Source organism: Phyllostomus discolor, chromosome 1 (assembly GCF_004126475.2).
Source record: "Phyllostomus discolor isolate MPI-MPIP mPhyDis1 chromosome 1, mPhyDis1.pri.v3, whole genome shotgun sequence".
Lineage (NCBI taxonomy): Eukaryota > Metazoa > Chordata > Mammalia > Chiroptera > Phyllostomidae > Phyllostomus > Phyllostomus discolor.
The window spans coordinates 90,286,727-90,358,815 of NC_040903.2; the positions used below are offsets into that span (position 1 = coordinate 90,286,727).

Here is a 72,089-nt window from a genome sequence, read left to right on the forward strand (position 1 = left end):
GAATTAAATGACATAGAGACTAAAAGCACAATTCTAAAGATCAACAAATCCAAGACTTGGTTCTTTGAAAAGATAAACAAAATCAACAAGCCTTTAAGCAGACTCATCAAGAAAAAAAGAGAGAAAACTCAAATAAACACAATCAGAAATGAAAGAGGAGAGATGACAACAGATACCACAGAAATACAAAGGATTGTAACAAATTACTACAAAGAGCTGTATGCCAAGAAATTTGAAAACCTAGATGAAATGGACAAATTTCTAGAAAAATATAACCTTCCAAAACTCAATAAAATGTAAGCAGAAAGCCTGAACAAACCAATAACAGCAAAAAAAAAATTGAAGCAGTAATCAAAAAACTCCCAGCACACAAAAGCCCTGGACCAGATGGTTTCACAGGAGAATTCTACAAAGCATTTAAGGAAGAACTGACACCTATCCTTCACAGACTATTTCAAAAAATCCAAACAGATGGAAGACTCCCAAACTCTTTTTATGAGGCCAACATCATCCTAATTCCAAAACCAGATAAAGACACAACAAAGAAAGAAACCTACAGGCCAATATCGCTGATGAACATTGACGCTAAAATTCTCAACAAGATACTGGCAAACCACATCCAACAGTACATTAAGAAGATCATACACCATGACCAAGTGGGATTCATTCCAGGTATGCAAGGATGGTACAATATTCGCAAATCAGTAAATGTAATACGTCACATAAACAAAAGCAAAGACAAAAACCACATGATCATATCAATAGATGCAGAAAAAGCATTTGATAAGGTACAGCACCCATTTATGATAAAAACACTCAGTAAAGTGGGAATAGAGGGAGCATTCCTCAACATAATAAAGGCCATATACAAGAAACCTACAGCCAACATTATACTCAATGGGCAAAAATTAAAATCTTTTCCACTAAGAACAGGAACAAGACAAGGATGTCCACTTTCACCACTTCTATTCAATATAGTACTGGAAGTTCTAGCCACAGCAATCAGACAAGAAAAAGAAATAAAAGGAATCCAAATCGGAAAGGAGGAAACAAAACTGTCACTGTTTTCAGATGACATGATAGTGTACATAGAAAATCCTATAGACTCCACCAAAAAACTGCTTGACCTAATAAATGAATTCGGTAAAACAGCGGGATACAAAGTCAATATCCAGAAATCAAAGGCATTTCTGTACACCAACAATGAAACAGCAGAAGCAGAAATCAAGAAAAAAATTCCATTTGAAATAGCAAAAAGAAAAATAAAATACCTAGGAATAAACCTAACCAAAGAGGTAAAAGACCTGTATTCAGAAAACTACATAACACTGAGGAGAGAAATCAAGGAAGACACAAACAAATGGAAACATATACCGTGTTCATGGATTGGAAGAATTAATATCATTAAAATGTCCATACTACCAAAAGCAATTTACACATTCAATGCAATACCTATTAAAGTACCAATGGCATATTTCACAGACATAGAACAAACACTTCAACAATTTATATGGAACCATAAACGACCCCGAATAGCTGCTGCAATTTTAAGGAAGAAGAGTAAAGTAGGAAGAATCACAATACCTGACACTAAACTATACTACAAGGCCACTGTAATCAAAACAGCCTGGTACTGGCATAAAAATAGGCACATAGACCAATGGAACAGAACAGAGCCCAGAAGTAAACCCAAGCCTCTACGGTCAATTAATATTTGACAAAGGAAGCAGCAACATAAAATGGAATAAAAATAGCCTCTTCAACAAATGGTGTTGGGAGAACTGGACAGCTACGTGCAAAAAAATGAAACTCGAGCACCAACTTACACCTTATACAAAAATAGATTCAAGGTGGATAAAAGACTTAAATATAAAGCGTGACACCATTAAAGTCCTAGAAGAGAATGTAGGTAGGAAAATCTCAGATATTTCACGCAGAAATTTTTTCACTGACTTGTCTCCTAGAGCAAGGGACATAAAGGAAAGAATAAACAAATGGGACCTCATCAAAATTAAAAGCTTTTGCACAGCTAAGGAAAACAGTATCAAAATAAAAAGAGAACCAACTGTATGGGAAAACATATTTGCCAATGATACCTCAGACAAGGGTTTAATCTCCAAAATATATAAAGAACTTACACGACTCTACTCTAAGAAGACAAGTAACCCAATTAAAAAATGGGCAAAGGACTTGAACAGACACTTCTCCAAGGAGGACATACAGAAAATCCAAAGACACATGAAGCGATGCTCAATATCGCTAGCCATCAGAGAGATGCAGATTAAAACCACAATGAGATACCACTTCACACCAGTCAGAATGGCCATCATAAACAAAGCAACAAACAACAAGTGTTGGAGAGGATGTGGAGAAAGGGGGTCCCTAGTGCACTGTTGGTGGGACTGCAGACTGGTACAACCACTATGGAAAGCAGTTTGGAACTTCCTCAGAAAACTAAAAATGGATCTGCCTTTTGACCCAGCAATTCCATTGCTGGGACTCTATCCTAAGAACACTAAAACACCAATACAAAAGAACCTTTGCACCCCGATGTTCATAGCAGCACAATTTACAATAGCTAGGTGCTGGAAGCAACCAAGATGCCCATCAGTAAATGAATGGATCAAAAAACTATGGTACATTTACACAATAGAATTCTATGCAGCAGAAAGAAAGAAGGAGCTCATACCCTTTGCAACAGCATGGATGGAGCTGGAAAGCATTATGCTAAGCGAAACAAGCCAGGCAGTGAAAGACAAATACCACATGATATCACCTTTAACAGGAATCTAAACAACAAAACAAAACAAAAAAAACTAGCAAAATATAACCAAAGACACTGAAATAGGGGATAGCCTGACAGTGGCCAGAGGGGAGAGAAGAGGGAATTTCAGGGGGGAATGGGTAGGGATTACAGGAACAAATTTGGAGGACACATGGACAAAAACTAGGGGTGGGGGGTAATGGGGGGAAGGGGGGAGGGTTGGGTGGGTGGGCTGGAATGGGAGTAGGGGGGAGAAAACTGTACTTGAACAATGATTAAAATAAAAATAAAAAAAAATAAAAAAAAAAAGAATAGGAAGTACATGACCTAAAGTAGTGTATGTGCTATTGGAACACAAGTGAAGTGAAAGACAGAAAATTAAAAGTACACTATGAAAGAGAGAACCAGGAAAACCAGTCAAACAATGCAATTTAACAAAGCAAAGAAGACTACACAGAAGGAAGAGAAATAAAAAAGTACTAATACAATAAATGATGTAAAAATAATAAAAAATAATAATAATACAATAACTTGTAAGTTCTCTGGAGTAGCAAAGTGAAATCTGTCTCACTGTCTCAGTTGTTGAGATGACCCCTCTTTGGGTCTAACTGTGGTCCTTTCACAGCTCCAGGCTTTATTGTCTCACTCATGGGAATAAAAGAGAGGGAGGTGGGGGAGAGAGGGAGGGAGGGAGGGAGGGAGGGAGGAAGGGAGGAAGGGAGGAAGGGAGGAAGGGAGGAAGGAAGGAAGGAAGGAAGGAAGGAAGGAAGGAAGGAAGGAAGGAAGGAAGGAAGGAAGGAAGGAAGGAAGGAAAAGAAAGAAAGTGAGACTCCTGCTGGCTTTAAACCAGTCAAGCCAGCTCTGCGGCTCTTCATGGCTGTAGCAGGCTGAGGGGGGATTGATTTCACTGCTCTCCCTTCCTGTGGTTTTGCAGGGGATGGGGGCCAGGTCTGAGCCACACTGTTTGCAGTTGCCCAGCCTCCAGCCCAGTTCCTCAGTTTGCTGCCAGGCCCCCAGTGCCCTTCTGAGCCTGGCCTATGCCTTCAATCCACCAGCTGTGCTGTCCTTGATGTGTACCAATTAGGGGTAACACATACCACCTTCCTGCTCTTTGCTGTCCTGGATGCTAGGGACTCTCAAAGTCTCTTCAGGGTAGTTCGGCCCCCCCCCCCCCCCACTGAGTTAAGTCTTTCTGGGGATTGCTGACTCCCTGAGCCCTGCTGCTCTCCTCTGCAGGGGTATCTCTGCCTTTCTCTGAGAGATCCAGCCAGCCCTGCAGGATGGTGGCCCACTGTGGCTGTGGGTGTGGACCCAGGCTTGTGCCCCTGCTGCTGTGACCAGGGTGGTGGGGTCAGGCCGGTGCCTCTAAGTGGCAGGGTCAGGCATGCGCCATCCCTGGGGTTGCGGGCATGAGGGCTTGGCCTCCACTGCTGGGGCAGGATGGGAAGCTGCTGGGCCATGGGTTCAGGCGTGTAGTACAGTTTTATATCAGGTAGTGAGATACCTCCAACTTTGTTCTGTTCTTTCATTTGGGACATGTTTTTTGTCTTCTCATTTTGGCTGCTTCACTGTGTGTTTCTATGTAGAAGACAGGTCTACTATGTCCTCTGGTCTTGGCAGAATGGCCTCATGTAGAAGGTGTATATGGGTGGGGTCCAGGGGGGCCTCTCCCCCATTACCTGAGCCATGTGCTCCAAGGGTGTTGCCTTTGTGAGTTGTGTGCTTTCCTGTGCATTTGAGCTGCATCAGTGGAGTGGAGTTGACCCTCAGGCTGACCAGCTATATGGCAGGCTATGCCAATAGTGAATGAACTATTGTGTGGGAACCCCACAGGATGGGGTTCACTTTTGTGGGGCTCTGGTACCAGCCAAGCTTGCTTTTCAGATGTGTCACTTGTGGAGCTGCTTAGGTTGTACTTGGATGTGGTCTAAAGCCAGCCACCAGGTGTGTTAGTTTTAGACACTCTTGGGAGGGGGTCAGCTGCTACTTGTGCCTGGTTTGGGGCCTCTTTGTAGTAGCTATGGTATGAAGTGGATTGCTGCTTATGCTGGGCTTGGAAGCCCTTGGGAGAGACTGTGCTTCGAACTGAGGCTGACTGCCACTTACGGCAGGCTTGTGGCCCTTAGTTGAAGCTATGTTCCAGGCCAAGACTGGTTGCCACTGATGCCAGGTTTGGGACCACCTTATGTGAGTTACAATGCAAGCTGAGACCAGTTGCCACTTGGGCTGTATTTGGAGCTGCTTAGCAAGAACTACAAGGAATGCCAATGTAAGCTGCTGCTTGTCTGGGGTTTGAAGAACTTTGAGAAATTTTGCAAAAGTCCTCTGTGTGACCTGAGGCAGGTTTCTTGTATGGGAGAGCTGCAAAGAGGCTTGGATTGGCTGGCAAGGTAAATAGGGCAGGGCAAATGGTATTGGCCCGGTTAATGGAGAGCACAGATTGGTTCCCAACTGCACCAGTTAGCAGGATAGAGAGAGATCTCCACAAAGGAATAATGGCATCTTCCAGGGCTTTGGTCCCTGGAGAGAGCTGTCTGACCCTTGCCCTTCCAGCCCTCACCATCAAGTTAGTCAACTTAGTCCCTGACTCTTTTCAAGCTGCTGTCCCCACAGCAGCCCTTATCTTTTTAAGATGTTTTAAGGACTCCTTTTCTCAGCAATAATGCCCCTGGTTTGGGATCCCATTGAGGGGCTGGAATCCCTCGCTCCTTACGGGGAAACTGTGAAGCCAAGATATTTCTCCTCCCAGTTCTTAATTGCCACACCATGGGTATAGGACTTGCCCTGTCAGTGTCTTCACTCTTCCTACCAGGCTTCTCCTCTATATCCTTAGTTACAGGCATTCTGTTTAGCTAGATTTGGGGTGGTTCTCATTAATGGTGATTCTATCATTTAGCTGTAACTTTGATGTGGTTGTAGGAGGAGGTAAGCACAGTTTATCTACTCCACCATCTTGACCAGAAGTCTCCATTGACTCTTAAGTTATAATTCCAGGATGACAATATTTAGAAGGATGATCCTCAATCCTGGGTGTGCCAAAGAATTACTTGAGAATTCTTTTTTGGTAGGTACTCACATATAAGGATAGAATTCACCCTCTGTGGTAGCTCAATAAATATTTACTGAATAAATGAATACACAGACCAGGTATGGAGGTAGCAAGAGTGAAGAGCACTGACCAGAGATGGATTCTCTTTGCTGGTTCATGCACCAGTGGGGAGAAAGTGCTCCCAGCAGTAACAGCCACTGTGTTTCCAGAAAAGTTGCAGGTTGGGCAGTTGCAGTAATCCTGAAGGACCTGAACTCTGATAGACCATGTGCAGAAGTCAGAAGATTGAGGACTTCCCCCTGAGAATACTGAGTTAATTAACATTTAGTTCCTGGCCTGGCCATTGTGGTTCAGTTGGTTGGGCATCATTCTGCAAACTGAAGAGTCACTGGTCTATTTCCAGTTAGGGCACATGCCTGGGTTGTGGGTCTGGTCCCCGATTGGGGGCATGTAGATCAATGTTTCTCTCTCACATCGATGTTTCTCTCCCTCTCTTTCTCTCCCTCTGAAAATAAATAAATATTCTTTAAATAATATCTGGTTCCAGGTCTCTATCCCCAAGTTCAAGAAGCAGCCCCACCTCTAATCTATGGCTAGTACTATAGGGTCAATGTTAGCATCCTATTCCTAGGCTTTTCTAAGTATTTGCTTTCTTTGAAAGCTTATGTGATTGGTCCCTGTGTGGCTGTGAACCAGAGGATGGTCACAGGGTGTAAGCCCAGGACAACCTTTTCCAGGATGATACCAGCGCCCTTTGGGCTAAAAGAGTAAAGCCTTATGACCCAGACTGAACATCAGAAGCACCTGAGAAGCTTTGCAAAAATTCTGGATCTCTGAAACATGGCCTGCAATTTGTTTGTGTTTTAAGAGGCCTTCCCTGGTAAGTTGATGCAGAGTCAGAGTTGAGAAAAACAGCTGTGGAGCCAGGCCTCCAACAAAGACCTGCTCCACAGCCAGAGGGCACTGACTGCTCTCAAGCAACTAGCTGCCCAGTCCTTTTCTCACTGTGTTCACACAGTCAGTGCCTGCTTTTCCAGTATCTCCACCTGGTCTGACATGCTATAGTATTGAAGGCAGACTTCACAGTTCAACTGCACATTTATGGTCAGCTACACATCCTGTTCTTATTCTTGGCATAATAATGCTATTAGCTAATATTAACTGAGCTATGACCATGTTCTAAATGTACTAAGCAATGTATAAGCATGTATTCCAACCATCTTCTGAGATAGAAACTATTGTTATCCTTCTTTAAAAATGAGAAATTGAGGCTTAGGAGTTTGGAATAGACTACATGGCTTAGGAGTTTGGCAGTCATGACTAGTACCCAGCTGTCTGAAACCAAAGCTTCTTTCCAGCCAAACCTCCTCCAGAGCACATCCTTTTGTTAGTGACCATAGAAGGCCTCATGGAAGAACCTAATTAAATTAAATAAAAATAGACTCTGACATTGCAAGAAAATCTAGATCTAAGTTAGAGCAATAGTATTGGAATGTGTAATTATTATTGTGACATTTCCAGCTGTGGTAGGAAATAGATGGCATCTCGGAGCTGAGTTACTGAGAAGAGGTTAATAGATTATTTATAAAACTGTGGATGAGATTTTTAAAAAGCAACAAAAAGTAGTCTAGTACCCTGAAGCTAGTAAGTGGTAGGAGAGGGGGACATTTACTGGAACCAAGAGAGAGCTACATGGAGAGGCCTCATGGTGACTTCTTGTGGCCTTTGGTAGAGGGACACATAGAGAGGCACCCGGCAAACAATACTCAGCCTGACCCTTCACCTCCTTCTTCTGCCTTGTAATCTTCAATCTATAATCCCTCCCCACCTTGACCAAAGCCCAGCCAGATCATGAGAGAGCCCTGTTGACTAACCCAGCTAGTTAGCCTCCCCTGGAGACAGATCAAGGTGAAAAGAGAAACTTGAAGAGAAACAGGTTTAAAAACAAATACAAAAAACCCCACCTAGTTTGAACTTAAAATATATCTGTAGGCATTTGGGTTAAAGTATTACACTCCAAAATAATGATTAGCAATCACAGATAAAAAAACTAACATAGTAAGTGTTATTACAATGTATACATTAATTTTATCATCTTATTCAATCTTTAAAACACCCCTTCAAAACATGTCTCATTTACTGAGGTTCTGAAAAATGTAGGAACTTGTTCAAGATACAGCAAGTACCTGGCCAAGTTCAGACACCTTAACTGTAGAAAAATTTTTTACTATAAAACACTGAAAATGCACGAAACTGAAAATGACTAAGCAAATCACTTTATCTAGAGAGACCTAGAAAGGTGGGAAGAAAAAATATGGTTAATAACTTTTAGATGAATCATTAATATTTAAATTTTAATAGCATAAACATTCAAATATACAAAACATTTCTGTTGCTGTCTTCTCTCATTTTTCTCTTCAAAAGGCACTACTTCAAACTAATAGTGCACTTCGAAAGTTAGTAATTTGTTTATCTTGATGAATAATTTCAGGTTCTCCTAATTTGTTTTGTTGACATTCAAATCTCCACTAGGGATGGATAGAGGGAAGGAACAGAGCTGCATCTACACAGTGGCTGTATTTTAGCATGGACTCAGGTTGGGTTATTGAAGCCAAGATCCCAAAAGGAACAGAATAGGCAGACTATAGTGTGATCACAGAATCTCAGGCTGCCCCAAAATGACATGATACCTTTCTGAAAATCCCAGCAGTATTATCAATCTGGAGCCAGAACATTTCCTAAGCACATTACCATTTTAATCTGTGAGCCCAAATTAGTTTATTAGACAGGTTGGTGAGCTCCCCCCTCCCATAGAGCAAAGCCAGACTGGAAAGAAGGGGACAAGTCTGGAGGTATGGATGCTGGGAAGGCCTGGACTTCAAAACATTTTAAGTAGGGAGCTCTGCTTTGGAAACCATGAGCTGTATGTGACAATCTAGTAGGGAGACAAAGAAAAAGACTGATGAAACATAGGAGATTCATGATTAAATACATGTCATTATTTAGACATGGAACTAGGCACAGGCAAGAGCCATTCTATGGGATTTCTTGTCTCCAAGCCCAAGTGGAACTCCAGTGCCCTCTCCCTCTAGATTAATGCAACACTCTTTGTTAAATTTAACATCAACTGCTTATATTCTGACCAAACCTTTTATGTGACTATGCCTTATGTTTTTACCATACTGTAAATGTGTCTTTTATTTTGCACATAGTCTGATGCTGAGCCAGTGCTAAAAGTATGAACACTCAAATGAGTGACGTGAAGGGATGCTGGTGAAGAGTCTTTCCAGACAAAAGCAGAGTTGTGAGGGGAGGCCAAGACAGTGATCACGTTTCACTTCCTGCTCTTTTAGGAATGTTTGCTGAGTCAGGCAGTGCCAATTACTGGTTTTATTCCATTGTTTAAAATGTATGTTATTCTCAAAGCCTACTCACTAGAAGCACCTCATCTTCCTCAGCCACTGTCCTTGGCTGTCCTCTTTCCTCATTTCTCTACTGTGCCAATGTTCCCAGGTCTCAGACACTTCATTTTCCTAGCTCTAAAAGAAATGATTCTTTATGAGAAGTAATACATAGGGTCATATGGGAAACAGGGAATAACTGCTTAGGAAATGTCTCAGTGTGTTTATTATTCCTTCTTTCAATGATTTTCTGGGTTTTAAAAAAGTGAAACATTCACTTTATTTCCAAGCAAAGATTTTTGCACTTAAATCTTCTAAGAATAAGAAGAGTCTATGGGGAACTGGTGTACAGATTCATGACTATTATTGAAAAAAAGTTTAGATTTATAGTTTCCAAATTGTCTTTAAACCATGGAACACTCCCCCAAACTTCACTTTGACTGTCCCTAAGGGGACTTAATAAAGAATATCTGAAACCTGTTTTTAGATGATTGGACAAGATAAGATTCCAGTCACAGTGCCAGCTAGTGAGGGTAGCTGGCAATTGGGCTGTAGGAGATATTTATAATCACTGGCTTTTTTAATTAAGTGGATGTTATGGTTCACTTTGATTGAGGTAACCCATGAATGATAGGAGTGTCAGTCTGGATGAAGTTTGCATTCAAATTCCACTGCTTCCTACCTGTGTGACATTGAGTTGCTTAACTTATCAACACCTCAGTTTATTATCTCTAATATGGAGATATATTAATCACTTCATAAAGTTAATTTACTAGAATAAAATGATATAAACACTGTAGTGCAAATGATATAAACACTAAACACTGTATCTGGCATGTGGTGAACATTCAATAAATATTAGCTAATATTTTTATAATTATATCTATTAACAACTCAAATTACTTTCCATCCATGCACAGTACAGGAAGTCTACTGCCCAATACAACTTCAAACTATTGTTGACACCTTTAGTCTAAGACTTCGATCTGACTGGATCTTTTTTATGCTGGTGAGGTCCTCATTAAGTTCCTTGAGCATCCTTATAACAAGTGTTTTGAGCTCTGCACCACAACTGCTTATCTTTTTTTGTTTAGTTCTTTTTCTGGAGATTTGATCTGTTCTTTCATTTGGACCATGTTTCTTTGCTTCCTCATTTTGTCAGCTTCCCTGTGTTGTTTCTATGTATTAGGTAGAGCGGCTATGACTCCCTATCTTGGCAGCAAGGCCTAATGTAGTAGGTGTCCTGTAGGATACAGTGGCACAGCCTCCTCTATCAACCAAGTTGGGTACTCAAGGTACATCCTTTGTGTGGGCTGAATACACCCTCTTCTTGTAGTTGAGACTTGATATCTGTTAGCAACTCAATGGGAGGGATTTACCCAGGCCAGTTAGCCGCAAGGTCTGTCTGTGACCACTGATCACCAACCACCATTCTCTGTGAGGTATCAGCTGTGCAGGGGCAGGGTGGTGGTGCTCTGACGTAGTCTGTAATTGTCCACTGGGTGCACAATTACTCCAGGCTCTGCAGTTTCCTGAGTAGTGCAAGCCAAAGTCAGCCCCACCTGTGTTCTTCCAAGGATTAGCCTGCCTGAGCTATAAAGCAAACTGAAATGGCTGAGCTTGGAGGTTGTGCTGAGCTTGGAGATTCTCAGGTGAACCCAGGCTGTGAATCTAGCTTACTATTGCTAGTGCTGGGCCTGGGGCCACTAAGCAAGAGGTATGGGGGCTGGAGGCTCACTGAGGCTACCTCTTGCTTGCTTGAGAGGATTTAGGAAGTTGAGAAGCATGAGCCAAGGTCAGCTCTTCATATGGAAAAGCCACTGTCAACAGATTGGGTGGGCCCATAAGTGGTGTGAGATGGAGTCTCAGGGGATCTCCTGGGCAGGGCAAAAAGTATTAAGCAGGTTGATGGAGTCTCAGATATGGCATCAGCCTGCTGGCTCGGTGGCTCTGTGGGAGGAGGGTTGAAAAAAGGGACTATGGCCTCAGCTTACCTTTCTGTCTGAGAGAAAGCTGTCCCCAAGCTCTTGCCTTAATGCCAGACACTTCAGTTCCTCCCTGTATGCCACTGGTGTCTTTCAAACAGCAACCCCAGGCTGGAGCTCAGAGGAAGCTCTGAGTAAGTCCGTGTGTGGGTTCTTCAAGAGGAGCCACTTGAGACTCCAGAAGTTTCTTCCACTGACTCAATACCCACCAGTTTTTGCAGCCAGAAGTTACAGGGATTTATCTTTCTGGCACTGGAACCCTGGGCTGGGGGTCCTGGTGTGGGGCTGGAACTCCCTGCTCCAGAGATATCCCCCTCAAATTTTTATCCACCACACATGGATGTGAGACCAGCCTGTTCTGCATCTCTGCCCCTCCTATCAGTCTGGATGAATGCGGTTTCTTATTTCCATAGTTTTCTGACTTCCATTCAACTTGATTCTGATTGTTCTAAGTGAGGGTTGTTCTATAGTTTAGTTGTAATTTTGATGTGGTCTGTGAGGTGAAAACCATGTTTACTGATGCCACCATTTTGACGAAGTTTGCACCATTTCTGAGTGTCAGGAATCAAGGAAGGCTGAGATTGCTGGTCCTGGCTCAGCATCTCTCATAAGGTCTCATTGGAGCTGTCAGCTAGGGCTGTAGTTCCCAAAGACTTGATTGGAGCCAAAGTTTAACTTCCAATCTCATTCACATGGCTGTTGGTAGGAGGCTTCTGTTTCTCTCCACAGGGATGTTTAGGACTTAGTTTACCTCAGTGTGAGCGATCCAAGAGATAGAGAACATAGAAGGAATAAGTTCCAATGACCTTTATGATCTAGTCTCAGCACTGCACATCGTACCTCCACCTTATTTTCTTCATTAGAATCAAGTTCAGCCCACTTGAGGAGAGGGAAAGCTCCACTTCCTCAAGGGAATAATATCTAAAAGTTATGGACATATTTTTTAAATCACAACATGGAAAAGTAGGATGTGTTCTCTTTTTGTTATTTGGACAATATTCTTGGATTGTGTTGTGTGCGTGTATGTGAGTGTGTGCATGCATGCATGCTCAGACATGATTACAGAGTGGCCAAGAATTGTTGCTCACATTTTATCTTTACCTGTCTCTAAAAAAAAACTTTTAATGTTATTTAGCTGAGACAAAAGATTATTGAGAATCTGTTATATTCTAACTTTCTTGTAATAGACACTACCTCATAATCATTTTAGTACCTGACCCAACCACCAAAATTCTAGCACCTATATCCACAGTAAAAATTGATAAAATCTTATTGAATCCATGCAAGATTCAATGAGTGATTGAATAAATAAATAAGCACTTACACTGGTAACATCTGTGCTTTTAGGAGATACAACTGAACTCAGTTTCTCATATTCTGATTTGATTCTGTCTTTTCCTTTTTCATATACCCAGTCAGGCTTTCTTGATCATGATGTGACCTTTGATTCTGGAGAACTAGTCAAGTAGTTGTTCACACCCTTTGGCTTCTTCCAGATGCCAGAGGGAAGTTCCATTCTCACCATGAGTTAGCGTTTTTCCAATGCTTGTTTGATGAGCTGCTTGCTGAATAGATTTCCTGTTTGAGTTTGACAAGAAAGTTTTCCCAGGAGGTATTAAAATGAGGCCTTGGTAAGGTGTTTCTGGACAGTCCCCATCCTCAGGCTGAGGACATTTAAAGTAACACAACATTCCATTAAAAAAATGTTTTAAAGGTTTTGGTTTACAGGCTATCCTTGGGTTAAAATTTGTAAGCATTAGATTTAAAACTGGCTTACATAATGTGCTTTAATACAAGATAGTAGTGGTGTTGTTTTCCCCTCATAAGAAGGAAATCAGCTTTTGGCTATGTATTTAAAATAATTTGTGACAGTGTTGCCTGGGGTGCCTCAGACCCTGAATGTGCCTGGTGGGTCAGCTTAAAATGCTGGATCAGTCCAATCTCTACATATCTGGCCCCTTTTAATATGGTTATGTTTTCTTGCCCCTTCATGCCCTGCCACCTGCTCTTGATGATATAGGACTACCATCAGGTGGACCATGACCGAACATGCACCTGTACCCCCTGCTGAGACCCACTGAGGTCCTGTGTGTTTCTGGATATATGCAGGACCCCATACATATACCTCTTCACCCCTCCTGTCTGACCCTACCTGAAAAGGAGAGATGTTGTAACACTTACTTGTGCTTTTGACTAGGGATCCCTCATGTATTAGTTTCCTAGAGCTACCCTCAAGAATTACATAAATGTGGTGACTTAAAATAACAGGTTTATTCTCTAACAGTTTCTGGATGCCAGAAGTTAAAAATTAAAGACAGTATTGGCAGGGTTGAGTCTTTCTAGAGTCTCTGAGTCAAAATCTTTCCCATGCCTGTCTCCTGGCTCCTGGCAATTGCCAGCAATCTCTGGATTTCCTTGGCTTGTTGTTGCATCACTCCAATCTCTCTCTCTGTGATCACATGAAATTCTCTTCTGTGTATCTGTGACTTCACATAGCCTTCTCATAAGGACAGTACTTTTCAGGTTTAAGACCTACCTTAATCCAGTATGACCGTATATTAACTACTTACATCACATCTGAAAAGACCCTATTTTCATATACGGTCATATTCTGAGGCTCTGTTGGATATGGCTTTTGAGGGGCAACATTCAACCCACTCCTTTCTTCCCAGCTAGGATCTTACAAGAGCTTGAGGCAGCATTCGAGCTTAGTTGATATTTTACCCACTCTTTGAACCTACCATATTTTTCAGACTATACGACACACTTTCCCTTCCCCAAATTTGGGAGGAAATGGGGGTGCATCTTATAGTCCGGACATAGCTTACCTGGCTCATTGTAGCAGGAGGGTAAGGTGGCAGTGGTGGAACAGGGTCAAGAGTTATTAAATATTTTACCACATTTTTTGCTTCAAAAAATCTTTTTCCTATTTTCCTCCTCTAAAACCTAGGTGCATTTTATGGTCCTAAAAATACAGCATATTTCTGCATGAAGAGTTATTTATCTAAAGAGAAAAGACCTGGAAAACTAGTGTTTCATCATTAAATATATATTTGAGTGGCAGCTCAGAGAATATAATGTACGTATAAATCATTCAATGCTTGTCATGTGTACCTTAATAAGAGCAGAAATCATTCAGTGGGCAGCTACACTGTGTGGAGTTTATCACTGATCTTCAGTCACTGTAATAAAAGCTAACAGTTATTGGTTGTTAATTATTTATCAGGGAACATGTCACATATTTAATATATGGCATCTCATTCCATCCCCATAGCAGTTCTGTGAAAGAAATAAATAAATTAAGGCTTGCAAAAATTACTTATTTTTCAATGGTAAACACATTCTCAAATGGATGTCAGAGTCCAGAGATTGGACTCTTCAACTCTGTTCAATGTAGTCTCCCTAGAAAAAAGACATTATCTTTACCACTTGGCAGATGAGAAATGTGTGGGTATAAGAAATTAAGTCATCTCCCCTGGCTGGTGTAGCTCAGTGGATTGAGTGAGGGCTGCAAACCAAAGAGTAGCTGGTTCGATTCCCAGTCAGGGTAAATGCTTGAGTTGTGGGCCAGGACCCCAGTGGGGGCCATGTGAGAGGCAACCACACACTGATATTTTCTTCCTCTCTATCTTCCTCCTGTCCTCTCTCTCTAAAAATGAATAAATAAAACCTTTAAAAAAATTAAGTTATCTGCCCAAAACCTCCTAGTCAATAATTCTGAAGTACAAATCCTAGTCTGTTTTGCCTCAATCTAAATTTGCCAGTTTGGGCTCTACAGAGACTCAGGTAATGATGACAATGGAAAGAAAGGTTGGGTCTTTGAGGATTCAGTTAGTAAAAAAATGAGGAGGTAGAAACATGGATAATAAGCAAGTATGTTTACCCAAGAGTTTGTTCATCCCAGCTAGCCTCGATGTGCCTAGTATTTTGTGTTCACAAGCCCTTTCTTCCTTGCTGAGGCTGATTCTGTGTGTGTGTGTGGGTGTTGGGGTGGGGAAGACAATAGAGGTTCATACTACTCTCTGCTCCTTGGATTTAGGGCTATGGGACTACCATATAGGGTGCTTCATGCCATAAATGATGGCTGCACACACAAGATGGTGTCAGAACTCAGACCACTTGTTTTGCTCCTCGCTCATTTCCTCCCCACTTTTTTCTCCTCTTCTCCTCCCTCCCCTTTGTTCAGCTGTTTTATAAACACTTCCACAACTGACCCATAGTTCTCATGTCACTCAGTAGCATATCATTTTCCCCTTTGAGATTACCTTTGAGGTTTATTTAAATTGTGTCTTTACTCCTCATCTCTAAAATGGGCTTAATAATACCATCTACTTTGCAGGTGTTATATGAATATCAAATAAGATAATGATTTAATGAGCCAATAAATATTAGGTACTATTAATAAAGTTATGAAGAGGAAGTTTCAGAGCATGATTTGACCAAGATATTTTCTACTCTCCTTCTTTAACATTGGCATAAATTTGATCATATCTCTGATTTTCAAATATGTTCTGATATAAAATATTCTGTTCCACTTTTTCCATAAAGCACTGAAATGTTTCACAAACATTTGAGTGTTCACATTACATATACAAAATGAGGTCTCAAATATGAAAGAAAGTGACATCAACAACATCAAAACCAAACCCTTTATTAAACAATTTTAATTTGGAAGATAAATTCACTATATTTCAAGCATAATTAAACCTTTTTAAAAATCAGAAGTTGTTTGTTGAAGTAATCAAGTACAAATCACACACATGTTCTCAGTTTAGTCATTTCCTACAGGATTATAACTCAGACCTCAATTTAGCCACTAGCTTTCCCACATTATTCAATCCCAGGTCCGGTCCCTCTGTGAGCACTGTCATACAGCTCTATCCTGTCACATAACTTCATTCCTAGGACCAGGAAAGAAAAGCAGGGCCACAGTTCAGCCTGACCACAGGTCTTTAATAACACCCTGGGCTCTTCGCCCCTGAGTGAGTTTGGCTGAGGAGCCCTGTATTTACTATAGACCGGGACCCACTTCTTCATCTCAGAGTTCAATTGAACTCTTCATTTCACTGTTACCACTTAGAGGCACTCTGTGTTTTACGCTCACACATTTTCATTTTTTTAGGTGACATAGAAGTGAGAAAGTGCTGCAACTATGTCCTCTAAGAAAAACTGGAAAAAATAAGCCAATGCTTAAAGATGCTGTATTTGACCCTCATAATAAAACAAAAAAAGTGATAAAGGATACAGTAGCAATCTTAAAAGGGTAGCAGATGCTGGTGGCATTTCCTACAAAGTGTGAACTTTGGTTGCACATTTGGTTGCACACAGGCCTTCCCTGACCCACCACACTGCTGCTGCCCCAGGGACTTCTGCAAGTGCCCTCTTGACTCCACAGGGACCTCTGCAGTGGAGATGTGGTCTGCAGCCACTTTGAGCTGACCTTCTGGAGTTTCTATGTTCTACTGAGACAAGCACTGAGGGGGGCTCTGGAAATAGATGCCAAAAGAGAACAGATCACAACTTGTGTGAGACATGCAGTGCCTTCCAGAGCCATGTCTGACTTCTTCCCAAGGCCTCTGCTTTCCAGTCGTTAGCCACACTCCCAGTTGTTGTGCCCATTTGTGGCCTGACCTCTGTGAGGAAGAGCCTCGAGGCTCCTCTCTGTAATGAAGAACCAACAGCCAGCCCTGCTGCCTTGACTTATTTTCTGTGCATATCCAGGGAAGTAATGAGGGGAACAAAACAACTGGGATTTATATTTTTCCACAATTCTGATCTCCTTGAATGGAAACTCTCATCAGCCAGCATACTCAGGTGGTGGGCTGAACACAATGGAGAGTTCACAAAAGGAGAGACGAAGTTCTCTGACATAGGAAAAATCTGCTTTGGATTCTCTTCATGGGCAGGGTATGAGTGCACAGGAAAATTTTCTGAAACTGCCCAGCACAATCTCACACACAGCAGTTCTGAAAGCTGGTGCAGGGGGCCTGAAGGATTAGAAAAATCTGCCAGGGCAGAGCTGCAGAAACCCTACCCCAGCCCTTCTTTCCAGTAAGGCCTCACCCTCATGGGGCTTGGCAGAGCTCAAGGATGGAAGGACGGGTTTCAGCTTGCAACCAGCTGAGCTGCAGTGTTGGAGAGAGAAAACTGTAGGAACAAAGGCCAGGATACAACCCCACCCTGAATGTTTGGCATTGGCTGAAGCAGAACAACAGTTGTTAGTGTTCATGGTTATCCTGGGTGACTAGCAGTTGAATGTTCTTTAGTATTACAGTTGCATAACTATTTCTGCTACTAAGAATGATTCAGCAATAAACTAAGGTTCATTTTCCTGTGACACAAAGGCCCTTTTCGTACTCAGTCTTGGAGATACAACTTATTGTATTTTTGTTTTCTGACCGTGTGACAGTGTAATAAGCAGGTTGGCACACATGGCCTCCCTTAGGCTCATGACAAGCCTTGAAGTTGTGAAGTTTGGAGCACATAGTGTGTTGCCACTAGCTCTTCCTGGTCACTGCTGGAGCTGATGTTTCACCTAGTTCTTCTGACTCCAGTGACCATCTCTCTTCCCTGCTGTCATCCTGAAGCCTGGGGCCAACAGGGTCCTAGTTGGTGTCCATGATGGAAGGCTGTTACTGAGGGTGAAGGATCAGGGCTGTGAACAGGAGGCCTGGCACTCAAAGCTGACATGACTCTGTGGATCACACACACTCATGGACTTCAGGGGAAGCAGAGCGTGCATAAGATGACAGTCTCCATTTGCTTGGACTCTCCTGGGTTTAGCACTGACTTTCCTGCATCCTGGGAACACCCTCAGTCCAGGGCAAACACACATGTGAATTATACTGTGCTCCTTTGATTCCACCTGAATTTCTGGTAGCACCTGCAGGTGCAGAGGATTCTTAGCCTCAAGTTCTTAGAAAATCCTGGAGGCTCTGGGACCACATTATTGATTTCTCTAAGACAGTTCCACTGAGCCTGGACTCCTGGCCATTTTGCCCCCAGTAGCTACATTTTAAATATTTTAAAAATCTAAACATTTAGTTACCAGTGGGAACCAAGTTAATCATAATCTTATTTGCTGCTGAACCAGGCCATATAGGAAGTGCTTCACCTTGATCCCCAGGACACACATACAATGTACGGATTATTATTCCCATTTTACAAATGTGGCAGCTGAGGGCATGCATGTTCCAGGTCCTGAACCAGGTGTATCTGACACCACAGCCCTTACTCCTGTATCATACTTCTCAAAGTCCTTCCTGGCATATTCTGTCCTGAGGAAATTAGAGTTCCATGGATACTTTGAGATTTGCATGTTTCTTTGGAGACTTTTGGAAACTTTTGGAGTGGCACCAGGCTCATAGCTTTAGAAAATTCAGTACCCTGGGAGATTTGACCCCAGAATTTCATGGAAACACTGTGAAAAGGTTTACAAGAGGGAGTCAGCTGGCAATTTCTGCAAACCTAAAATTAGGACTGACATGCTTTATTCTCCAACACAACGGTGAACTTTTTTAGCTCAACTTTTTAAAAATAGGTTACCTTCCAAGTTGCAGCTTTTGGCATTTATATCACCCAAGCAATTCTCCCTGAGAAGGGATGTAGGGTAAGTAAAGGCAATCTGGATTCCTCACCCAGGTGTCTGGGTAGCTGAGGGAAACAGTGTTCCCACAGCCTTGAAGGGGCCTAATAAGTAGCATTCTCATAGCCTTGAAACTGGGTCCAATAAACTGTCCCTCCAACATGAAGTGGACTCACATGCACAGAATTATGTTATGTAATTTCTAGCATCTTGCTGGCTTTGTTCCCCTCTGATATTTAAATAGATAGGGACTCCCTGCTGGGGGTGATGATGATGAGACACATAAGGGGACAGGTGCCAAGATGGGTGCCACACTGAAAAGCAAGGGCCAAGACATGAGACATGCAGATGCACACGCAGCTTGCAGCGTGTGTGCCTCACCCACCCATGAATAAAGACATCCAGACAACCCGGCAGTTCCGTGGATATTTTCTGTCTGCATGAATACCATGGACCAGACCAGCCTTGGAAGGTCACAACACAATGGATTAGGCTCATAAGGATTATACAGATATGAAATCTCACTCACTAACACTATTTTTTGTAAAACTTTTTTTATATTAATGTGCTAAAAGGTTGTGCCAAGATCTTAAGAGGGAGTTCACCAAATGAGTGTTTTTGTGTTTGTTCTGGCACTGACTATGTTGGTACTCTTTTGCCCTTGTCCGTAAGTAAACATCTTTTCATCACTGAGATAAAGATTGGTTTCTTTGGTTTAAAGGTTGGGACTCAGAATAAAATGGGCCTGACTTCATCAGTGTTTGCAGCTAAAACAGTGGCTCCCACTCAAGCCTCACGGACTGGCAGTACTTTCACCTAGTGCTTTTAATTTGGCTATGACTAAGCAGAACTAATTTTAATTGCCAGCTCTGAATTAGGCAGAAATATATGTTAAATTGGACCTACTACACTTACTATATTACATTGAGAGAGATCTTTGTGGTAAAACTTACAACAGTTTTCAGAACAAATTTCTGTTCATAGCTGTTACCTGAAGAATGTTCCATAGTCTAAACCCTATTGTGTGTAGATGTGGAACACCTGCCCAACCCTTTCAGTCCACAGCGTAAAAGTGTCTTCGCATAGAATGAATTTACCTGGAGGTGAGTGTGGCAGTGTGCTGCAAATACTACAGTTAATAAAATCTGTCTTGGACACTCCACATCAATCCCGGCAGTAAATTCAGGAAATTCGTGTCAGGTACTTCAGAAGTGCTTTTGAGCACTTGCCCAAGTAAGTGAAATCCCTTTGGCCTCTAAGAGCTAGTAAGCAGGCTGCATTTCAGATTTCTTCCTGCCTACATTATGCACCCTCTGTGCGCACACTATACAATCAAATGAGACATCTCTGTGTATAACGGGGGTTTGTATCCAGATTGTGCTTTGTCCATGTGCAGGGGCAACAAGTTTTACATCCTTTTCTATCCCCCAGACACCTAGAAATCACGGTTGTCCACATCTTGTGTTTTATGTACCCCCAGTTCTCCTTTCCCAACCTGTACCTTCTATTCTAATTAGATTACACATCCTTGGCCCTATTGCCATTTATGTTTTATTATATGTTTTTTTCACAAACTATATCGAGTTTTTGCAGGACAAAGTAGAGCACAAATACAGACAGACAAGCACATCCCTATAATCAGCTGTGTTGAGCAGAGCAGCTGAAGAAGCACACAAAACACTTTTCATGTGTTATGTTGAACTCAACTAACCTGACTTGTTTCTATATCCCCAAATATAAGGAAGATAAGAATGCTTTCAGCCCTTTTCAGTAGGTTTGACTATTCTGTCCTTGTTAGATCTCTGCCATTGGTTTCATCATAAGTTTCTGTATTTATTTTCATGACTTGCTCTGCAAAGGGTGAGGCTCATGTACCACTGGAAAGTCCTGGAGGCGGTGAGTCATATTTTTGAAGGCGGACCTTTTGGCTATTTATCTGAGGGTATAAGATGCTGTTAATTATAGCAGAGTGAGCTGAACTTCAATGAGAAAAAAATCTGTTTACTGAACTACAGAACCAAGAGTAAGACAGGATGGGCACTGCTGGAAAAGTAAGCAGAACATTTCTGTAACCTCATGATCTTGATTTAATATTGTGGCTTTAACTTTTAGAACTTTGAACACATAAAATTAATTGACTACTTGGGGATATTTCTTGAGGAATTAAGTGCCTGTGGAGGAGACACTGGAGAGAGCCTATCAGGGTGCCAATGAAAAGAGTATCTGGAAAGTTTTTCAGTAAGACATTGATGGGAAATGGAGAAATATGGTTTATACTGACATTAGTAGTAACTTGATTGCAGGATAGTTAGGCATTTGTTCTGGGAAGCAAAATGTTTCCATAAGGAGACTTTCAACGGTCTCATTTACATGCGTTGCATTCACCTCTAGTTCATTGGGAGGCCGGGCTCATTCCCAGCTGTTGGGAAAAGCTTTTCCTGCTGTTAATCATGGGAAAATGCTAATTCTGGAATTCAAAGTAGACAACAAAGTATTATGCTTGATAAAGATATTGTTTTTATCAAAAAATAAGTTAAAACTGTTAAAAACAAGAATATATTGTAGTAAAGTTCATTTCTTATTTAAGAAACAGAGTTGACAATGACTTTAGAAATAGCTTCGGCATTTTCTCTTCATTTGCCAGCTCCTTGTTTTAAATGTAGACAATTTTTTATAGTGTTAAGTGCTTTTGTTTGTTTTGTTTGTTTTAATTTAAGCAACTTCATCTTTAGCTTACGTTAAGGTTTATAAAACAACAAAGATGCCTTTGAAGTCTGGGTAATGTGATGAGTGAGAATACTCTATAATGTTAGAATTAGAAATCTTTGTTCCTGTAATTGTGTAGAAATAGAATAGGAACATTCTAGTTTGGGTCAGGAACCCAGCAAAACTAGATTAATTGGGGAATTGATGTTGTGCTCTAGAAGCTAGCAACTGCACCCACAGAAGCTAATGAATTTTATGGTTGAAAGGTATCTTAAACATTTGTGACTCCATCCAGCCAACAGATGCTCAAGTTCTACAAAGTAGATATCTAACCATTGTTTGAATATTTCCAATGCCGGAGAACTCAGTAGGCTCAAGGAAACACTTTCTAATTATAATTAATAATACAATGTAAAATTTAAGGTATAGCATAAAACTTGAATAATTTTGATATAGAGATAGTTATGCAATAGTGTGGTTTGCATAAGGGTTATGTATAGCCCAAGTTGCTCTGGTGTTTCAGTGTAGCTCATGAGAACAGGGGCTACCTTTTCATTGGGGATTACTTTTTCCCCTTTTTGTAGTAAATGTTTGCTAGGGCTGCCTTAACAATATACCACAGACTGGGTGGTTTAAATGGCAGAAGTTTGTTTTCTCACACAGTTCTGCAAGCTAACATCTGAGCTCAAGGTGTCAGCAAGGTTGGTTTCTTCTGAGGCCTCTCTCCTTGTCTTGTAAATGACCATCTTCTTTCTGTTTTCACATGGTCTTCTCTACACATGCCTGTGTCCTTATACAGATATGGGTCATATCAGATTAAGGCTCACCCTAATAACCTCATTTTAACTTAATTATCTCTTAAAAGACTCTGTTTCCAAATACAGAGACATTCCAAGGTACTGGGGGTCAGGACTTCAGCATATGAACATTGAATAATACAATCCAGCCTATGACAATAATCATCCTAACAAATTGAAACAATTGGCAAATATGAGGGAAAAAAATCAACCATACCCTTACATCCTAAAACCACCATTATTTTTGTTTGTCCTTCCCTTCTTACATGTTTTCACCTATATTTTATGTAGTCATACTCACACTATAAATATTTTTATCCTACTTTTCCTACTTAAATTTGTAAACATGTTTTAAATTTGTAACTCTAGTTTCTAGATTTATCACAATTTATTTCATCATTTTTCTATTATTTCTTACATGTTTGTTTACACATACTGGTTATATATTTCCTTTCATAAGTAGTGCTATATTAACCTCTAATATACATTAAGATTTTTCTGAGGTTAGCATTTTTAAGGTAGATTTTAAAAATAAAATTATAGGGTGAGTGGTCAAGATAGTCCTCTGTTTAAACTTTAAATAGTTTAATTTATGAGTGAAACTGGTATTGATAAATTCTAAAAACTGCACTTTATAGATCAATTAAAGAGTAAAGTACTCTGTCAGGAAATGATGTGACCATTGTCATTGTCTTCGACTTGACTTGGTATAGCAGAAATTCTAATGTTTTTTTGCAGTTACAGTCCACCTTGAACATTATCACAGGCTGGTTTCATGGATACAGCACAGTGGCTGAACAATCACATACTCACCAAGCTTTCCTCCACTCCACACCTTCCAACCCCTGCCTGGCCCCACACATAGTCACTGTAACATTACTAACTATATTCCCTATGCTATGCTTTATAAGCCCAAGACTATTTTGTAATTACAAATATGTACTTCTTTTTTTTTAAAGAGAGAGAGAGAGGGAAACATCAATGTGAGGTTGCTGGGGGCCATGGCCTGCAACCCAAGCATGTGCCCTGACTGGGAATTGAACCTGTGATGCCTGGTTCGCAGCCCGAGCTCAATCCACTGAGCTATGCCAGCCAGGGCTAAATATGCACTTCTTAATCCCTTCACCTTTTTCATCTAGTACCCCCAAACCCCACTCCCCTCTGGCATCCACCAGTCTACTCTTTGTAGATATTCTTAAGTAGGGTACAAAGCTTTGGTTATGCAAGATGAATAAGTTCTGGTATTGTAGTGTACAACACGGTGATGATACTTAACAACATTTCATGGAATAGTTGAAATTTTCTGAAAAGGATGGATGTTACATCTTCTCAACACACACACAACACAACACACATACACACGCCCTAGTAACTATGTAGAGATGATGGATAAGTTATTTAGCTTGATTGTGGTGATAAATACAACAACAATGTATAGTCCTTACTATATCAAAGGATTTTGTTTGTCAAATATATCTCAATAAAGTTACCAAAAAGAAAATATGATCATCTACGACAAAGAAAAAGGTGTCAATATTAATGAATTGCCCATTTGCCGCCCCTTCTACAGCACTGTGTGTTCTTGTTAAACAAAAAAGTTATTATGGACTTAGAATTATATTTTATTATTTCTATTAACAAAAAACCTTTTTATAACTGAGGAGAAAATACTGCATTATATATTTATTAATTTGTTGCATTTTCCTATTTACATTCTTTGCATGAATCTTTGGGTGTGAGTGTGGTGTGTGGGAGGGCAGGAGTAGTAGGAATGGATGGATGTCTGCATGCTTTCCTTATAAATTTAATTAAGCATTATATGTATCAAAAATGTTTAGTTTTGCCATTTTTTGCTTTAAGCATTTAAGGCCCAATGAGATGCAAAAACTGGGTTAGGTGTAAAATAGGGGTACAGAGATGCAAAACTCAGACTGAGTCATATAGGAACTCCCAGTCTATGTACTTCATGATGTTTGTGGTTCCCTTCATCCCTACCATGCTAATTTTTAATTTCTTCCCCACTGCTACATGATTATACAGCACTTAAATATGGGCTTAAATTCTTGTAGAAAAATCAGCAGCATCTTCGGTTTTATAAATTTGCCCTTGTGGATAAGTGATACAAAGATGACAGTTTTGTTAACTTGAAATGTAGTACAAGAACCTAATTTAGTGAAATATTATGTGACCACAGCAATAAATGCAAAGGGTTGTGGCTCAGGTCTAGTCCAGCCCTGCTCCTCAGGCATCACGTGGCCATGGATTAATCTTTTGGGCCACGTTTCTCATACACCAAACACGGGTGCACACAAGATGATCTCTAAAGATTACAATTCTAGTCTTCAGTGAAAACCATCCTGGTCAAATTAGAATGTTATATAAAAGCTTTTGTCCATATTTTTATTATTTGTGGAATCTGTATTTGTGAAGACATAATTATAACCCATTATAACTCTCACCAATTACTTAGGTTATTAAATGCAAGGCAGCTGTGTTATGGGAGCCGAATAATCCCCTTTCCATTGAGGAAATAGAAGTTGCCCCACCAAAGGCGAAAGAAGTTCGTATTAAGGTAATGAGCCTTAGATTACATGAGCCTAACGTATTATCACACCAATATTGAGTATATCATTGTTGTGAGGATGGATTCTTAAATAAGGTTTCTCAAATTTTGTATATTAATTCTCTTACTGGTTCTTGTTTATTGGTTAAATTGGCAATTATTCATTAAAATGATGGTACTAATCAGCTCTACTAAAACTTTTATTTGTTGAATTTGTATTGACATGATTCTGATTTTTTGTAAAATGGTTAGTAATTGTAACTAATGACTGGAAGTCAGATAGTATTGAGATTACCTTTCCCAAAGAATGAGAAACTCATTTGTACCTGAAGAAATGACTGCTTCCTGGAGTGCTTCCCCGAGTCCTTTGGACACAGCCTAACCACTGGTTTGGTTACCAGCTTGTTGAATAGGTGTCGCTGCCAGTTCTTCTTTGTCCATCTCCTGTTACCTGTGTGCTGTAGTAACAGTAAGATTTTGCTCTGCACTTATGTTTGTGCACACCATTCCCTTTACCTTTCATTAAGAGAGTTTTAGGAAGGTCTGGCTATAAAAAATCTATTAACGTGCTGTCCACATAGTAACATCTGCACCCCTCACAAGAGCACTGCTTTATTATGGACAGGCACTGAGATTCACAGGAGAGCCAGAGGCAGCAACGTTGTAAATCCCTTGGTGAGAGGGATCATGAATGATGGTTGGTATTAGGCTCAGAGTCTTCTGTGAGTCAACACAATTATATATTAGGCAACCACAATGAATAAATAATTATATTTTTTTCAAGAGTGAGTTAAATATCCTCTCAACTGTGAAGTGACCAGTGTGCTGGTTAATGCAATGTTCTTGTTTTTGAGCACAGATTTTGGCCACAGGAATCTGTCGCACAGATGACCATGTGATTAAAGGAGTAATGTTGGCTAGGTTTCCCGTGATTGTGGGACATGAAGCAGCTGGGGTTGTGGAGAGCATTGGAGATGGAGTGACTACAGTGAAACCAGGTGTGCACATATCAAGTCAGAGTATGAGATAAGCAGGGTCTGTTTATCCCATCAAAGGAAACAGCACAACTAGAGATTATTAGACAGAACCTTAACACAATTTAGAAAAATAAAAGGATACAAGGAGAATGTATGATACAGAGTGAAGTTTTTTTTAGGCTCTCCTCATTTTTATTTTTATTTATTTATTTATTTATTAATTTTATTTTAATCATTGTTCAAATACAGTTTTCTCCCTTTTAGTCCCAATCCAGCCCCCCCACCAACCCTCCCCACTTCCCTCCCATCAGAGTGAAGTTTAATTTGGCAGTGTCAGCCTTTACCAAGCAAATCTTATGATATTTATAAACTTTAAAATACTTGCATGTGGCATGGGCTAACTCACATTCATTTATTTCATATTTTAATGTTAAAGACCAACATCTTATATCATGATGGTTTTCCTCTAGGTGATAAAGTCATCCCCCTCTTTCTGCCTCAATGTAGAGAATGCAATGCTTGCCGCAACCCAGATGGAAACCTTTGCATTAAGACTGAGTAGGTTTCAATAATTTTTGTTCTAATTCCATTTAAATTGTTCCTATGCTAATTTTGAATTGAATTAATGACATGTGTATTTGATGTATCAAATAGCCTTGCTGGTCATGGAGTACTGGATGATGGCACTAGCAGATTTACATGCAAGGGCAAAACAGTGTACCACTTCGCTAACACCAGTACGTTTACTGAGTACACGGTGGTGAATGAATTTGCTGTTGCTAAGATTGATGACGCAGCTCCTCTTGAGAAAGTCTGTTTAATTGGATGTGGGTTTTCCACGGGATATGGAGCTGCTATTAAAACTGGCAAGGTAAGAAGGTGGATGGGCTAGTTTCTTCCTCTTTTTAATGATTTTTTTGAATCCTAAAGATTTTTGAAAACACTGAATATTCAGGCTATTTCTACACAATTTCAAACCAACTGAAGATAAAGTTAAAATTTCAAATTAGACATTTTACTTCTAAATAAGTGAAAATAAGATTTTTATATTTAATTTTGTTTTCTCTACATTTCCTTCAGGTTGACTTCTAAATTTTAAAATTTAGATTCTGAAACTCATCTTTTTTCTTACACAAAATAAGTATCAATGTTGGTTTGTTAGTTTGCCAGGTCTGTCATAGTGAAGTACCACAAACTGAGTGGCTCAAACAGTAACGTATTGTCTCACATTCTGGAGACTGGAATCAAGATACTGGCAGGACTGGTGTTTTTGAGGGCTGTGAGTGAAGGGTGTGTTCCAGGCAGCTCTCCACGTCATTCTTCAGCTCTGCCAGTCTTTGCATCTAAATTTCCCCTTTTTAGAAGGACAGAAGTCATATTGGATTATGACCCACCTTAATGAGCTTATTTTAACTTGGTTAATCCTGCAGAGACCCTGTGTCCAAATAAGATCATATTCTGAGGTACTGGGGTTAAGACTTCAATGTATGAATTTGCAAGGAACACAATTCCATTCATAGTAGCTGGTATATAATATGAACATATGAACGAAGTATTTTTTTTATCTTTTAGAACAACTCAGCAAAATAAAATTCCAGTTTATTATCTTTTTTGTATACAAATGAGGTTTTAAGAATGCATATTTGGACTCAATTTATGTTACTCTTAATAAGTACAAGAGGAAAGTAGAATAATGTGTAATTTATAATACACCAGCCATTCCCTCAAGCAATCCAGGCAACTCCCTTACTGTGGTGTTCTCATCAACTCCAAAGTCTTTAGAAAAACTATGTATGTTAATTGACTCCAAATAACTCAAACTCTCTCCAAATTCTTTGATCCAAATCCCTATCTGACACCTCTGTATGGATGTCTCAGAAGTATTTCAAACTGAATAGGTATAAAATTGAATTCTTAACTTTCTTATTCCCTGCCCCTAAAATATATATTGCCCATTGCAATTTTCTTCATTATTTTTCTTTCCTCTCCACCTTAGATGAAATCCAAGAGCAAGTCCTATTAACCCTATGTACAAGGTATATTGTAAATTTCTCCATTTCCTTCAATATATTATCATCATTCTATCTTTTTTAAAATAATATTTTATTGATTATGCTAGTACTGTTGTCCCATTTCCCCTACTTCACTCCACCCTGTATACCCTCTTCCACCCATAATCCCCCTCTTTAGTTCAAGTCCACGTGTCGTAAATTCTTTAGCTTCTACATTTCCCATACTATTCTTGCCTTCCCCCTATTTTCTACCTACCATCTATACTACTTATTCTCTGTACCTTTTCCCCCTCTCTCCTCCTCCCACTCCCCTGTTGCTAACCCTCCATGTGATCTCCATTTCTGTGCTTCTGTTTCTGTTCTAGTTGTTTGCTCAGTTTGTTTTTGTTTTAGGTGTGGTTGTTAACAACTGTGAGTTTGCTGTCATTGTACTATACATGTTTTTTATCTTCTTTTTCTTAGATAAGTCCCTTTAACATTTCATATAATGATGGCTTGGTGATGATGAACTCCTTTAACTTGACCTTATCTGAGAAGCACTTTATCTGCCCTTCCATTCTAAATGAAAGCTTTGCTGGATAGAGCAATCTGGGATGTAGGTCCTTGCCTTTTATGACTTGGAATACTTCTTTCCAGCCCCTTCTTGCCTGTAAGGTGTCTTTTGAGAAGTCAGCTGACAGTCTGATGGGAACTCCTTTGTAGATTACTGTCTCCTTATCTCTTGCTGCTTCTAGGATTCTTTCTTTTATTTTTATCTTGGCTCATGTAATTATGATGTGTCTTGGTGTGTTTCTCCTTGGGTCCTACTTCTCTGGGCTTCCAGGACTTCCTGGAAGTCTATTTCCCTTGCCAGATTGGGGAAGTTCTCCTTTATTATTTGTTCAAATAAGTTTTCCATTTGTTGCTCTTCCTCTTCCCCTTCTGGTACCTCTATAATTCGGATGTTGTAATGTTTAAAGATGTTCTGGAGGTTCCTAAGCCTTTCCTCATTTTTTTGAATTCTCATTTCTTCATTCTTTTGCGTTTGGTTGTTTCTATTTTCCTTCTGGTCCACTCCATTGACCTGAGTCCCAGTTTCCTTCCCATCACTATTGGTTCCCTGTGCACTTTCCTTCATTTCACTTAGCGTAGCCTTCATTTTTTCACCTAATTTGTGACCAAATCCAACCAATTCTGTGAGCATCCTGATCACCAGTGCTTTGAACTGTGCATCTGATAGGTTGGCTATCTCTTCATCGCTTAGCTGTATTTGTTCTGGAGCTTTGATCTGTTCTTCCATTTGGGCCTTTTTTTTGGGGGGGGGGGGTTCTTGACATGCCTGTTATGTAGTGAAGGGTGCAACCTTAAGTGTTCACCAGGGTGGGGCAACCCAGTTGCTGGGTTATGATGGTGTATGTGGGGTAGAGGTCCGAGAGAGAACAGTGGTGCTTGTTTTGCTCTCTGCTGGATTTCAGTCCCTTCCACAGCTTCCCTCAAGCAAACGGGCCCTTCTGGTGCTGATTCCCGTGTGGATGGGCTTGTGTATGCTCTAGGACCCTGTGGGTCTCTCCAATGAACTCTCCTGTGAGGCTGGGAGTCTGTCCTGGCACCTCGACCCCACAGATGTTTTCAATCAGTGTTTTGAGGCTTTATTTCCCTGCACTGGAGCCCAGGTTGCGCCGTCTGTCTCACTCCCCAGTTTCACCTGGTTTATCTGCACGCATGAATGTGGAACTGCCAGGTCAGCATGCCGCACCCCCGCTCTACGATCGCCGCCTCGCTGGATCTTCCCACTGCCACCCTACACGAGGGGTCTGCCAGCTGCCACCTGAGCACCCAGGGTCGGCTCGCTGTCATCTTGGATGCCCGGGGTTCTTGTGCACAAGGGGTCCATCAGCTGCTGCCTTGTGCACCCAGGGTCTGCAAGCCACTGCTTTTCTTGCTGTGACCCCTCTCTGCCTGGCCTCTGACTCTGCCCCTCCTACCTGTCTGGATGAATGTGTGTATTTTAACTCCTTGGTTGTTGGACTTCCATACAGTTCAATTTTCTGTCAGTTCTGGTTGTTATTTTGTTTCTAAATTGTTGTTGTCCTTATTTTGTTTGTTCAAGGAGGTACAGTGTGTCTACCTACGCCTCCATCTTGGCCAGAAGTCTCATCATTCCATCTTGACTGGACACATGCCATGGCTTCCCTTCTGTTGTCCTCATTACTCTTCTTGACCATCTCCAATAATTTTCCATTTATAAGCCAATGTAATTTCATAAAACATAAACTGGACCACATTAGTTTTATGCCAAAATCCTTCAGTAGTTCATACTTGGAACAATCTCATCTCATACCACGTTTACTTATTTCAACATCTGCAAGCCTGCTGAGCTGCTTGTGCATGAAGGTATCTACACATGCTATTTTGATTGTCTGCACACTCTTCTCATGAACCCTCCTGTGGTTGATTTCCTAACATCACTCTCAGTTTACAGTCACCTGTTTGCTCAGAGAAGTTCTTGTTTTTCTGTCTATTCTATGTAAGCAGAAACTTCTTCCCATCATTCAAGAGAATGTTGTTCATGAATAGGGTGTGTCCCAAGTATCAGAGTCTCATTACATCTTTAGTCTTACTTATTAGATGATAAACTCCAGGGAGGTAGTTTTTCCCAGACATGGATTCTGAGGTCTATGAATGTATAACATTGACATGCATGCACATATCAGTGGAATATTTTAGTTTCCACTTGCTTCTAAATTTCTTTGGAAAATCTTGGAGATGGAACATTTCTTCCCAAGGGTCTCTTTGAAGTTTTACTTAAGAATTTTTCTGAAAAAAATTCTAAAGAATTTCCTACCAAGATAGAGGTGAAAGAAGAGACATTGGATATAGTTTTACATTAGTACTTATAACTTTTATATAGTATTTGATATATTAATACCAAATTAGTACTTGAGTAATATACTATGAACCAATACATTCTTTACTTTAGGTATATTTTTTTCTTAGAAGCTATATCTTAAGGCAAATCAATTAAAGGGACATACATTCTTGCCTTTGCCTATTTGAAAATTGGTCAAACTTATATAAGTTTAATATGAGGGTGTGCTGGGAGTCTTCCAAACCCTCCTTTAGTTCAATGTCTCACAAGAAGAATTTATATAACTCAGAAGTTATTACACGTGTGGTTCCAGGTTACTACAGAGAAAGGGTACAGGTTGAAACCAGCAAAGAAAAAGGCACATAGGACAGAGTCCACTAAAGACCAGATGCAAGCTTGAAGTTGTCTTCTCCCAGTGGTGTCCCAAGTACAGAGCTTAACTCTCCCATGAACAATGTATGACAACACACATTGGTCAACCAGAGAAATTCACTCAAGTCTTGGTGTCAGGGTTTCTTTTGGGGAATGCAGGCATGCAGCACTCCCATGACTGACCTCAGCTACTCAGACCCCTGCACCACCAGAGGTCAAGCTGATGGCTCAAAACCCCAGGCTTTCATTTACCATAAACCACAGTGTTTGCATAAACTGTCTGGCACGGCACAGGTCTCAGGTACACAAAGACACTTGCATCAGGCAGGATGTTCCAAAGAGTCCAAAGTTAGCCCCCAGGAGCCAATTGGGGCCATTCCTGAAGACCTCTGGAATGGTGACACAGAGACCATTATTAAAGAACACTAAGGGGATCAGAACAGGGAAGAAAAACAATAGCAAAAAGCAGAAACTTCCTATACTTTAAATTAAAAAATATTTTAAAATAACCTATATTTAACACTTTTATTTTAAACAATTGTTTTCATCCATAGTAATCATGTGATAATTTACTATAGATGTTAATCTTCAGTTCCCATTCTTTAGAACAGGAAAGTTGGAAAAGGGAGAGAAGTTGTTGGTTTGTTGTTGTTGTTGGGTTTTGTTTCTTTTTTAGTGGGAAGTAGATGGAACAATCTAAAGTTACCAGACATTGGGGCCACAATCCCCTTAAAGGTTCAGAGGCAGGTGACAAGAAAGTCAAGAATCAAGGACCTAGGGAGAAGTGTTTAGTGCTACAATTCCTTAATGATCAGAAAGATTGTACTCCAGGGCTACCAGAGTCTAAGGCTTACTGGGGATTTAGTAAGGAAGGCTGAATGAGTTCTTAGCAAACAAATCTAGAATCATAAATTTCTGTACCTAAAACAAGAACCTGAAATTTGACCATCAACAAACGATTCCATCTCAAATCAAGACAATTAAGCTAGTAGATAAACTGGAAAAAAAGGCCTAGAATGTCTTGTTTAGTTTCTGGTGTAAAATTGTAAAATGTTGACCATCAAGGAATCCATCAATAAAGTTTGTTGAATGGATGAATAAATGACTGAATGATACTTGAGAGAATGACTGCACTGATTTCAAAGCTCCAAATTCAGGAATGAAATTGAAAGATTAGGATGCTGTATCTGAAATTAAAACTTGTAGAGAGTGAGTACAACACCCCAGTAGTTCTCTATAAATCTCTACTTATAGGTGCAAACATTTCAAAATACATGCATACATATACACACACAAGTTACTTCTTTAGATAATTTCTGCAAGAGAAGATAATGCCAAAAAAAAAGATGAGGGAAGAAAGAGGGAGAGGAAGGTGGAGTGGAGAAGGAAGGAAGGAAGGAAGGAAGGAAGGAAGGAAGGAAGGGAAGAAGGAAGGAAGGAGGAAGGGAGAGAGGGAAAGGAAAGAAGGAAGAAGAAAGTATCATAATGAGTGCTGTACCCATTCTGTGGGGTTTCCTGTATTCGGGTCTCCTGCCACCTGATGTTTAGGGTTCCCCTAGGAGGAAAATTACCTTTGGATAGACCCTCCTGTAATATAGAATAGTACAGGGTAAAAATATAAAAAATGATTTAACTACATTTCCTTCCTGGAGCTACATATGGATCATCTAATTAAAACATAGAGGGTGGGCTTTGATGACAAACCAATTTATTAAAAAATAACTCAGAGTTATGTTTATCAAGAAAATGCTAGTCAGACCAGAATCTCAAACAGATTTAACATAGCTTTGTGGAGAAGAAAAAATAACGGAGACCTTTGTGCTTATTTAATCCTGCTGTGAAATTAGATAAAGTTGGAAGGCTGCAAAAACTCCCTTTACAAAGGTCTTTTATATGATGGACCCTTTTATAAAGAATTTTTTTAATTTACTTAGCAAATACTACGTTTGTTCCTTTTCTGTTGTCAGATGTTCCATTTGTAGTCCTCTTTGTGGCATTATCATCAGAATAAGTGATCCAATTCTAACATCCTCTGAATGTTGTGTTCCTAATATTGCAGATACTTTATAGATTTAAATTTTTATCCTGCTGCTAGCATTTGCAAAACTTTTCTCTCCACAGGTCACCCCAGGTTCCACCTGTGCTGTCTTTGGCCTGGGAGGAGTTGGCCTTTCAGTCATCATGGGCTGTAAGTCAGCTGGTGCTTCCAGGATCATCGGAATTGACCTCAACAAAGGCAAATTTGAGAAGGCCATGGCTGTAGGGGCCACAGAGTGCATCTGCCCCAAGGACTTTACCAAGCCCATCAGTGAGGTGCTGTCAGAAATGACAGGCAACAACGTGGGCTTCAGTTTTGAAGTTGTTGGGCGTCTTGACACAATGGTAAGAAACAAGATTAGGGCACCACACAATACACAAGCTATTTAATCACACAAGGTAAAACTCATTTTCCATAGCTTTATTAACAAATAACTATGGAAATAGCCCTTAGGTGAAAACTGATAATCATGAAGCAATTTTGCTGAAAAAGTCAAAAGCTTATGAGCAGGTCTGAGTGAGCAGGTCTGAGTGACCAAAGTGTCACATCACACCACTCTCATGTGATCAGCATTCAAGATAATCAACTATCTAAACCATTTTTTGTGTGTTCAGTTCCTTGTGTGTGTATGGGATTTTATTGGCAAAGGTGATCCCATCTATTATACTTCAGTAAGCCAAACAGCACAAAGTGACTTCCTGAAGAGAAATAAGGACATCCGGGGGAAAGAGACTATTCCAAATTGGTAATCTGTTCCCCCAAATCCATGATGTAGCCAACTTCTCACTCTTTACACCTGAGTTTTGTTTTGCCTGAATTCCCGTGGAGTAGGAGCCTTCCACTTCTCAAACATGGCTCCACTGTGGCAGCCAGCAGCACCAGCCTCCATGTAGAAACAGGTGCAGAGCTTCTGGATGAGGGAGCCCCAGCCTGGGGAGGGAAAGGAGACTCGGAAATGTGAGACAAAGCCAGTCCTGCACATGACAGAGTAGGAGCTTTGATTCACTTTAGTACCATTCATAATTTATGAATAATTAGTCTTTAATTTACCATTGTTGTCATAGTCCTTTCCCAGTGAGACCTAGAATTACTCCATACCAACAAATAGCATTCTAGGTTGTATGTTTACAGAGCCAACATGCAATATTGGATATATTGTTAGTGCCTGTTGACTTCCAGGTAATATATTGATGAACACTAATGTCTGATAAATGTCATCATCCATTGCTACAATCTAGCAACTATTCCAAAGTTATGAATGAAGAGCCAGACTGGCAAATGACCAGAAAATATGGGGTTAATCTAAAAAAAAAATCCCAAAGACTTCTTTAACTCACATTTTAGTATTTTATTTTCACAGTAAACTTAAAAAAATAAGCTAATTGAATCAGTATAGTTAATTCAATTTAGTTTAGATCAGATGACTTTCCAAGGCTTATCTGAAATGGTGATACTGATATGAAAATATCACAGGAGTTTCCCCTGTGCTTTAACCCATAGCACAATGAAAATTCCATGAACACTAACCACAAGAATTTCTGCCATCTGCCTTAAAGCACAAATGTATGAAAGGCTAAATTAAGACTAGAGTTGTCCTGAGAATTTTATGACACAAGCAGAAAACAAAAGATGTATGGGCCTTATTTAACCTCATGACTTGGAAACTTAAACTAACTACTAGGATTGTGAGAGTATATAGGCACTTATGAGCCTATGAGATATTATGAGACAGAAGGAACAAACAGCTTCCTTCATTTTAAACTTAGGTTGATGCCCTTGCATCCTGCCACTCAAACTACGGGACCAGTGTGGTGGTAGGTGCTCCTCCAGCAACCAAAATGCTCACCTATGACCCTATGCTGCTCTTCACTGGACGCACATGGAAGGGGTGCATTTTTGGAGGTAAGTGCAGCAGAGCCTCTGGCCCAGGAGGGCTGCCTTAACTGTTGCTTTCAAAAGTGAGAGAAGCCAATTGTCTCATCATACCTCTCTTAAATTTCTTTGTTCCAAGGATTGGTATGAAGTGATCTAACCTGAGACTGTGACCACAATGATACAAAAGATGATTGCCCATCCCTCCTCACCTTGAGTTAGGGCTAATATTGGTGGGCACATTTTTAATTGTAGCACTTGCAACTCAAGTTTCTCCAGGACCTGAATGATAGGGACCAGAAATCTCTCTATGGGAATGATATTAGAGGACAGGAAGTGCTGATTAAGTCCACTTTCTCAATATGTGCAAGAACATATATGAAAATGTGTTCATTGCACTTCAATTGTCACTCCTTCCAGGAATATTTGCTGGAGACTCCACATCTTCAGATCTCCAACTTTTGTGTGTCCTAGGGCTCAGAACTTTTCCTTACTTACATGTACTTCCAAGGTAATCTCCTCTGGTCTCATGGCTTTAAGTTTGCATCTTCTGCCTAGACCTCCACCTGAGCTACAGACTTGTATACCCAATTGCCCACCTGACATATCCACTTGCATAGTTGATAAACGCATAAGCCTAACCTGCCCCAAACCTCTCTGCCTGCCACCACCCCACCCCAGCCCCCAACCTACTCCTCCAGCAGTGTTCCCATCTCAGTAAGTGACAGCTCCATCATTCCTGTTGGTCAGGCCCCAAACCTTGGATTGCACTCTTTCTCTCATGCAGTGAATAGTTCAGAAAATCCTGTTGGCTTTATCTTCAAAGTTTACCCTGGACCTGACCATTTCTCACCATCACTTGTCCAGGCCACCATCAGCTCCTTCCTTTGTCACAGTAACTTCTTAGATGGTCTTCCTGCACTTGCTCTTGTCCCCTACATAGAACATTCCCCACAGAGCAACTCGAGTGTGACTGTTTCAGAAGAGGTAAGATTGGGTCACACCTCTCTCAAAATTCTGTAATGTAATGATTTTCAGCCAGTGTGTGTGGCACACTGGTGTGCTGCACGAATTTTTAAAACATGCAATGCCTGACTACGTAGTCAGAGGCACTGACTTCTTTTCCTTTACATTATCAGAAAAATGACAACAGCCAACACAACAACAGGTGTCATATAACAGAGTTGGTTTTTATTGGTCATGTGGCATAATGAGGTTGCATCTGATTGGGTTATTTTTCTTGGTACCAGAAATCTTATATACATGTATAAGCACCTGACTTTTTTCAAAGTCACTTTAGAGCAAAAGGGTAGATAATTACTATTAATATATTTTCTTGTAAATCTGTCAAAATTATACCTATATATACATTTTAGATAGGTATTTTTGGGTGTGCTCAGAATTTTAGTAATTAGTTTATGTGTGCCATGATAGGAAGAAGTTTGAAAATTGCTGCTCTAATGGCTTCTTTTCCTGTTCAGAATAAAATCCCCAAATATTCAATGGCCAGAGTCTCATTGATCTGGCCCCTGACCCCAGCTGCTGCTCCTCTTCTGTTCTCACTCTGCTCCAGCCACACTGCCCTCCATGCCCTTCTCACATGCCAACTCTCCACCTCAATGCCTTCACATTTACACTGCTCTCTCCCAGAAATGTTCTTTCCCAAGATTCCTGCCTAGCTCATTTCCTCTATGTTTTCTCCTCGTGCATCACTGGAGAAAGTCCTCTGCATTGGGTTGTTCATGTCAGTGTCTGCAGTAAAGTGAGAGGGTCCCCATGCTTCCTGCTGGCAGGGGTCTGGTATGTTTTACTTTGCTATATTCCCAGCTCGCTGCCTGGTACTAGTGTACACCCAATAGATATTCACTGATTAACTGAGTTGTATTTTTAATATCCTGATATTTTGTAATCTCCCCACATCACGCAGTCAAAATGAGGTGTCTCAACTTATATCTCTATCTGTTTGTCAGTTCAAGTCTTCTTTCCTCTAAGGAGCCAGCAAAGAACCACCTATGTACCAAGTAGCCTCTCATTTTGTGCCCCAGATAATGATGTGGAAAGAGAACAAGTTTCAGCCTCCCATTGAGCCTCATCCCTGTCACAATGACCTTGAGGAGAGCTGCAGCTGCAGGTGCCCAGGGGGCGCAAGCGAGAATGGCAGAGTGGGCAGTGGAACTGGAAGCAATGAACCAGAGATGAATTTTTTTTCTCTAAACTAAAGAAGTTACTCATAAAAAAGCAACAGAAATTTGAATTGACTAGAAGGAGATATGGGGCCTTGAAAGGTTTTTCATTTGTTCTTTTTTTTGGCCTTTGGGAGAATAGTATATTGGTGTGTGATTGAGAATAGATTCTTAAGAGGTAAGAACAGCCTATTTGTGTGATGTTGAGAAGAGATCAACATGAGGGAAAGGTAAAAATGCAAAAGAGGGAAGATACAAATATAATAAAATATAAATATTGTTTAATAAAGTCTAAAGAGAAAATATGTGCTTATTTACAGGTTGGAAAAGTAGAGATGATGTTCCAAAAATAGTGACTGACTTCCTGGCAGGGAAATTTGACCTGGACCAGTTGATAACCCATGGTTTACCTTTCAAAAAAATTCAGGAAGGATTTGAACTGCTCTATTCAGGCCAAAGGTACTTGGCTTTTTATGGTGATCTTGTCTTCATTACACAGGCTTTTAAATTTTGATACTTATAAATGTACCCATTTCTCTTGTATTTTATTTCTGATTTTTTATTGTTGATACTATTACACATGTCCCCATTACCCCCCTGTTTCTGATTTTTTTACCCTTGCAAGATTGGTATAGCTGATTACTTTTTTAAGACTTCCTATATCATTGTCCTATATTAACCAATTTTTTAAAATCCTCTGGACCTTGGTTCTCTACACTGGGTTGATTTCATTATAGCTATTTTTATTTCATCATAAAGATGCTAACTTCTTCAAAAAATACCACAAAATTTTCTATACAGTGTCTAAGTGCTTTTTTAAATGTGCTTTCTTGCAATCCTTAAAGGTCACATGTTATTTCTACCATTTGCAGTTGAACAAACTGAGACTGTGAAAAACAAATCAATAACTTGCTAGACCTTATAGAGGCAGCACCAGGATGCAAAATCAATGCAAAGCCTGTGCTCTTCTCACCAGGCTCAAAATTCCACTGACCAAGCCCAGCAAACATGGGCATTCTCGTCACTACTCTTGTTGCTTCTGAGGGTGGGGCAAGGGTAGATGTAGAATATGAAAAATTCATACAAATGTCAACTATGACATCTAGAAGAGCAATCAGAGAGCCTTCTACAAAGATGACATGAAATTTTATTCACTGGAGTCTGTAAATATTTATCAAAAACCTGCTATGTGCCAAAGATTTGGGTTTCATTAGCAAAAGCAGCTTTTGACCTGAGATCCAAATTCTCAGTTAATTTTCCCCTGAGTGCTTTTTCAATGTTGTCTGGTCTTCTACATCTGATCCTGACTACCAGGTCATTGTATTATAAACATACACTCAAACTCCTCTTAAGCAAGAAAACAATGGGTTAAACTATCAAAACAGCCTTTACTCAGTTAGGCAAAACAAATTGCTTAATATGGCCAATTTCACAAGAGTTACTAACTAATGCCCAGAGACACAAAGTCTGCTCTCAGAAGTTTTGCGCCCAGTATCACAAACTGACTTTTATACCTGTAAACCTAAGCACTTCATTTCCAACTGCTCTCTACATAGCTTCACTTGAGTGCTATGCTTGCATCAACTTGACCCCAAATAATTCTTCCACCAGTACCTGTTATCTCAGCAAATAATGTCACATTTCTGCTTTTACAGACAGAGCATCACGTTTGACTCCTTCACTCTTGCCCACCACATGGAAACTGATGCTGAGCCCGAAGCATGTAACTCCCAGGGTCTCCTCCCTTGCTTCCTCCATTGCCCAGAGCATTACATAGTTCAGTCCAATCACCTCTCTGCTGGGCGTGTTAATACAGAAAGATCTCCTGCCTTCTGTGTTTTACCATAGTGCTCAGGCCTTCATTAAGCTGCTAAAACTCAAGTTGCCCAAAACGTCAATGCCTTCTCGTGGTTTTGAAAGCCTTTACTATTCATTTGTTAACATAGCCAGCCATACACAGCTGAGAACTTAGCACCCACTGGACTGCAGCCTCAGTGCCAGGCTGTGGGGATGGAGCCAGGGTGTAGGTCTCTCCTATTTCCACAATCTCCTAGGCATCCAGAAGTCTAAGCACAGTGGATTACCTTTCCTGTTCACACCTTCCCAGCCTTATGCATACTTTCTCTTCAGCCTTTGTCGACCTGGTACAGTTGTGTTGAGGCTTCAAGAATCATCTCAGATGCCCTTATCAGAGACTCATGAGAAAGAAAATTAATTGGTATGGCCCTCAGGGCCTGAAGGGTTTCCAAGAACAGAATTTACCTGAAGTTTCCTCTAACAGATAGGACGGATAATTGTTTAAACTGTTCTTGTTTGGAATGTATGGGCCAAATCACTAAATATGATCATTTTACATTTCAGCATTCGAACTGTCCTGACGTTTTGAGATTCTAAGTGGCAGGAGGTCTGTGTTGTGAGGTGGCCTGGAGCTTCCCTTTCACATGTCTACTGAGCTGAGACCATGGAGTTGCTTCATAAACACAAGCAGGAACAGGTGGTTTGATAAAGATATAGAATCTTATGAAATAAATACTTAGAGCCCTGACCATGTACCTCATTTGGTTAGAATGCCATCCTGATACACCAAGGTTGTATGTTTGATCCAGGATCATCAGGGCACAATGAATCAACCAATGAATGAATGAATAAGTGGAACAACAAATCCACGTATCTATCTCTCTCTCCCCTCTCCCTTCTCTCCCTTCCTCTCTCTCTAAAATCAATCAATAAAAATAATAAATAATAAAAGAATTATAAAATTTACTAAATATTTAGTGTTGTGAACAGCTGGGAATTAGCAGGGGGTGTGGGTCAACCGTGTTAAAATTTTAAATTAACATTTTCCAAGGCTATAATTACATATATATATATATATATATATATATATATACTTGCATTTTTAAGCTAGAATAGGAATTTTTTAAAAAAGAGTTTTAATTATCTGCTACCTCTTAAAGTGGATTTAACATGTAAAGATATGGTATATGTAATTGCTACAGTAATGCATTTTTCACATGGTCTTTAACAAATTACAAACATTCTCTTTTTATTCAAATGCAATTTTTTAAAAGTTTGTTATAAATTAAGTTCGGTTTTAAAATTAACTCTTTGCAAGGCACAAGTTGATTAGATTAGGGAAGAATTTAGGGAAGTTCTATAATCTTAAGGATTAACTTTAAGAACCATCCATCATTATATAACTAGATAAAACTGAAAACCCATACTATAGGGTGCATGAAACCATTCGCCAGCCTATGTTAGTATTTCAGAAAACATGCCTTTCATAATACTACTTGAATATCAAAATTCAGCTAGCTAGAATCAAATTGTAATATATTTTTTAATGTTCAATTCAATAAGTAGAATTATAAGCCCTTTAGTGCCTGTTTACTAAGCAATGACTCCTTTTAAAAGTTTCCTCAGTTTAGCATAGCTGGCATATCTGTCTATATATAACATATTAAAAATGTTTTAAATTTAAGTACTTTACAAAATGTTTTGTGGTGATATATTTAGTTTGAAGAGAACAATTTCAATTGTTACTGAACTCTTATTGGCTATGGATGAAGTATTAAAGCACCTGAAAACTTACAAAATACCTTATAAGAAAACAAGTAAAGTTAAGTGTAGCAGAAATTGGTGATTTTGATAGAAGGATGTAATATAGCTTGGGCAGTCCTGCCTTGGTAGATTGCAAAATATCCAGGTAATTATGAGCCATTTTGCACAGTAATTATTTCCCAATAAAAAGTGACTTGAACACTATAGGTAAAAGTTATTTTTGCTTTGCTAGTTTGTTAAATCTAGGATTAGTCTAGGCTTATTTTTAAAAATAGCTCAAATAGCTGAAAAGTATATGAAATTCTTCTGTAAATTACCTTCAACATCAGCTAAGTTAGCTATGGCAATCTCCAAAACACTTTAAAGAGTCACAGTTTATAAATATATATAAATAATGTATATGTAAATGTATACATAAATATATATATTATATGTATATAGTCTCCACCTAAGAATCATTGAGAGACATTTCCCTTTTCTATTAGCAACATGTATAGTTAGGACCCTAGGACACTAGGGTTTAATTAATGACATAAAAGCTGCCTTGCAAAAAATATCATTTACTAGAAAAATATTTAAAGTAAATTAATGTTTATGTCTTTTATCTCAAATTTCAAAAAAACAAGTAAAGATATCTAAAGTTATATACAGATACAGTTATATCAAAAGAAATAAATCCAAGAAGAAATAAACATTTATATTTTCAGATCACAGTTTTTTAAATGAGCTCTACTTTATGCCTAGTGCTTCCTGTAAATTCTATTTTTATAAATGTCACATATGTCACAATGTTATAAATTTCATAAGTATTGTGAAACTGTGAAATCATTTCTCACTTCTGTGTTTGTCATGGCCAAATAGTGAACAGAAAGTACTTTAGCATCTTCCCAGGGAAACCTGCCTATTAAGTTTTTCAAGTCATCTGAAAACATTGATTCTAAGGAGAGATCGGGAACTGATAACTTAGTGTACATTTTATTTTTAGTCAAGGAAGCCATGAAGAGTTTCAAAGAGAGTTCTTGGATATTAAATCAAAGGATAAATGAGCAAGAAATAGCTAGGGGAATATTAAACAAAATATCTAACTTCTTGTTTAAAATATAATCTAGAATTTAATCACTTAAGTCATGTGTGAAAGGCATTCATTCATTTGACATTTTTGTTTTCCATTTCAACTTTGGACCAAGCACTGAATTAGGTAAACACCTGGCTCACAGTGGTGAATCAGACTGAGAGGGTCTATGCCCTTACAGAGCATACAGTATTCTGAGAGACACATTTTATAAGACAGTAAACAAACACAGGGATGGGCAAAAGTAGGGTGGGGCAAAAGTAGGTTTCCAGTTGTGAGTACGTAAAACAGAGTTTATTCTTGTATTATTATTTGTTAATTATTTTATTTATTTGTATCACAACTGGAAACCTACTTTTGCCCTCCCCTGTATATAAATATATCACTTAAATTTATGATGTGTCAAATGGGGAAGGATCAAGGTATTGTGATAGAAGAAAAAAGAAAGGAGTTTTCAGCTTTCCCTGACTTGGAAGGCCACTATGAGAAGGTCAATGTAGCTCATATCGGAAGGATGAGCTGGGGCAGACCCGGTGAAGAGAGGGGGCACAATTCTCCCAGTTGAAGGAACCATGTGCCCAAAGGCCAATATTTTGAAAAAGTACCATCTCCTACTGGGAATTGTAAAAAGGCTAGCATATGCCTCAAAACATTAATAAAATTGTTTAAGTTTATGAAGCTGGAAAGTGCTAATAACTGTAGGGATATTTTTTTTACATATATCTGTCTCAATCAGCTTGCTCAGACCCTTGTCCAGAAAAGAACACAAAAGAACATAGTTATCAGTGATTGATATGAAATCATTTATACCCAGAGGAAGAAACACACTACAGAGCTTTCCCAGGAATGCTCTTTCCCCAAAACCTCAACTCCACTCTGCAAAACTTCTTTCACCAGTGTGTCCTTTCTTGTTCCTCACTCTTCTCTATATAGGATTTTTTATATTCCTCTGTAATAATTAGCTAATGGAGACCTCATAAAAGAATCATATGCTTATCTAACTATATGGCATGCCTCAAATGTAGTACTATTCATTCAACAAAGCCTTTTGTTAGACAAATTTTCCTACCATAAGAAAAGTGTTAATATTGTATTCTGATTGTGTATTACAATTTTAGTCCAAAGCATAATATGGTGGCCTGATTCAGAAGGCTTGCATTTAAAACTCTCAGCACCTGCCCTGACCAGTGTGGGTCATCTGGTAGGGCTTTGTCCGGCAAAATGAAAGGTTGCCTGTTTGATTCCCAGTCAGGACATTTGCCTAGGTTGCACGTTGGGTCCCGTTGAGGCATTTAAGAGAGACAACCAATTGATGTTTCTTGCCCTCTCTTTCTCCCTCCCTTCCCTTCTCTAAAAAAAAAAAATCAATAAATATTTTTTAAAAAAACTCTAAACACTGGTTTTCTGAGGTCCCATCCAACTCTAACTTTCAAAGACTCTAATTAGAATGAAGGGTATTGAATATTCATAAATTCAATTTCTTTTTACTTTGGAAAAGAAGACTGAGGTGTATCTCCCTAAGAATAAAGGTGCTAAAGCACTTACGATTCATTTTTGCAAAGTAAGAGACCCATACTTTGCAAAATGTCTGTGCTAGAGTTTTCATTCTGGCAAATCAGAATGATAGACATTTGCTCTCTCTAGGAAGCCACCAAAGTCCTAGAAAGCACTTGGATAAGAGAAACTCTCAAGTGAGTCAGCTTCTTCAAGGACTAACTCAGAAAGAGAGAGAGGACTAACTAAGCTCTCAGACTTTAGCTCTAGCACAATCAGGAGGCCCTATCTCATCCCTACCCACTTCTAGGAAGCCTGGTATTTATTGCAGAATTATAATCTAGTTTGGTCTATTGTCCATCATAAACTTTAAAAAATTATCATTATATCATCTGTTACTTTTTCTCAAACCTAATTTTCCCATATTTTGAGGTTTATCTTACTAAGGGTATATTTAAGTCTCAGCTCTTTCTTCCAGTTATTTTATTATGTCACCAAATCATTAGAATTATCTCATTTTATAGAAGTTATTTCCTCTTATTGTACAAAGGGTAAAATGGAGAAATTGGGCTAAGACCCCAAACTGAAGGTCTATTTCAGAGGCTCAATTATCCCCTGGCTACCAGACTAAAGATCATTCGTTATAGAGGAGATGAATCATATTCCTCTGACATCAGTGCTTTAGGTAATGTTTGCAGCAATAGTCAGAGTCTCTAAAAGGGGCAACACCTAATCATTGGCTGATATCTCCCTACCACCTTTAACATAGGAGACCACCTTTAAAAAATATTGTTGTTCTATTTTTCAAAATTTACACTATGGAAATATTCCAGAGTCCATGCTCTACCACTATGCTCCGAGACTAGCTTGGCATTTTGATCTTATCCATACGAATTAACTCTCCAACTACTGGGAATAACCACCTACATGCTCCATAGGTAACTCTCCCTTCATTGCCTCCGCAGCTGGTCTGCTTCCTGGGATTTCCATTTTAGCTTGTGGCCCCCCCACCTACTGAAACTGGAAAGCTGACTATTATGCTGGATTCCTCCTCTGCACAAGTTTCCACGTTTACTCAGTCATCAAGACCTCTTGGCTTTACCTCTTAAACATGAAAGATCAATTCCCTCTCTCTCTTCCCTGCTAGCATGGTCTTTCCTGGTCTGTGTCCTCATCTCCTGCCCAAATTCTGCAAAAAGCATCTAGCACATGTCCCTGCTTATTGTGCACTGACTTTGGACTAGCTCATCCAAATCCTCAAAGCCCTTCCACAGGAGTGCCGAAATTTAGCACTCTCTACTTCTACTTTTTTTAATGCAGAAATGGGGAGAGAAAGGGGGGAAATTGAAATGTCTGCAATAGTGTGAACAATAAAATTCTTTAATTAAAAAAATACAATGCCAAAAAGCCTTTCTAGAGCAAAGTAAAAGAAGCACTAACTTCCTGGAACCCCATTCTCTCACCTCAGGCCTTAGGGCAGGGTACCTCAGGATCCTGGCATGGACAGGATGTGTAATGTGCAGGATGGACAAAGAATGACACATGCACTGTGGACCAGCTTTGTTTGGATCCCTCCTCTTGTGGGAGTGAGAGGATTTGAACACTCCCTGAAAGGATGGATTAATGCCAAGCACAGGTGTACTCTGTGGCTCAGGTCTTATTGATGTGGTCTCCTCCTTTCCATCAGAACAGGAAATCTTTCTTATTGCTTCCTTTTCCTTAAGAAGAAGGGGATTTATCCTTTACTGTCTTATTTCCCCTGAAAACCCAGACAAAGGATTCAGGGTCTAAATGCCATGGACTTAACTACTTTATCATCCATTGGAGACATGCTTAGTAATCTTAGTAACATTCTTCTATTTAAAGTTACTGAGTTTTAAATTTAAGTTTACTCAGTACTCACCAAAAACATAATCTGTATGACTAACTAAATTTTCCCTATTCTTTAGAAAATTTCCAGTACTTAAAGAAAGGTTTTGCTATCCTATTACTTTCTTCCAAAAGAACTTTGGAAAATTCCATGTACCCTGCTCCTGTTCTGTTTCCCTCAGACTTATGTCCTCCTCAGTCCCCAGCTAAGGCATCTTGAAGGCAAATCTGATCATGTTACTCAACTTAAAAATCATTCAAGTGCTTCTCCTTTTCTCCAGGGTATGACCATAAATCAAAGGCCCTTTGTGACAGGTCAGCTGGCCTCCCAATGTCCCCTGCACCCCCCCCCCCCCGGCCACCAAACTCAGGCAACACTAAAATGCTTGCATTCCCCCTGCACCCACCATGCTTGGGTCTCTTTTTCTTCCTTCCTTTCTCTCTTGATATTCCTTTTCCTAGAATATTCTCTCATCGTGACCCCTTCTCTCAACAAATTCCCACTCATTCTTTAGGATTCAGTTAGCCTTATTCCCCAGAAGATCTCTGATCTCAGTGTCCCTCTGTGGCCTCTCCACACCCCAGGTATCATTCTCTGATTATGTGCAGCATGTTACATTGCAGTATTCCACTTATGTGTTTGTTCCATCATTTATCTCCAACGGCCAGCAGAGAGACTGACTAGACGTCCAGTAGCATTTCTGAAATAAATGTGTAAGTGAAAGGCTCTTGATTCCATGAGAACCAGTTTCCTCTTCACAACCTAGAAAAGGTCTGCAGATGGCAGCAAAAATTATGAGCTAGTTCATAGTTAAGGCAGGAGGAGAATAAGAAATAACTGGTTAGCATGTGCTTTGGAACACTTTTTCAGCTGCCTTATTGGTTTCTCTTTCTCAGTAGTCAGGGAAAATGAAGCCACAGTGGAAAACTTTGTGCTTGAGGGAGGCACCTGCAATGACCGACCAGCTGTTCAACTTACAGAAAGCACACACACCCCACTTTTGTCATGCATGTCTCAGAACCGCTTTAGGAACGAAAGAAAACGTACAAAAAATGGTCTGTTACTCAGTATGTAAATCAGCTTCTAGCTTACAAACCACTTCATAGACTGAGGGATTATTAGAGACAGTAATTATATCCCTGTTGTGACTCCGAGTCTTCTTATTTACACTTAATTTACATTTATTACTTTTTAATCCCACTGAATTTATCTCATACTCCACTGTTAAGTTCCCCAATTCCCCACACAATTCCTTGCCTGCTATAGTTCTAGATAAATAAATGTAGGCTGAAAGAACGGTTTAGCTCAGCAACCCCTGTTTGCTTTGGTGGTTGAGATAACTTTCATTTTATATTCTTCTCTTTTTTATTTATGTTGGTGAACTCCTAACCCAGTAAGCCAGAACACAGAATTTTCATCACAGTTCTGCCCACCCTGAGTAGTCACAGATTCTTGAGCTGTCTGGTGAACAACTTGAGGGAAGGACCTACAGCAGACAGGATCCTAACAGAGAACAGTAGACAATCAAATTAGAGATTAATTGAAGAAAGTTTCATTAAGGTTTTTTAGAAGTGTCAGCAGGGTTAGTCACTCCAACAAGGAGTGAGGAAGTATCTGAAGTCTCACTAATGTGGGAAACTGTGGTAGCTCCAAGGTCTGAGGGTCAAGAGCAGGGGAGAGTACCAGAATCTAGCAGGAGCTGGAGCCATAGCAAGGTGGATGCCTGACAGGGGCAGTGGCCACAGGCAGAAGAAACAGTGACTGCCATGCCAGCGTAGGCGATGAGGAAGACAGGGAATAAACGTCCTGACCTCCCGTTTCTGCTACCCTCTGTTCTTCTGGGGTAATACAGTCATCACTCCAACTTATGTCATGCACTCACTGCCCACCAGATGTACAGTTGCTACGTTAATACTAATGGTAGGTCAAGTCCTAAATGTCACACGACTGTTTTTTTATTTATGTGCTTGAGATATAACTCATGGTGTAACGTAGCCCTAAAGAGACACATTTGGGTGAATAAACATTTCAAAGTGTCCCTATCCCAGTCCATCTGTGAAGTATTCCTAGTTCCATCCAACATATTTTAAACTACATGGCCTATATTATTCAGACCGAGGGGGAAAGATTTTAGGTATGGCAGGACAGCTCCTCCCACCCCCATGGATTTCTCCCTCAAGTCATGACATACAAGGATTTAGAATCTTCCAAATCATAGAAATTTATACTAGGAGACCCCATAATACACTGCTTTGGCTGTCAAGCCCATGGGGTAACACAGTCCCCTCACTTGATATCCTGGAGGCTCCCTGACAAAAGTCCTGGGAAGCTGAGAATGGGAAGCTGCCTTGACTGCTCAGTAGAGCTCCTGTTTCACCTGCTGGTAAGACCCTCAAGACTTGACTGCGGCCTTCTGGGACCCTTTCAGGTGATGGTCTAGAGTGTAGTCTCTCTGCCTGAAATCCCATCAGCTCAGAGTTGACCTTCTGTCATTAGTGACTCTGAGGCTCTGTGCTCACAGACTATGTGGGTTGGATGGGCAGGAAAGGGCATGTCAACGTAAGAAGCATTCATACTTGTAGAGAATTTTTATGAGTTTATTTGAATCAAACTGATGACAATTACCAGGGAGTAAAACCTCAATAGGTTAAGAAAAAGCTCTCAAAAATGGCAGTTTTGCACCTTATTTTATACACTACAATCAAAAGTGAAGGTATAAGGGGGTTCCATGGAGTCCATTGGTGATAGATTAGGGAGGTGAGAGAAAGCAAAGTAGGGAAATCTCTAGGATTGATGAAGAAGTAAAATTATAGCCACATACTTCCTTGACATGGGTGGGTACAGGGTAGTTAACTGTTAACAATTAGTATGATAACAGTAACACTGAAGGGATTTGTGGTCTCTGATATGGTGCAGCGGTTGTGCTTTGAGTGGTCCTAAGAAAAGGAAATTACTCTGACATTCCAAAAGTGTGTTATCATAGATGCAAAAAGACAATAGACAGGCTCAGTTAAGGTAAAGATTGCCTTTTTTCAGGGAAGTTTTTGGCCTAGGACATGACGATTCACCATGACCTGCTTTTAGTTACAAAATCATAATTTCAGACCATTCTTTGTGGTTACTTTGATCACTGAGTTGTGAGGCCGTCATGCAGGCCTACCCCTGAGCTTGTCAGGTTTAGTAGGTGACCCCTTTTCATTCACACATCCCTCTTTTGGTCAGAAGTCAATTCAAAGGATATATTGATGACCAACTTTTTGGTTAGGTGACGATGTCCCACGGTGCTAGGAAGGCTCATTCCTAGGAAGTCTCAGTGTTGGTGTTTGTCTCAATAAACAGAGCAAGCCCATAACCTTTAATGGCATTGAAGACTGAATGATTATTATTCAAAAGAAAAGGTCAGGTGAACGGGAGGCAGTCAGACCCTATCTGTCCTGTTACAAAACATTCTGGAGCATTTCTAATCTTTGAGCTACCATGATCCAAGTCTTTGTGCTGCTTGGCTTAAGTTTTGTTTTTCTGCATTTAGTACATTTATGTACCAGGAACAAGGACAACAGCATTAAACCAGTACCAATAAGTAGGAACAGAAAAATGTCTAATACCAGACGAGGAAGACTCTGAGGGGTACAAGCATCCCAGCCAACTGAAGAACACTACATGTGTTATCGTAATTTTTCATCAAGCTAATAATATGTTTTACTCCTTTGTTTACTGTCATTTGTACCTTATGATATGTTTGGCCAGATGAATTAAGACATTCTACTATTTCCTTATCCAGAAGCTCTAATTTTTCTCCTGGCCAGTTAATTTCCACAGAAATGACTTCATGAAGATGGTTAAGTTCAATTCCCCCATATATTAGATTTTCAGTATCAATATTACCATAAGTTTTATTAACCTCAGGCAAAATTATTTTGCTTATAATTTCAAGATTACACCATATTCCCATAGTATTTATTGTAAACTTGGTATTATTACAATAAAAATCACTTGAAATAACAGAAAATTCTTTAACACCACCCCCAAACACCTGCCCTTTTTCCATATACCACTTATTGTTATTTGTTGGGGTAGATATGATAGGCCAGGATTGGGTGAATTCAGTATTCCATAGAAATTGGGGATAATCATTTATCTTTTTGATTTTCACAATCAGATAGTTAGATGGGTTCCCATTATTCATTATTTTATGTATGGCCCATTTACTTCCCATTGGAAATATTCTAGTGTTGTTGAAGATGGTTCTTTGCCAGCCAGTTGAAATACTGAGTATTTAAGCTTAGGACCTAACCTAAGTAAGTGCCTGGGCTTTTAAAACGCTATGTCTTAGATCACATTTTCCATCCTAAATATTCCAAAATCCAGGAGAACCACATGAGTCTCATAAATGTCTGACCTGGGCTTCTGTGTCCATTATAGTGGGCTTCACAGGTAACTGTGTTTCACAGGTACTTCAGATTCAACTTGCATTAACATAGACAATAGGCCCTGTTGAGTTAGGATACAGGCACATCCCCATTGTTGGGTTTATGCATAAGTATTTTACAGTCTGTTGAGTCTGTTGTATTCATCAAGCTAGTGTCTCATTGTCTTTCCATGCTGTTTCAACCCTTTTACTTCTTCTTGGAACAGCATTTTCTTAAATGACTTAAATATTTTCTTAAATATCTTAGATAAAGAGTCTTTTTCTAATGAATGATGTTCTTCTGAAACTTCTTTTAACTGAAGCTTGTCCCAGAATATCAAGACCAGGCTATAATCCTCCACACCATCCCCTTTTATTTCTTTTAGAGGGCCAATATTGTTGTATCAACCAGGAATGTTGTTGCAATAACCAGGAATGTTGTTGCCATTGTGTAGCTATGGCTTGGGAGCAACTGGGGTATATGAAATGGACACTCAAATGTTGAGTTTTCCACGCTATAGTTGGAAATGGGTAGGGGTAACCTCAAATGAGCTAGAATTTGAGTATTTTATAGGGCTTACTACAAGTATTCAGGATATCAGGATGGTGGGATAGTTACAAATGTATCTACCCACCAAGTAATCCTGATAATTTCTGAAAGGAAGATGCATTGATTTTTTTTTCTTGTTTCATGGACATCCAGTCACAAGAGCATGACTGGAGTTCAAGGACAAGATATATTCTGACAGATAGGAAAAGTCACTGCAAGCTTTTTCCCATGATATCCAGGTATGTTTCTTAGCTTTTCATCATCCATTTCTATAGCTATACAATACTCATCTAGATTGGATCCATGTATAATTCTACCAGGGGAATTATCAGAGATCTCTTGAAGGAGGTGTTTGCCCAAGGCAGGTCCTTTGTAATAAATACATCCAGAAAAAGATGTACCAAAACTTATATTAATAGTAGGAGAAGAGCAATGTGTGGCCAACAAAGCATTAACTTCATTATCATAATTGATAATCAGAAAATCATTGTCTAGTAAGCAGAAAAAATTAGCAGGAACTCAAGTTAAATATTTCATATCTAATAAGGAAGGGGGTCTGGGGAGACAGGTATTATTTCCATTAGTAAAACATAAGGAGGATAATAACAATACAAAATTGTTCTGTGTACATTCAATCAATAACAATTAGGTGATATGAGAGCAAGGTCTGAGCAACATCAATTTGTGAGCACATAGGCCTTGTTGATGTCTTGGGATAGCTGTCTGCCTTTGATGTCAGCAACTTCTAGTCCTTGAAAAGTCTTTGCTCTCTGCTATTGACAGAGGCCAGTGTCAGTGACAGGAAGGAGTAGATGTCCATTTGCAGTTAGGTGCCTTCTTTAAATGAGAAACATGAATTCATGCATTACTCCTTTGAGTTGGGCTGCACATGGGTTATTTGGTAATACCTGTTAAGGTCCCCTCTAATGAGGTTGGAGAGAGTCTTTTATCTGATGTCTTTTCCAATAGATCAAATCTCTTGGTCTAAGCCATGATCTTTGAAATCTTTGCCTCCCAGGAGCACGCTGTGAAATGAACTGGCTACTAATTTGTCAGTTTCTTTAAACTGGTTAATAAGTCCTCAGCAATAATGTAGAATGTCTTCTTTTAGCAAAGCTAGTTCATATGCCCCTTCACCGAGATGCATAGGTGGCCTGTAACTATTTCATAAGGAGAAAGTTTATGTTTACCAAAAGCTGTAGATCTTAGGTTAAGGAGCACTATAGGGAAAGCTTTTGTCCAGGGCAGAGTAAAGGCTTCTGAAATTTTGACTAGTTGAACTTTGATTGTACCATTGGTACATTCTGCCAGTCTAGAGGACTGGGGATGATAAGCACAATGAAAATGCTATAGAATAGGCCAAATGTTACAGGTGGATTTTTCCCAGTGACATTTCAGACCCACAAGAGAATGCCTCAACCCAGGTTTAGTTTGAATTTGGTAATTTTACACCAAATTAAAGTAATATTAGGTGCAGAGAGCAGCACTACTTCATAAGAAGCCAATCAACTGACAGAGAATGATTGAGTGTATTGAGTGTGATGAGATTTCAGTAAAGATTCAACAGAATGAGGAACATAAATAGTTAAAGAACAGCCCATAACTATCTCTTCTGTTTGTTTACATGACATGGATAGTGCAGAGGGGCTTTTCATACAGGGGGGGAGCCCCTTTGTTACTGAGTCTAGTTGCTGACTATAATATCTTATAGGTCTATCAAGATCTCCATGTCTCTGAGTTAGAACTCCTAGAACATTTCCTTTATTTTCATGTATAAATAGGAAGAAGGGAAGTTTATAATTAGGATACCCCAGAGCAGGAGCTTTGGATATTACTTTCTTTAGAGTTTCTACATCTTGTTTTCCTTCAGAGTTCCTTTGAATGGGATCAGGTTGATCTGACTTTGATAGGACATATAGAAGCTGTGCTATTAATGAAAAACTTGGAACCCAATTCAACAATATTCAGTCAAACCCTGGAATCCTCTAAGCTTCTTTCTTGTTTGGGGAAGAGGAAAAGATAGGATTCCTCTGAGTCTTTCAGGGTTCATCAGCAGCCCATCTTTAGATATGAAATCACCAAGGTATTTTACTTGAGGTAAGCAAAATTGAAGCTTATCCTTTGGGACCTTATGCCTTTTTATGGCTAGCTTTTGTAATAGGTAAATTGTGTCCTTTTGGGAGTCTAGTAATGTCCTAGAGCATAAAAGTAAATTGTTCACATATTGGATTAGAGTAGAATCTCTAGGAAATTTAAAGCCATTTAAATTGGCTTTTAATATCTTGGGAAAAAATAGGTGGTACTTTCTGTATATCCTTAGGGCATTATAGTCCAAGGAAATTGGCAATCTTCTCCGGTGAAGGCAAAGAGATATTGACTGTCTTTTTCTCCTGGAATGCTGAAAAAGGCTCTGCATAAATTTATTACTGAAAATTGTTGGCAGTCGACAGGAATTGCTGGGGGGCGTTATTTTATTTTTTAATTTTATTGTTTTAATTGTTGTTCAAATACAGTTGTTTCTACTTCCCCCCACCACCACTCTCCCCCATGTCTCACCCTCAATACTACCCACCTTTGGCTTTGTCCATGGGTTCTTTATACATGTTCCTTGATGACCCCTCCCCTTCTTTACCCCATTCTACCCCCTCCAGTTACTGTCAGTTTGTTCCTTATTTCAATGTCTTTGGTTATATTTTGCTTCCTTGTTTTGTTGATTAGGTTCCAGTTATCAGTGAGGTCATATGGTATTTGTCTTTCACTGCCTGGCTTATGTCTCTTAGCATAATGCTCTCCAGTTCCATCCATGCTGTCATGAAGGGTAGGTGCTCCTTCTGTCTTTCTGCTGCATAAGTATGTGGGTTTGGAACCACAGGATGCCTGGGAATAACTATCTTACTTAGAGCTCTGAGACCTGTACAAATCTCCATCCTTTTCCATTTGGTTTATTTACTGGAAGGATAGGGGAATTACAGGGACTTTTACATGGAATTATAAGTCCCCTTTTTAAAGACTTGTATAATAGGCTTAATTCCAGATAGTGCATCAGATCTTAAAAGATATTGGTGAATATCAGGTAGAGGCAAAGTATTATCAATAGTTGTCTTCATAGAAGTGGATGGCTTAATCTTGCCAATATCTACTAGAAAGGGCCCGAAGTGGCATTGGAATGTCCTGCAACAAACATTCAGTTTCAAGATTGTTATTTTCCTGTTGAAATTCCTTTAAAATCATTATTTTCCCAATTGGTTCAGGATATGACCCATTTAGTTCTAAATACCTTTACCCTTCCAGTAACAGGATATGTGGTCATCATGTGTTTCAAGAAAATGTCTATCAGGTGAATTGGGGCCAATTTGACCAGTAACTGCATATGTTGCCCTGTAACATTCCCTAGTTGAAAGGAAATGGGTTCTGATTTTAAAAGTCATTGGATGGTTAGATACCCTATTGCTACAGTACAAAAGGGGGGCCAAGGGCAGCTGAGGCAATATACTATTACCTGAGAGGAACTCCCCAGGTTTGTTATTTCTGCTGCCAGAGGAAAGACATCTCTCAATGCCCAAGATTCCTGAAAAGGAAAGGAATTTATTATTCATTTAAAATAACACGAAGTAAAGTTCCCCACAAATGCACACAGTCCTCCCAGCACCCTCCACGTGGCAAAAGGGAACACTTCCAAAGCCTCGTGGTCTTGACTCTCACCCAAGCCTCATGGTCCCAACCAAGACATGACAGCCACGTGGTCCTAAACAGATGTGCGGTCCCAAAAAGAGAGACACCTAATGGCTGCTGTGCCTCCATTTAAATCCCAGTGCTAATCTTCCTCTGCAGCCCCATTTCCAGCTCCTCTCACAATTGGCCACAGCTGCCAGCATTCTGGGCAGGTGTGGCCCTGTGATGTGAAGCCAATTATCTCCAAGCTCTTCTGGACCCTATTAAAATCCCTATTTGGGGCTCCCCTCTTGGCTGAACCCTGTTACATTACTATTTACACTGAAGCTTTACTCTGAGGGAGAGGACAACTTTGTTAGGTACAGTTAAGAACAGATAAAGTAGCCCTGATATGTACAAGGGCCTTAGTAATTTCTCTTTTCATGATAATTTAAGTTTCTCCTAAAGAATTAGTAAGGAGAAGGGAAAATGCCCTCTCATAGTCCTCAGAGCAGTCTCATGTTTGCTTCTGTTTGCTTTCTCTTCATAAATTCCATTTCAGTTTTTTTTTTTAAATCCTTCTTATGATGACCTGGCTTTTTACAGTGAAAACAGCTTCCTCTCTCTCTTAAGGACTCCCAAGTACATCTGACTTGATTGCTTCATTGTTGTTGTAAATTCATAACTTTGGCATCTTTATCTTTTCATTTCCTATGAATAGTTTTTTATAGTTTTGATCAGCTAGAATATCCAGTTCATCAGTATTTATAGCCTGCCAGTTTAATTTATGTTGTTTGGTTAGAATGGTCTGGAGACAGACCAGAGTAGTGTTTGAAAGTTTTTTTCAAAACATTCAAAGAAATCAAGCACTTATTCATCAAGCTTTCCTTTACATGATGGCTGGATCTTGGTTCCGTCTATTTTCTGGGGGAAAATCTAAGATACAGCTTGGTAAAGTGGGTGAGCTAATTCCCCACATTTTTCCTGATCTGTTTGTTTCTGTTTTTAAAAATCCTCTATAGGAGTATGCCAGTGAAACTTATTCAGCCATTCTGTTGCTTTGCTTCAGAAACCAGTAGATGCATTCATTGGAATAGGTCAGAATAGCCAGGATCTATGTTTTAACAGTTAAATTACATTTCTTTGCAAACCCATCAGGGTCCTTGAGAGGTTCAGGGAAATCTCTAGTTAAATTTGTTAATTCTGTTCTGGTCCAAGGAACATAAAAAAATCAGTCTGGTGCAGTGGTTGTGCTTTGAGAGGTCCCCCAAAAGTGAAATTACTCTGACATTCCAAAAGTATGTTATAGTAGGTATGAAAAAACAATAGACATGTTCAGTTAAGGTAAACACTGACTTTTGTCCAGGAAGATTCTGGTCTAGGACATGACTGCCTGCCATGACCTGATTTTAGTTAGAAAGTTTAATTTCAGGCCATCCTGTGTGGTTACTTTTGTCTCTATGTTTGTGAGGCTGCCACACAGGCCTCCCCAGAGCTTGTCAGGTTCAGTATGTGGTGGCCCCTTCTCATCCACAGTCTGTAGGCACTCACCAGTATCTACTCTTTGGAGGGTCCAAAGAAAAAAGAGGAAAGATCCAGGTGATCATTTTCCTTAAGTTTGACACACAATTTTCTGTCTGTGAAAATGGGCATAACCGCATGCCCCATCTCTCTGCCAGGATGATGGTGGGGCACAATAAAGTTATGGAGGACAATCAGGCATCCTGGACTCTAAAGCTTTATGGTCAGAGCCAGAAAGCAGTTCTACCAAGATGCTAAATAGAATCACAGAGACATCATGAGAGATAGTGATAAGGAGTATAGGATTTTAGTTAGAAAGTCCTTCTTTAGATCTTCACCTACAGAGCCCTGTGGGCTTCATATCCTCTTTAATAAAATTGTGGCCTTAATTGGATCACAGGCTCAACTTCAGATTGAGTCACTAGTGGTGAAATTGTTCCCATGCACACCCTCTGAGTTTAATGAAAGCCTTCCCAGGTGTTGTATAAAAGGAAAAAGGGACATCTAATTCTGACATGAATGCTTATTTGCATTGAGTCAGTTCTCACTATGGCTAAACAAAAAAGTTTCTTTGTGAACTCAATTTATGTTAAAAGAAAATCTCCTTATACTCTTATTCTTTCATTATTGTGTCCCTTTGTTATGGGAAAAACTTGGTTCTTCTCACCAATGCAGTAAAGAATTACAGATCAGTGAGTCTATTAGCTTTAAGCAGAGTTTATTAGTAATCTATCCCCATGGAAGAGACTCGGCCTAGCTAAGGTGAGGGTGAGGGATTGAAAAGCATAGGTTCAGGGCAAAGCAGGGTAAGGGTGGCCAAAGGCCTAGGTGGCAAGTGCAACGGTGGTGAGAGCTGGGGTGGCAGGTGTGTGCGTGACCAGAGGCCAGGTGGCCTGAGCTTGCTGCCTCAGTCTAGACAACCTCTAGTTGCGTGACCAGAGAGCCAAGAGAGCCAAGCCCAAGAGTCCTTTGTTCTGAAGACTTATATAGTTGGAGGAATGGGGTAAAGAGTTTACATATTGATTGACAGGTAAAGGTGATGCCAGATTTGGGTGGGATAGTATGAATACACAAAGGTGTTAATGGGCTTCTTCCTGTGAGCACTATGGGCCCTTTCTGGACTTTCAGGCCTTGGGATGAAAGCACAGTTTCAAAGGCTGTCTTTCCCAGATAGTGGAGAAGATACAAGGAATTTCAAGGACTGCCCTCCTCCCATGTTAGATGGTGTTTCCTATTATGTTAGAATGCCTGGCAATATCACCGGAACAGAATAGGGACTGCTGAGTGGATGAGACGTGTCTTCCCCCTCTTCCTTCTTGCTTTGGTTTGCTGTCTACCCTACCTAACATCTTGACACTCCCCAGTCACATTCCACTAATCCTGATCCTCCTCTGTGCATCTTTTACATGCAAAACAGAGCTGTTTGACTTTTACATGCGAAGGCTGAGGGATCACACAAACAATCCGAAAATAAGCCAAACCCTGCAAAACTGGAATTCACAGATTTTTGTGAGAAGGGAAACTGAAGTGATAATATTTGGTGAATAGAAGGCAGGTACTATTTAAAAAACACATGAGATAATTACAGGATGTGAGAGCTGGAAATGACCTTAAATTTCTTCAAATTTAATCTCCTTATTTTATAAGTGAGGAGGTTGGAGAACAAGAATGCATAGCTTGTTGGTCCAAGAAACAGGAACCATGACCTTTCTTCCTAGTGTCATTTCTTTGGCTCCTTTCAGTGGGACATTACAGCAGCAGATGTATCTTTTCATTATTAAGCTTTACAACGGAAGGAAATGATCTCTGCTGCTTGCAGTGAAAAGGTCAGGGAACAGAATGTGTCCACCATCAGCCAGAAGATGCTGAATGCCAACTGGAAGAGCTGTAGGACCACATTCCTGGGATCACGCCTCCCATTTGGGGTTGGTCTTCTCTCTTGGCTGCAGTTTACCAAAGGGGTGTATAATCTCTCCTGGAATGATACAATCTGTCATCCAAATCTGCCCATAATGTGCTTCACTGCTCGACAGCCAGCCTAGGGAAGTCTTCATCAATCAGGCTAAACTGCTTCTTTCTAACTCCTGGCTTTGCCCTAGCTCTGCCTCGTAGGTCCTTTTATCCATGTGCCTGCTCTTCAGCTTGTAAACTGCCTTTTCCACTTTCATCCCAAGCCTCTGTCTCTCCAGAGTAAATGCTCCAGCTCCATCTATGATTTCTTCATTCTGACCAGGCCAACAAGTTTCAAAGACAGCAAAACATCCCAACACTGCCTTTGGGGTCCAGCAGAGACTATGTGCTGTGAAGTCTCTTGCTGTCTCACATAAAATAAACATTTAGAAATAAGCAGAATATTACTGAATTTTAATTTATTATAGCTTTACATTTTTATTACCTTCAAGCATTGTGATGATTTTCTAGCTATAAGAGAAATAAAAAGGTCCTGTTTTTCATGTTTTTCAATAACCATTTAACCTTACTGAGTTTGAATTTCCTCATCTATGAAATGTGGGAATAACACCTTTGTGGGGCATTAGAGATTCTGAGTGCAAAGTGCTGAGCAGAGGGCCTGCCACAGCAAGGGCAGTGCCTCTGTGGTAGAGATTGTCCCAATTTGTCAAAATAGTTCTTGTGCTCCTTTCCCTTCTGCTGGCGCCTCATGTCTGCTCTCTCTTTCCTCTCTGGAGAACAAGAACTCCCTGTTCCCTCACAGGCCCTCCAGCTGCTTCTCTTTGAAAATTTCAGTTAGCAAATATTTGTCCTTTCTCTGAGTTTCCACAAAATTGGCACCACAGTTGCTGCAGTCTCCAACTCTCATGTGTTTTAACTCATCTCCTAGAGTATGAGTCATCTCTTATCCGACTCATCTCTTATACTACATGTGTACTCCTTTCTCAACCAAGAGATAAAGGATCCTGTCAAAATATTTCATATTGTTTGTATGTCTTCTTGGAAGACTTGTCTATTTAGGTCCTCTGCCCATTTTTTAATTGGATCACTTGTTTGTTTAGTGTTGACTTGTATGACTTCTTTATATATTTTGAATATTAACCCCTTGTTGGAGCTGTTGTTTGCAAATATCTTCTCCCATTTGGTTGGTGGCCTTTTTTATTGATTGATTGATTGACTGATTGTTTCTTTTGCTGTGCACAAGCTTTTTATTTTGATGCATTTTCAGAATATCATGCCAGGCAGAATAAGTCAGGCAGAAAAAGTTGAGAGCCATGATTTTGTTACCAAAGGTATGTAACTATAAAAGGGGGGCAAAGGGAAATAGAACTGAGCTTAATAAACTGGGAAGCAGGAGCCTGCTTGCCAGCAAGGAAGCTGTAGCTTCACAACCCAGGGCATTACAGCCTTGTGCTCCACCAAGGGGATTAACACTTCTCCTTTCCCTCCAGTACCAGAATGCCAGGTGGGAGCAGGAGAATGCAGGTGCACATGCAATAAAAATCAAATTAGCACAGGGGGACTTGCTAATACAAAGAGGCCTGTAAATGTACCCTGAGGAAAGAAAGGATTGGTTGAGAGGTGGGCCCATCCAAAGCCCACTGAAGCCTGGGAAGTTGGTTGGTTCCTTTGAAAGGGCATCTGGTCCCTCCCAAACCCAATCTAATACAGTCCCAGGGGAACAAAGAAGCTCTCTCTTGTCCACCTGGTGATGTACTCACCCCATTTGTTCTTGCATTCTCTGTCCCGGGAGCACTACACCACGTGGCCTTAGTAGCCACGTGGCTGGCAGCCATGTTGACTCTGACACCAGAGCAGCCAAGAACAAGCTAATCTACCTGGATGGGGACTAAGACTATTTATCAGAGCCTGAGTACCATAGCACAGCAATGGGCAATAGCTGGGAACATGCACTGAGCTAGCCAGATGCTAGACTGGACTCTACTTTAGCATGGAGTAGTTGCCATCATCTTGGCCCTTCTGAAGACAAGATTGGACTTTTTCCATGGTTGAGACAGACGAAGATGGGACATTGGGAAGTCAGGAGGGGAACCCCCCTCTTAATTGTACATCATCAATATACCATACCACAGAGCCACGTGCTCCTGTGTATGTTTCAGGGAATTATTTTTCTTCAGACACTGCAAGAGTCCCAATTCTACTGGTAAAATTTCACTCATATGAGGGATATAAAAATGAAAGCAACAAAGGAACAAAAAAAGCAAAATTGCATAGACACAGACACCAGTATGGTAGTTATTAGAGGGAAGGGAGAGAAAGTTATAAAAAGAAGTCAAGGGGGTCAAGTATGTGGTGATGAAAGAATATTTGGCTTTAGATGATGGGAACACAGTGCAACATGTATCAAGAAATATGCACATGAAACCTATATAATTTTATTAACCAATATTACCCCAATAAATTAAAAATATATAATATGTCAGATCAGTGCATGTCTCTGCTCAGAATCTTCCTGTAGGTTTCTATCTCAATTAAAATAAAAGCTGGAATCTTCTCAAAATAGAATCAACACCCCCATGACTTTGCCCCCCATTGCTTCTCTGGCCTCCCCTCTCTACTCCTCCGTCTTGTTCATTATGCCCAGTGCACACAGTTTCCTCACTTACCCTCAAGCCTTCCAGACAGACTCCTGTGCTGTATCCTTTGCCTGAAATGACCTTCCCTCAGACAGCTTGTGTCTATCTCCCTCAGCTCTGTCATGTCTATTCAAAAATGGAATATTCTAAAGGATGTCTTTCCTAGCCACCTTCTTTAAAATTGTATGCACATCCTCTCTTAGGAAATTCTGTCCCTTCCAGACTTTTGTTTTTCTTCTCATTATGTGTTGGGAACTGCCCTGCCTGGTTTCAGAAGCTGTAAGCCCCCATGGCTAAGGCAGAGTAAAAAGGCCTTGGGACCATAAGCCACTTAGGAGACAAAGCTTATCTTCCTTGAAGGGGCACCACTTCTGCCCCCTTTCACCTCACCCTGCTTGGCCCCAAGCCGATGACTGGTTAGCCTTTGATGGGTAAGATTTCTCAAAGAAGGGATGACCTAAGACAGGTACAGTCACAAAGGGGCCCTTAGGGAAGGACTTGGGGGGCTATAGAAAAAGGCGGTGATGAACCCTTACCCCTTGGCTTTGACACAGCCCGAGTCCTCATTCTGTCTGCAAGAAGTCTCCTAATCTCTTGGCTGCCTTACTCCCCCTGCCTGACTTAAGCCTGAAACAATGCCAGAGGTGGGTGTAGCCCTGTTCTAGAAAGGCGGGTTCCCTTGGGCAATCAGGCCTAAGAAAGAATGCATAAAATCCTATGAAACCTGCTTTGCTAATACCCTCAATTTAAATGATAAGGGTCCAAGCATGAAATGAGTTTGTTCCCCAAAGTTTTATGGCCCTTTAGCTACCTGACCCTGGCTCAGAATAAACTCTCAGAGTTCTTTGAATGTTATCTATTGTTTGATCATTACTGCCTGACAATGATTGAGGCGCTTTACATATATACCCTATATTCCTATGCATAGTAAATGAAGACCATCCTCAATGTAATGTGCCCAGAAAAGCAATAAAAGCCTGTCCAGGCAAGGGATGGGTCCAGCCCTCTCTTGCACTGAGAGAGCGGCGGTGTCATCCCTTTTTCTCCACAGGATTTCTATAGTCCCCGTGAACTTGGCTCATCTCATCCATAATGCCACAGACACTGTGGGCCGGTATCTGCATCTAGTATGTATCATTAACTTACTGTATAACTGACTTATTCATTTTGCTTCTTCTCTGTAAGCCTCCACTGAATATAAGCCACGTAGGGACAAGGATTTTTTCCAAGATCAACACCCAGAATGTATTGCATACTCTGTCTGTTCGTCTAGAAGGAACTCGTGGGAAACAAGGTGGCATGGTGGGAAAGTTGTGGGTTTGGCACTCAAATTCCATTCCTCCCTGTTTGACCTTTGGAACAGTTAAACTCTCTCAGCTTCAGTTTTTCCATGTGTGAAAGAGGACTATGATGATAATAACTATTGTGTAGCATTTTAATGATGATCTACCAAGATGGTGAGGTCTCCCCAGCTTCCAGTGAGAGAAGCCTCTCTCAGCATCTGCTTACCAACTTTGCATCTGTGGCTCTCATTCCTTCCTGTTGCAGGCACACTTTCCCTGTAAAGTGAGTGATTCTGATACTGACAGCTCAGGATTTGGGTTGTCCCAGCATAGCAGTCCCAGAAAAAAGAAAACTTTATAAGAATCGTTGCATAAAAATACTGAGAGTGGCTCACACAAGTGTGGCTGAGGTCACGGGCCAATTTCAAAGTCAACCTCTTGGATCAGAGGCTGTGATGCTATGATTGGTAGGTCTTGGGTCTGGTGTTCACTCCCATGGCCAGGGGATTGCAGAGGCAATTCCACTGGAGAAATGTAGAGTCAGGGAAGGGTGATTCCCAAATGAAGAAGATTTAATTTAAAAAGGAGGAATAATGGAATGATCCAGATTAAATAAACAGTGCCCATGACAAATTGAGAATGTATTAACTCATGGGATTCCAAAAAGGATGAACCACCAATGAACATGATAGGAGGGCACCTGGACCTCAGCAACAAAGGGACCTATGAACAGAACTTGGCCTCAGGGAAGACTTCCCTTTTATCAGTTTATGTAGTTCTTTGTGTCATTTGACTTCCTTTCCTTCACTACAGTCTGCTTATCTCTTCCATCCTAGGCAGCCTTGGTAGGTAACCACACAATTTATTATCTAAACCAGTATAATTTTAAGATTGAATGGAAACATTACTAATAGTTATGCTGAGACAAAAAGGAAAAATCAATAAGGTCCCATAAAAACTAGGACTTACAGTCATCCTGCCTTTTCCTTTTCACTCTCCTCGCATAAGAGCCATTCCCACAAAGGGTTTTATGTTAGTCATATGTGTATACATATATCAAATTGCTTTCTCCACCAGGGAATTTTAAATAAGAATTAACATGGAAAAATAAATAATATTTTTCTTTTGTAAAGGAAGCAGGGAAGATTACCTTCTTAATGTTTAATTTTATAATGTCTAAAAAAGATGGCTATGATTTTTGAACTTAATAAAAGGCATTCTAACTGCAGCCTAAAGTTTGGGGGTTTTTTATTTGCTTTATTATGGGACTATAAACACAGCTGAATACAGGAGAATATTGCCAGCCAATGACTGTCTGAGGAGCAATGAAGGACGATTTCCCTGATCAACCTAATAAAGTGCATTTAGATATTTTATAAAAGTTTTTTGGCCCTGCCTAGTGTAACTCGGTGGGTTGGAGTGTCCTTCTATACACCAAAATGTTGGGGGTTCAATTTTTAGTCATGGCACATACCGAGGTTGTGTGTTCAATCCCTGGTCAGGGTGCATATGGGAGGCAACCAATGTTTCTCTCTCACTTTTATGTATTTCTCTCTCTCTTGCTCCCTTCCTCTCTCTCTCTAAAATCAATAAACATATTTTAAAAAAATTTTTATGAATTATAATTGACATACAATAATCTGCACAGATATAAAATGTACAATTTGATAAGTTTATAAGTACATTCACAATCAAGACAATAAGCATATCTGTAACCCTTAAAAGACTCTCATGCCCCTCAATAACCCCCCTTTTCTACCCACCCCTATTCTCTCCCCTTCCAATACAAACAATGATCTTGTTTCTGTCATGACAGATTTTTCTCCTGCTTGAAGGATTTTCTTTAATAATTTTTGCACTGTGGGTATGACAGTATTGAATTTTTTCAGCCTTGTATGCCTTCATCTTGGAAAGATATTTTCATTGGGTGTAGAATCATAGATTGAAAAGTTTCTTTCCATTTTATCTTTTAAAGATGTTGTTCCACCTTTTTTCTCTCTTGTGTTGTTTCCAACAAGAAATCTTCTTCCTTGCTTATCTTTGTTCTTTCTATTGTTGTGAATTTGACTATTTTAGGTACCTCATATAAGTGGAATCAAATCGTAATTTGTTGTTTTGTGACTGGCTGGTTTCACTTAACATAATATCCTCAAGATTCATCTGTGTTGTTGTTTGTGAAAAATTTTATTCTTTTTAAGGGGGCCTAGTATCCATTATATAAATATAATGCATTTTGTTTATCCATTCCTCTGTCAATTTACATTTGGATGCTCTTATTTTTCTGGCTATTACAAATGGTGCTGCTATGAACATAGTTGTGCAAGTATTTCTTTAAGATCCTGCTTTCAGTTCTTTTGGTTTTATACTCAGAAATGAGATTGCTGGATCATATAGTAATTCAATTATCAATTTTTTAATTAAAATTGCAACATTGTGTTTTATAGCTATTGTGCCATTTTATAGTCCCACTAATGTTGCACAAGGCTTCCAACTTCTCTACGTCCCCACCAAGTCTTATTTTTTTAATAGTAGCCTTCCTAATTGATGTGAAGTGACATTTCTTATGATTTGTTTTGTATTTTTCTGATGATTAGTCATGTTCCCTCCACAGAATAGGAAAGCTGGGAACATTTCCCAACTCCAGTTATGAAGCCAGTATAGATTATAATGCCAAAATATTGTCAGAACATCACAGAAAAAAAAAGATTACACACCATTATTCCTCATAAAAATAGATTAAAACAGTCTCAATAAAATAAATTCGGCATAATATAAAAAGGATAATACATCACGACTAAGTAGATCAGCATTTTTTTCTTTTTTCTCTATTTTTTAAAATTTTATTTTAATCATTGTTCAAATACAGTTTTCTCCTTTTTACTCCCAGTCCAGCCCCCCCAACCCTCCCCACTTCCCTCCTATTACCACCCTCCCCCTAGTTTTTGACCATGTGTCCTTTAAGTTTGTTCCCGTGAATCCTTCCCAGTGTCCCCTGAAATTCCCTCTACTCTGCCCTGTGGTCACTGTCAGCCTGTCCTCTATTTCAGTGTCTTTGGTTATATTTTGCTTGCTTCTTTGTTTTGTTGTTTAGGTTCTTGTTAAAGGTGAGATCATATGGTATTTGTCTTTCACTGTCTGGCTTGTTTCGCTTAGCATAATGCTTTCCAGTTGCATCCATGCTGTTGCCAAGGGTAGGAGCTCCTTCTTTCTTTCTGCTGCATAGAATTCCATTGTGTAAATGTACCATAGTTTTTTGATCCATTCATTTACTGATGGGCATCTTGGTTGCTTCCAGCATCTAGCTATTGTAAATTGTGCTGCTATGAACATTGGGATGCATAGGATCTTTTGAATTGGTGTTTTAGTATTCTTAGGATAGAGTCCCAGCAGTGGAATTGCTGGGTCAAAAGGCAGATCCATTTTTAGTTTTCTGAGGAGGTTCCAAACTGCTTTCCATAGTGGTTGTACCAGTCTGCAGTCCCACCAGCAGTGCACTAGGGACCCCTTTTCTCCACAACCTCTCCAACACTTGTTGTTTGGTGCTTTGTTTATGATGGCCATTCTGACTGGTGTGAAGTGGTATCTCGTTGTGGTTTTAATTTGCATCACTCTGATACCTAGCGATATTGAACATTGTTTCATGTGTCTCTGGATCCTCTGTGTGTCCTCCTTGGAGAAGTGTCTGCTCAAGTCCTTTGCCCATTTTCTAATTGGGTTCCTTGTCTTCTTAGAGTGCAGTCGTGTAAGTTCTTTATATATTTTGGAGATTAAACCCTTGTCTGAGGTATCATTGGCAAATATGTTTTCCCATGCAGTTGGTTCTCTTTTTATTTTGATACTGTTTTCTTTAGCCATGCAGAAGCTTTTTATTTTGATGAGACCCCATTTGTTTATTCTTTCCTTTATGTCCCTTGCTCTAGGGGACATGTCAGTAAAAAAGTTTCTTCGTGAAATATCTGAGATTTTCCTACCTACGTTCTCCTCTAGGACTTTAATGGTGTCACGTTTTATATTTAAGTCTTTTAGCCACCTTGAATTTATTTTTCTGTATGGTGTAAGTTGCTGCTTGAGTTTCATTTTTTTTCATGTAGCTTTCCAGTTCTCCCAAGACCATTTGTTGAAGAGGTTATTTTTACTCAATTTTATGTTGCTGCCTCCTTTGTCAAATATTGATTGACCATAGAGACTTGGGTTTATTTCTGGGCTCTCTGTTCTGTTCCATTGGTCCATGTGCCTGTTTTTATGCCAATATCAGGCTGTTTTGATTACAGTGGCCTTGTAGTATAGTTTAGTATCAGGCATTGTGATCCCTCCTACTTTACTCTTCTTTCTCAAAATTGCAGCAGCTATTCAGGGTTGTTTATGATTCCATATAAATTTTTGAAGTGTTTGTTCTACGTCTGTGAAATATGCCATTGGTACTTTAATAGGAATTGCATTGAATGTGTAAATTGCTTTGGGTAGTATGGACATTTTGATTATATTAATTCTTCCAATCCATGAACACGGTATATATTTCCACTTGTATGTGTCTTCCTTGATTTCTTTCCTGAGTGTTATGTTGTTTTCTGAATACAGGTCTTTTACCTCTTTGATTAGGTTTATTCCTAGATATTTTATTTTTCTTTTTGCTATTTCCAATGGGATGTTTCCTTTGATTTCTGCTTCTGCTGTTTCATTGTTGGTGTACAGAAATGCCTTTGATTTCTGGATATTGACTTTGTATCCTGCTGTTTTGCCTAATTCATTTATTAGGTCAGCAGTTTTTTGGTGGAGTCTATAGGATTTTCTATGTATACTATCATATCATCTGCAAACAGTGACAGTTTTGTTTCCTCCTTTCTGATTTGGATGCCTTTTATTTCTTTTTCTTGTCTGATTGCTGTGGCTAAAACTTCCAGTACTATATTGAATAGAAGTGGTGAAAGTGGACAGCCTTGTCTTGTTCCTGATCTTAGTGGAAAAGATTTTAATTTTTGCCTATTGAGAATGATGTTGGCTGTAGGTCTCTCATATATGGCTTTTATTATGTTGAGGAATGCTCCCTGCATTCCCACTTTGCTGATTGTTTTTATCATAAATGGGTGCTGTACCTTATCAAATGCTTTTTCTGCATCAATTGATATGATCATGTGGTTTTTGTCTTTGCTTTTGTTTATGTGATGTATTACATTTACTGATTTGATAATATTGAACCATCGTTGCATCCCTGGAATGAATCCCACTTGGTCATGGTGTATGATCTTTTTAATGTATTGTTGGATGCGGTTTGCCAGTATTTTGTTGAGGATTTTAGCGTCAATGTTCATCAGTGATATTGGCCTGTAGGTTTCTTTCTTTGTTGTGTCTTTATCTGGTTTTGGAATTAGGATGATGTTGGCCTCATAAAAAGAGTTTGGGAGTCTCCCATCTTTTTGGATTTTTTGGAATAGTCTGTGAAGGATAGGGGTTAGCTCTTCCTTAAATGCTTTGTAAAATTCTCCTGTGAAACCATCTAGTCCCGGGCTTTTATGTGTTGGGAATTTTTTGATTACTGCTTCAATTTCTTTTGTTGTTATTGGTTTGTTCAGGCTTTCTGCTTCTTTTTCATTGAGTTTTGGAAAATTATATTTTTCTAGAAATTTGTCCATTTCACCTAGTTTTCAAATTTCTTGGCATACAGTTCTTTGTAGTAATTTCTTACAATCCTTTGTATTTCTGTGGTATCTGTTGTCATCTCTCGTCTTTCATTTCTGATTGTGTTTATTTGGGTCTTCTCTCTTTTTTTCTTGATGAGTCTGCTTAAAGGCTTGTCGATTTTGTTTATCTTTTCAAAGACCCAGATCTTGGATTCATTGATCCTTAGAATTGTGCTTTTAGTCTCTATGTCATTTAATTCTGCTCTGATCTTGGTTATTTCCTTCCTTCTGCTTGCTCTGGGCTGCCTTTGTTGTTGTTCCTCAAGTTCTTGTAGACGTAGGGTTAAGTTGTTTGTTTGAAGTGTTTCTAACTTTTTTAGGTGGGCCTATATCACTATGAACTTCCCTCTCAGGACTGCCTTGGCTGTGTCCCATAAGTTTTGGGTTGTTGTGAGTTCATTTTCATTTGTTTCCAGAAACCTTTTGATTTCTTCCCTAATATCATTCTTGACCCATTCATTGTTTAATAGCATGCTATTTAATCTCCATGATTTTGAGTGTTTCGGGTTTTTTCCTTGGGGTTGGTTTCTAGCTTCAGTCCCTTGTGATCCAAGAAAATGCTTGGTATGATTTCAATTTTCTTGAAATTGTTGAGGCTTGTTTTGTGTCCTATCATGTGGTCAATCTTTGAAAATGTTCTGTGTACATTTGAAAAGAATGTGTATTTAGCTTCTTTGGGATGGAGGGCTCTGTATATATCAGTAAAGTCCATTTCATCAAGGGTATTGTTCAATGCCACAATATCTTTGTTGATATTTTGTTTGGAAGATCTGTCCATTTTTGACAGTGGGGTGTTAAAATCCCCTACTATAGTTGTGTTGCTGTCCATATCTTTCTTGAAGTCCTCTAAGATTTTCTTTATGTATTTGGGTGCTCCTATGTGGGGTGCATATATATTTACAATATTTATGTCTTCTTGATGGATTCTTCCCTTGAGTATTATGAAGTGACCTTCTGGGTCTCTCTTTATGGACCTTTTTTGGAAGTCTATTTTGTCAGATATGAGTATTGCTACCCCGGCTTTTTTTTCCTGTCCATTTGCATGGAAGATTTGTTTCCAGCCCTTCACTTTCAGCCTGTGCAGGTCTTTTATCCTGAGGTGGGTCTCTTGTAGGCAGCATATGTGTGGGTCATTTTTTCTTATCCATTCAGCTATTCTATGTCTTTTGATTGGAGCATTTAATCAATTTACGTTTAAGGTTATTATTGATAGGTACTTATTCATTGTCTTTTATGTAAGTGTGTTCCTCTCTCTCTCTCTCTCTCTCTTTTCCTTCCCTTCCTTAAAGCAGTCCCTTTAGGATCTCTTGCAGAGCTGGTTTGGTGGAGGTGTATTCTTTTAGACTTCTTTTGTCTGAGAAGCTTCTTATTTGGCCCTCTATCTTGATTGAGAGCCTTGCTGGGTAAAGTAGCCTTGGTTGCAGACCTCTGGTTCTCATTACCTGCAGTATTTCTTGCCATTCTCTTCTGGCTTGAAGTGTTTCCATTGAGAAGTCAGCTGTTAGCCTTATTGGGGCTCCCTTGTATGTTACTTCCTGTTTTTCCCTTTCTGCCTTTAAGATTCTCTCTTTATCTTGAAATTTTGCGATTTTAGTTATGATGTGTCTTGAGGTGGGGCTCTTTGGGTTCCTCTTGATTGGGACTGTCTGTGTTTCCTGAATTTGTGTGGCTTTTTCTCTAATCAAATTAGGGAAGTTTTCCTTCATTACTTTTTCAAATAGGTTTTCAATCCCTTGCTCTTCTTCTTCTCCTTCTGGTATCGCTATTATACGGATATTATTGCATTTCATTTTGTCTTGCATTTCTCTTAATCCCTCTTCATTCTTCCTGAGCTCTTTTCCTTTTCTTGCCCTTTCTGGATGCTGTTTTCTACTTTGTCCTCCAGCTCACTAATCCAATCTTCTGCTTCATCAATCCTGATTTTCATTCCTTCTACTGTGTTCCTCAGTTCAGAAATGGCATTCTTCATTCCCTCTTGGCTTTTGTCGAGAGTTTCTATTTCCTTTTTCATGTTTATATAGTTTGCAGTGAGATCGTTGTAGCTTCCCTCTAGTTTCTGGTAGCTCATTGTGAGTTCATTGAGCTTCATGAAGATCATTGCTTTGAACTCACTATCTGATAGTTGAGTTGCCTCTATTTCATTTAGCATTTTTTTCTGAGGCTTCCACCTTTCCCTTCATTTGGGGATTGTTTCTTTGTTTTTTCATTGTTCATGGGATTCTTCTTGTTAGCCTCTGTTTCTTAAATTGATCTGTTCTGGTTCCCTGTGATTATGGTGTGAACTTCTGTGGTAGAATACCTGTGAGATTCAGTGGTGCAGTCTCCTTCATGTATCCTGGTGTTCACAGCTTCTCCCTACCCTTTTCTGTGATCATTTGGAGGAGTAAGGCAAAATGGTTTAAGACAGTATACTATGATATTTACATTAGCAGCCAGTAGAGAAGAGATGGGATATCCTTTGGCTACTTATAGTGTTAACCATGATCCTCCACCCCACTAGTCATGTTTTAGAAAGGATGGGAAGAAGGTAAGATTCTTATTGAAGATGAAAGGATTGGTAGTTGGATCTAGAAAGCTGTGAGGCTGTGAGAGGTCAGATTCTGAGGTAGGGTTGGAATAAAGATTAGTAAATAGGAGTAGTGTGTAAAATAATAGAGACAACCCCCACAATAATGTAGTTCAGGAAATTGCGAAGTAGGCTGAGATCAGGCAGGGGTGTTGAGTAGTATTTACAATTGTATGAACTAGGTCTTATTTACAGTAATATTAAAGCAAGAATCATGTGGCAGAATCTATGAGATCTAGATAACAAGAATAAGGAGTATAGAACCCTGAGAGGTGTACTAATGGAACACAAATGAAGGCTAGCAAATTATCAACACGCTGTGACTGAGATAACAGGGGGAACCTATCAAATGACAGTATAACCAACCAAGCAAGGAAGATTATATAGAGAGAAAAAGAATACCAAAATACTATTAAAATAAAAAATGTCAGAAAAGTGAGAAAAAGATAATACAAATTTGCAGTAACTTGCAAGCTCAAAAAAAAGGGGGGGGGGGTGGAAAGCAGAAGATGGAGTGCAGGAGAGATAAATTTGGATTGGAAAGAATATTATTAGGATGAATGGAAGAGAAGCATAAGGGATTGTGAGATATAAAAATAGTAAGAATTGAAAAATAAAATGTCACTTTAAACACAAGATAAAATCAATCGACCAACAACAGCCACAAAAACCAAACCAAACCAAACCAAACCAAACCAAACAAAATAAAAATAAAAAACTTCTTGTTGGTTTCTAACTGGCCAGACCAGTTTGTCTGATCTTGCTGGCTTCAGCTGGCTGAGGGACCTTTGAAATGCTTCTCTCTCTTCCCAGCCAGATCTCAGCAAGTCTCTCAGGAACACTGGGTGCTCCCGAGCACACTCTCTGTGAGGAGCTCACTGCCACATTCTTCCAGACTCCGGGGTTCCTGCAGGGTTCCAGCTCTATGATCTCAGGAGGCACCTGCGACGTTTTGGGATTCACAGAGCCCTCCCTGGGAGTCGTAAAAGGGTGCGCCCCTCCACCGAACTTTTGAGATTCGGGCTATAGGAAGGCACTAAGTGCCCGTCCCTTCTGGGATCACAGCGGGTGAGTCAAGATTCCCTATGGGGCGCACACTTCCCCAGATCAGAACTGCTGGCTCCTGAGACCTGAAAACGCCCAAGCGCCTCCCGGCTCTGGGTCCTCCACCGACCTGCACTTCCAGCAGGCTAGGGGTGCGGTCGCTCTTCCAGGCTGCCCCTGGTCATGCCAGCTGGAGACCCTCACTTCTCCCAGGTCTCTGGGTGGGTGTTCATAGTCCCTGGGCGATTCCCTCCCAGTCCAACTTGCCAATCTGTGTCTTCAAGCAACAAGCTCTCCCCTGGAGTTGCTCAACCCCCGTATCCAGGGGAGGGAGCAGCAACTCCCCTCTCCCGGGAGCCCCGAGGCAAACCTGGGAGCACCGGGCCTGGGGACTGCACACCCCTAGTCTCCTTGCTGATCCCTAGGCCCCTTTTGTCCTGAAGCAGTCTCCTTACCATCTGGTTTTTCAATGATTGCAATAATTTTTGATGTCCTGCTTTCAAAAGTGATTCTGTAACCTAGTCCACTTGCTCCACCTCTCCACCGAACCATGAGTTTCCCTCCTCTTCATAGAAGCCGAGAAACACGCTGTCTAGAGCAAAGCCGCCATCTTTACTCTCTAGATCAGCATTTGAAAAGCAATGTATTTCACCACAACAAAAAAGAAGAAAGTTATATGATGATATTGATTAATGCAGAAAAAAAGCATATGATGAAACTCAAATTCCAATTATGATAAAAACTCTTTGAAAAATATAAATTAAAGTGAACTTCCTTATCTGATAAAATGTCTATATATCAAACTACAGTGAATATCAGAGTGATATTGATAGCGAGACAAGAATGCTCATATAAACACGTCTATTCAACATTTACTGGAATCTCTGACCAGTGGAAGGAGATAAAATGAAGAAATAAAATGTTTAAGAAATGGAAAGAAAAAAATAAACCTTTCATTATTCCCAGATGCTTCATGTGTAAAAAATCTTTAAAAATCTTTAAAGATTTAAATGTTAGCATAATGCTTAGGGTAGGAGTTCCTTCTTTCTTTCTGCTGCATAGAATTCCATTGTGTAAATATACCATAGTTTTTTGATCCACATTAATCAAAATAAGACAGGCAGTGAAAGACAAATACCATATGATCTCACCTTTAACGGAAACCTGAACAACAAAACAAACAAGCAAAACATAACCAAAGACACTCAAATAGAGAACAGGCTGACAGTGACCAGAAGGGAGGGGGAGGGAATTTTAGGGGAAAAGGGGAAGGATTTACAGGAAAAAGTATAAAGGACACGTGGACAAAAACTAGGGGGTGGGGTGCAAATGGGAGGGAGGTGGGGAGGACTGGGTGGGTGGGCTGTGGTGAGACTGAAAGACAGAAAATTGTACTGGAACAACAATTAAAGTAAAATAAATAAATACATAAATTTTAAAAAATAAATAAAGATTTAAATCTTTAAATATTTAAAGTAATAAGTGAGTTTAGAAAATTAGTGGTGCAGAGTCAATATAAAATTATATTTGTGTATACCAGTGACAAACAGAAATGAACTAAAAAATAAAACTATCCTCACAGATAAGCCATGTCCTGCAAAGCGAAAGGTTGTCAGTTTGATTCCTGGTCAGGCACATGCCTGGGTTGTGGGCCATTCCCAGTTGAGAGGAGTTCAAGAGGCAACCTATTGA

At 39.9% G+C, this 72,089-nt stretch overlaps 1 protein-coding gene and 1 long non-coding RNA gene across 2 annotated transcripts; one reads left to right on the forward strand and one right to left on the reverse strand.

Moving 5' to 3' along the window:
• Positions 1–15,911: 15,911 nt before the first annotated feature.
• On the reverse strand, positions 15,912–44,820 carry LOC118500630. The gene is made up of 3 exons (XR_004903205.1): positions 44,743–44,820; positions 33,894–34,027; positions 15,912–16,100 (listed from the first exon to the last, which is right to left on the reverse strand). It is a non-coding gene; the product is annotated as an uncharacterized LOC118500630 (long non-coding RNA).
• Positions 20,701–39,697, forward strand: ADH7 (alcohol dehydrogenase 7 (class IV), mu or sigma polypeptide). Its single transcript, XM_028506392.2, has 9 exons — positions 20,701–20,835; positions 24,758–24,859; positions 25,710–25,848; positions 26,298–26,385; positions 26,482–26,698; positions 33,181–33,441; positions 34,864–34,999; positions 37,473–37,611; positions 39,514–39,697. The coding sequence occupies exons 1-9, from the start codon at positions 20,818–20,820 to the stop codon at positions 39,536–39,538; spliced, it is 1,125 nt and encodes a 374-aa protein (XP_028362193.1). The 5' UTR covers positions 20,701–20,817; the 3' UTR covers positions 39,539–39,697.
• Positions 44,821–72,089: the final 27,269 nt, after the last annotated feature.

What these genes read in the sequence shown, in the direction of transcription:
- ADH7 (XM_028506392.2), top strand. An exon ending in TTGGGCGTCTTGACACAATG is followed by an intron (nt 33,442 to 34,863) that starts GTAAGAAACAAG and finishes TTTTAAACTTAG; the next exon opens with GTTGATGCCCTTGCATCCTG. An exon ending in GAAGGGGTGCATTTTTGGAG is followed by an intron (nt 35,000 to 37,472) that starts GTAAGTGCAGCA and finishes GCTTATTTACAG; the next exon opens with GTTGGAAAAGTAGAGATGAT.